The sequence below is a fragment of the Haliotis rubra genome, unplaced genomic scaffold, assembly GCF_003918875.1.
Source record: "Haliotis rubra isolate DU_JTF1 unplaced genomic scaffold, ASM391887v1 Scf294, whole genome shotgun sequence".
NCBI classification, from domain to species: Eukaryota; Metazoa; Mollusca; class Gastropoda; order Lepetellida; family Haliotidae; genus Haliotis; species Haliotis rubra.
The window spans coordinates 1,000,317-1,072,405 of record NW_025766962.1 but is presented as its reverse complement, the minus strand read 5'-3'; positions in this window follow the sequence as shown (position 1 = coordinate 1,072,405).

Here is a 72,089-nt window from a genome sequence, read left to right as displayed (position 1 = left end):
TTGGGAGAAGATTTGGGTGCGAGAGTGTCTACAAGCCTCGATGCCGCTTGCTTATGGTTATCCGGACTGAAGCATGAGACTTGCTGTGATTGGTTAATTCGGAAGGCACATTGTCAATATGGCAGCTTGAGCGGAAATGATGGCTAAACGGCCTGTTCATATTTGTGTATTGATACCGGAAGTGTTGTTTGTAAGTGAGACTAGGGGGGACCTGGCGTTCCTCGGTGACACTTCACTTGACCCTGTTCAGGCGCGCTTCAAGGTCAAATGTATTTGCAGGGCCAACGTCGGCACGTTTTATGGCCCACCTAGAAATGCCAGCTGAATAGCAAATATTAAATCAATCAATATTTGAAGACAATCCTAAATATAGATGCTAACCCTTAGGTTTACAGGCAGTGGCCTAAAAGATGATTTCGATGAGGCTTTCAAAAAGAAAACCTCTTTCACGCAAAACATTATGATATTCAATGTATTCTAAACTGCCTGGGGGAAAAAAGTATGTCTGATAATGGTGAAAACTGAAACACACAAGAGATCACAATTCGAACGTGACGTATTTTTTATACTCTAATTTCATCGGCTTCTTTCCAGTAATTTCAATTTGTAAGTTCTTTTTGTCAAATCCAATTCTCAAGTGTATACTTTATTCTACTGATAAATAATATAAGACTTCAGGTAGATTGGTAGGACATTGATGATCGTAAGGTCTACATAAGCTTTATGCCAGTGAGTCTGTTGTTTTCGTAGAATAATTTCAGTGCCGTTGAAAATGCTTTCACGGAATGTTAAACATTTTCTCTTATTTGATTGACGCTTTTACTTCAAAGTACCCTCGGGTTAGAATGTTTTCAAACAACATATGCTCGGGACCAAGGGGGTCGAGTGGTCTGCCCGGCATATCTCCAATCACTGGATTGCCTAGTCCAGACTCGATTCACAGACCGCCATTATAGAACTGGAATATTGTGGCGTTACAACAAACACATTTGAAAGTAATCCCATAGCCCAACCATGATACATATGTGATCACAATAGGAACCACCTGAGGCCCTTTCTAGTATTTTCTGGATCTCTTATGTTTTAATAATGACCCTAAAGATCCTTATAGTGTGGTTGAACTATACACTCGACGCCTCTGATTCTTCTTTTCCAAACCTTTACCTTACGAGTCATAAACATTGTGATGCAAAACACCAAAGACGTATTTGATCGATATTCGTAGCTGTGGCCTGAAAGCTATACATAGTTAAAACCGTCTTTTATGAGACAGGCTCAAGGGCAGGTCTTTAGGATTCACCCCAGTCTACCTTTGTTGTTGTGCTGACGATATCCGTGTGGTTGTGTTGGCGATGTTGTGACCGTATTAGGCTGTGTTGTGCTGATTGTCGTTGTTGTGACTGTTGTGTTCTGATGGTGTTAGTGTGGTTGCTGTGACGCTGTTGTGCTGATGTTAATGACGTTGTTCCAACTCTGTTGTGCTGACGATGTCAGTGTGGTTGTGTTGGCAGTGTTTGGCTGATGCTTTTCGTGTTACTGGGTTTGTGTTACTGCTGTTAGTGTTTGTACTTGATAAATGACAATTCCTGACAACACCGGAAATCAGGTGTCCAGTTCTACGAGGTCTATATGAATTTGAGTCAATGTCCTTTCATTCAGGGTCAATGTTTCTTGACACACACGTTTTTGTATCTCCATGACAGCACTATTGAATCACAAGTTTGTGGATATGAACTTACACAGTGTCGGCATATCGTCTTTGATGCCATATGAAACATACAAAAAACATTTCCATCAATCATGCACACAAATTTGTTGTGTGAAAGTAGTTAAAATAAGCTGCTGTTTACAAGTCAATGTCGAGCTTCTACACAGAGGCCAGTGTTTAGATACACAGGAATCAACGTGGTGCTACATCCATAATTTATCTCAATCTTACTGGTGCTTTTGACATCAAGTGTACTGCGATGTGAAACACTTGAGATAAAGTCCATTATAAACCCGCTTAGCTAATCATACACTTTCACCTTTTGATCGTGTCAGAACATAGCGATATTCTTGACGCCGTCGATTGCCTCCCTTTGTCGAACGTTACATTTGAAACCGTATTGCTAGGAAACTACGCTCTTGTTATAATATAGTTGTTTTCCCTTTTATTGTAACGAGTTTTCGTGCTCTGAAATGGGTCTCTTCATCTATGAAATCGTAAGCTTATACAGATTTGTAGACGTAGATACTGACGTTTAAAGAAACTAATCACTTAATGTAAAGAGTATGTTTTGATGCAAGCACACTCAGTTGGGCATGGAAATTATGTCTGCATACATCGTCTGTGTAATGACGTCATCACAAATAACAAAATAACATCAATGAAGTGACACATCCAGCTGAATATTCACAAATGTCTGGGATGTCTATCATGTCGGGAGTTGTGTCGGGTCGCCTTGCCGTTAACGCATCAGGAAGTGATTGTGTGGGTACAGTATTGTAACCAAGTGTCACGTGTGTTAATGTGGGTACAGTATTGTAACCAAGTGTCACGTGTGTAAGTGTGGGTACAGTATTGTAACCAAGTGTCACGTGTGTTAATGTGGGTACAGTATTGTAACCAAGTGTCACGTGTTAGTGTAGTCTGGGTACAGTATTAACTAGTGTGGGTACAGTATTCCAAGTGTCTGCACGTCACGTGTGTAGCTAGTGTGGGTACAGTATTGTAACCAAGTGTCACGTGTGTTAGTGTGGGTACAGTATTGTAACCAAGTGTCTGCACGTCACGTGTGTTAGCTAGTGTGGGTACAGTATTGTAACCAAGTGTCTGCACGTCACGTGTGTTAGCTAGTGTGGGTACAGTATTGTAACCAAGTGTCTGCACGTCACGTGTGTTAGCTAGTGTGGTACAGTATTGTAACCAAGTGTCACGTGTGTTAGTGCGGGTTGAGTATTGTAACCAAGTGTCACGTGTGTTATCTAGTGTGGGTACAGTATTGTAACCAAGTGTCTGCACGTCACGTGTGTAATAGTGTGGTACAGTATTGTAACCAAGTGTCTGCACGTCACGTGTGTTATCTAGTGTGGGTACAGTATTGTAACCAAGTGTCTGCACGTCACGTGTGTTAGCTAGAGTGGGTACAGTGTTGGGTACAGTATTGTTGTAACCAAGTGTCTGCACGTCACGTGTGTTAGCTAGTGTGTGTACAGTATTGTAACCAAGTGTCACGTGTGTTAGTGTGGGTACCGTATTGTAACCAAGTGTCACGTGTGTTATCTAGTGTGTGTACAGTATTGTAACCAAGTGTCACGTGTGTTAGTGTGGGTACAGTATTGTAACCAAGTGTCACGTGTGTTATCTAGTGTGGGTACAGTATTGTAACCAAGTGTGTGCACGTCACGTGTGTTAGCTAGTGTGTGTACAGTATTGTAACCAAGTGTCACGTGTGTTAATGTGGGTACAGTATTGTAACCAAGTGTCTGCAGGTCACGTTTGTTATCTAGTGTGTGTACAGTATTGTAACCAAGTGTGTGCACGTCACGTGTGTTAGCTAGTGTGTGTACAGTATTGTAACCAAGGTGTCACGTGTGTTAGTGTGGGTACAGTATTGTAAACACAAGTGTGTCAGTATTGTGTGTCACGTGTTATCTGGGTACAGTGTAACCAAGTGTCACGTGTGTTAGTGTGGGTACAGTATTGTAACCAAGTGTCACGTGTTTAGCTAGTGTGTGTACAGTATTGTAACCAAGTGTCACGTGTGTAAGTGTGGGTACAGTATTGTAACCAAGTGTCTGCACGTCACGTGTGTTAGCTAGTGTGTGTACAGTATTGTAACCAAGTGTCACGTGTTTAGTGTGGGTACAGTATTGTAACCAAGTGTCACGTGTGTTATCTAGTGTGTGTACAGTATTGTAACCAAGTGTCACGTGTGTTAGTGTGTGTACAGTATTGTAACCAAGTGTCACGTGTGTTATCTAGTGTGTGTACAGTATTGTACCAAGTGTCACGTGTGTTAGTGTGGGTACAGTATTGTAACCAAGTGTCACGTGTGTTATCTAGTGTGGGTACAGTATTGTAACCAAGTGTGTGCACGTCACGTGTGTTAGCTAGTGTGTGTACAGTATTGTAACCAAGTGTCACGTGTGTTAGTGTGGGTACAGTATTGTAACCAAGTGTCACGTGTGTTATCTAGTGTGGGTACAGTATTGTAACCAAGTGTGTGCACGTCACGTGTGTTATCTAGTGTGTGTACAGTATTGTAACCAAGTGTCACGTGTGTTAGTGTGGGTACAGTATTGTAACCAAGTGTCACGTGTGTTATCTAGTGTGGATACAGTATTGTAACCAAGTGTGTGCACGTCACATGTGTTACTGTGGGTACGGTTCTGTACTAGCCAAGTGTGTTCACGTCACGTGTGTTTGTTTGTGTTCAGTATTGTAGCCACGTGTCTGCAGGTCGATTCCATATATTGGGGCGCAAAGTGAAGCCACTCCATGCATAGTGGACAAAGTAGCATTGAGGAAACCTCACACATTTCAGTGCTGGTTTTGCTTTTTGGTTTCTTTTGGAGGTCAGCATACGTTACTGCAATGAATGGTATATATAATTAATTATTATCATTAAGCCTCAGTAACACGTTTTTGGACCCCCTTATATTCTTTCTACTAAAAACGTGATTAGTGCATATTTATATTTATTATATTAACGAATCAGTCATTCATTCAATACATTTCATCGTCTCCAGTTCATAGTCGACAAAAAGGACTGAGCTGTTTCAGCCCGTCCGCGTCTCTTACCCGGGTTGCCCTGCAGGGTTGAGATTATACCTAGGGTCAGGCATTTGCCTTGTTTTATCTGTTAACATCACTCTGGGCACAAACACATATGTTCCTAAACCACCCACATACCAGGGTACTGGCGACTGGAACCTTGCCCCGGAATCCCTGGCGATCCCTGTCATTTATTATGTATCCTGTGTGTAGGAGTCAGTTCATATGAAACCTGGTCAGCGTGTTTGGGTCGCTACAAACCCCCATAAACTGACAAACAATCGCTTGTTATTGATTGGATTTAGTGGTTCTTCGACAAGACGTACGGAAGCTGGTTCATATATATGCATTTAGTACATTAAAGTTGTTGACATGTAACAAATTAATTCAGTACTTTAATTAAGGTCTGTTCATATTTGACAAAATGAATTTTGTAAGTTGTGGTTATTGATATTTAATGTATTGAATTTAGTACCTTAAGTTTGCTGACAATTTATAACACCAATTTATTACTTTAAAGTGTTTGATAATAAATAAAATAGTACAAGTGGTCTGTGGTTGTTGATATTAAATATAGTAATAATTAAATTAAGGTTGTTTTGATATTTCACAGTCTGAATGCAGTAAGTAGGTATAAATGAAATAGGTATATCAAGAATGTTGTAAAGTTTAAACAACTTATCCATTATCAGGCTTTCACTCAGGTTTAAGTAAAGGCATTGATTCATACATTATATAACAATATATTAGGGGTAAGCATACCTGAACATATGATGGGACAAGGAGAGTTCAACAGCACAACACCCATATACTACTCAAAATTCCATGAGTGTAAAGGGAATGGATGGGTTGGATGCCCCAACTCCACTCTTGACAAGTAGAACATAAGCAAATCCTCAACGATGTCAAAATCAATAACGAATACAATTCATGTACATTTGTTGGACTGAATCCCATCCGGGATTCGAACCCCCGCCCTTAGAGACAGGCACCTAATCGCCAGGACACAAAGTCAACCGCCTGACCAACTCAGCCACCGTGGCCTCCGCTATCCTGACTCTGTGTGACAGGGAGGAGGAACCAGTTAGTGATGGATGCTATGAACCACGGTCCACTCTGGTACGATGACACGCCAGACCAGACAGGCACCACGAGGCACAATACATGTATTGCCCAACACGTGTATCTAGGGCTTATATAGATATGTGTAATTGGAATGAGTAAACACAACATTCTATGCCGCATTCAGGAATATTCCAGCAACATGCACATAGCTTGAACGACGTGGTCGACATACCTGTACGTGATGTTATACAAGGTACATCCCGTATGCGAGTGACATCATCATCACTTACATCATTAAGAAGACCGCCCTGGTTTTCAACGTTTGTCCTTAAAGGGGGACTGTGATGCAGAGCCCGTGCCCAGTCCACATTTTCACCTTTGTAGACGAAATGTGTGTAACTGAGACGTGTGTGTTGGTAATAGCAGTGGTCCCCATAGACTGCTGGACTATCATAGACTGCTGGACTATCATAGAATGCTGGACTATCATAGACTGCTGGACTATCATAGACTGCTGGACTATCATAGACTGCTGGACTATCATAGACTGCTGGACTATCATAGAATGCTGGACTATCATAGAATGCTGGACTATCATAGACTGCTGGACTATCATAGACTGCTGGACTATCATAGACTGCTGGACTATCATAGAATGCTGGACTTAGAAACATCCCTAACTGACTTGATTCAAATTTGGTGGGACAGCCTTTTTGCCGAGTCTAGTCCGGCTTTAACCCGTGCTAACGTGTAAGAGATAGCATCTGAGAGAAACGGTCACGAACGTTATCATAGTAAAATCTTTTAGGCATACCTTACATACAAGAAATGTTTAAACGTTCTATGTAGAAACAGTGACATTATTCTATGAACTACATAAACAGGATGCATAATAACTTATAGTCTTAAATGTATGTTTAAGGTTAGGCAAAATACAATAATGGTATGACGGAACCTTCCAGAATCTTATTTTAAGGGAATCGGCTGCAAAAAAAGGATGAGATGGAATTGTTGTGATTGCTTATAACAAATTAATATGCTCTGAAGTCTGTGTGTGAGAGAGAATGGGTCATCCGCTAACCCATCGTAAGCCACGACTGGTCCCAGAGTCCGCCACCTGGCGAGGAAATATCAATGGATTCTCCGACTGTTCACGCCAAGCAAGGTGAAGGTCGGTTGACCGCAAACAAGAAACGTCTTGCTGGGATCAAGCTGGTAGCCATATGCTATTTTGCTACAACTACTTGGGTCATGTAACACGGTGGCATTCGGCTTACATGGATTAGGAACATTGGATATCTGGCTTCGTGTTTGTGGTTTTGCTGTTCGGCTCGTGTGGCCTCAGGACGTTTCATGTAACTTGTCAAGTTTGCATTCACTGAACGAAAAACGTGTTAGAAGTACCTGTATTGCCGTTATCACCACTGCTGTGACCAGGAACACATCAGATGTTACACTGGCTCAAAGTGAATTACACACTTATGATAGGGCCAAAATATGCCAAACTTAGCTTCACTATAGTCAGTTTGCAGTGAAAACGTACCGGTGAATTGCACTTTAAACAAAAATGTAAATCGAATAAAGTGAAATTAAGAATGCGAATCCTCATAATTCTACCTTGCCAATTGAACATTTAAATCTTAGATTTTTATTCAACTTATGAAAAAAGTTGTTTAACAAACGATCATAGTTTCAAATCGCTTATATTGGTTTGTATTACAAGGGGGTAAGCTCAGTATTTGGAACAGTGAAACAAATGCAGATTTCCTCAGATCAATACCTTTCCGCCTTTAACACTTGTAATTACTTGACCAGGGCCTAGATTTTCGAAGCTCTCTACCGACTGATATTGTGGACTTCTTTGGCTTGCTGGTAACCAACTCTCCGTGACTCCCATTCGTGGTTTCCCATGGCCATGACCTGTTGCTGGGTTTTATACAGTATATCAGGTTCATATTTTGTAGATGACTGAAACAAAAATGATAATTTGGAGTGATCCTAAGTGACACAAAATGTGATGAGATGCAACACCAAACAGCACCTGTGGTCCCGGCTTCTTGCTCGGTTGTATAGTATATATATTGTGAGTACATCAGAGAAACCATCCGATCGGGAATATATTGTAAAGCTTCCTTATATATAGTCTTGCTTCGTATTTGTACTTTAACACATACCCTATTTTTTAAATAAGTTGGATTTTGCCATTTTACCATTTTGAAGATTAGATGTGTTCAATATCAATTTTGTTTTAAGTTGATTTAAAATATTTGCTAGATTACCATCCAGTGTCCATTATTGTAAACTAAACAGTCTTCACTTGATTACAACCAGACACACCATGCCCCATCTCACAGAGAAGCAATGTGAAAGACATTCTACAATGGTTAGAGGCACAATGCTGGACTACCCTGAGACAGTATTTGATCTATTACAACGTATATGTTTTCTGAATATAGAACGAATATGTCATATCGGAAATAACTCCCTAAATTTTATTCCTGGCTGTACATATCACGACTGAAGAACACAGACTCCATGGTACCTTGAGAGTTTCTTGCCATGATCACAACCGGTCAAGACATGACAAAAACGCTTTGTTCCTCTCCTTATGGAAAATCTGACAGCATTCACAAACCAAACACAAACAAGCTTAGCGCGCAAAGAAAACATCGCAGTGTCCCTGTCATATGTGTGGTGTCAGAGGAAGTCAAAGTGCCATTTGTGGCATTGTGGCCAATTACGTTTGTTTCCTTCCACTGTTTTCGTTTCAACTTTCGACTCTTTTTTCCAATTTTCTTACATTTGTCTTACGAAATTCAACCTGCTATATTGTTTCTGTTCCTTGCTTTCTGATTCGAACCACATTGGACACCACTGAACAATCTTGACACCTCACGAAGACGTGATGACGTGTTTGACATCAGTGTTTGACAGGCGTCAATGTATTCCTCAGTTTGACTCGGTCACAGTAGGGTATCACGTGATGTTATGACACATTGATGATCTAGGCTGTCATGTCATCAGTGATTAGCCTTGTTACGAAGCATGACATGTGTGTACAAGAACATGTTGATTACAGACTTCGGAATAACTGGATTCCACCGTAAAGATATTATCTTGCGATGACATGGTTGTGATATTGTAACATGTCGGCCCACAATATGAGTGTGTGCGCGCGTATGTGCGTGCGTGCGTGCGTGCGTGCGTGCGTGTGTATGTCCGAATGTGTCATGATTGGTTTTCCACGGTTTACACGTGTGATTTCCTCCACGGCTGCCTGCCTGTGTGATCCGATGGTCGGTGCTGGTAGTTCTCTGGCATTGACGTTTTGTCTTGTATTCAGACTCTAATGATTTGGTTCATTCAACGTTAACTGAAAGATGAAAGTTTATGAAAGGTTGTATACTCTTCCTGTGAGTATGATGAGTGAGTGTTCTGAATAAATGGACCAGAGTTTCCAACATTGCGTCCATTAGGGGACTCAAATTATAATTATTATGTTTGATAAAATCGCGAAGAATCAACATGCGCATCGAATTAACAAATGCACAGTATTATTTCGTTCACATGCGCTCACCGGCAACTGGGACAAAGCATTTCTATTGACAACCTCAAAACACTGTGACAACACAATTAAGTTGAATTGCATGGAATAATGAATAGATGAACACTAATTACAGTCGTCATTATTGTATGATTGCAAACAAGAGGCTAGCTATCGAGCTGACAAAATATCTGAATCCACACCAACCAGTTTATATAATTATATGTTTAAAACTGTTATTATATTGATATCGTTACCTTTATTTTTATATGCGAGTGATGACGCGGTGATAGACGTCCTCATCTTAACACTGTTTTATGGGATGGTGTGTTTTACCTCACAGTTAGCAAACGCCTTACATAGATATATTAGGCTAATGACGCCTCTCTGATACCACAATCCATTATCACCCCGTCTCCAGCTGGCTAAATCAAATCAATCAAATCAAATATGTATTGTGCAAACATTCCATACAGAATCAGTGACAATATTAAACTATAAACTTCATAAACAAGATATATAATGAATCACATATATATGATGAGCAACAAAACATATAATAATACAAATGTGTATAATAGTAATAATGGCCTAGGACAATCAGATCTTCTATATTTGTTTAAAGTTGTACACGTGGTAGCAAATAATTTCTATTCTATTTGGATCATTATTTCTAAAAAGGAGGTTAAATTTTTCAGTGGTAGTAAGTCTGAAAAAGTTATTAATTTTAGAGGAATGGGACTTTCTTGCATCTGAATATTTAGTGCAACACATCCTCAAGGACAGAGCATTTATCACACAGACGGTCCTCCAAAGGTGTAGGTGGTCTTGTTCTCCTACCCAGTTATCGTCATCTATTGTTCAGCTTCAGCAACTCCAGCACTTCCCTGTTCTGTCTGAAATTATCAGACATGAGGGCCACTTAAAACTCTGATTTCCTTTATTAAATATTTCTGTTAAGCCTTATATATGACTTTATTTCGGGGACTATGTCAATGTACGACTAAGTTGTTGGATGATAGGAATAAATGAACAAAGGGAAAAAGAAAGAATAGACACGTACAAACACCAGTAACGATGTACCTAGATTCGAACCCATACTTATCTTAGCTCCGATAAGCATTGTTTTCGGTAGTGACAATGCAAGTTATGAATGGCGTGTTTGCGAGTGTTGTTCATTGAGGCCGATTGTCTGAGAGGCGTCCGCCCCTCCACACAGGTACGTATCCCCCACTCCGAGTTATATATAGCCCGAGAACAATCCATTTGTCAGACAGCTTGTACACAGCGGCTACACACCGGGGGGCACTACATCATACACCATGCCAGTCTCCCATTGAAGGCAAGTAGTGAATGTAGGTCTGCCTGGAGATTCATTAAGCAGTTGACCATCCGGGTAACACGGGGTCAGAGGTTGAAGGAACTGCTATTAAAGAGTTGCTGACTACATTGGGGAACTCACGATGATGTCCTCAACAAATGAATGGTGGATGTCTTGAACCTTTGACGTTGGACTACACGATTTTACTTCCTAACTCGAGTTTCACGAAAACAATGGTATCTCGGTAGAAAGGCTTATCGTCGGGCTTAACAAATTCACCTTGCCATTTTGACACATTTAGTTGTCCACCTACTTGTGTTCGCATTAGGCATGTTATGGCAACTGGAATGAGCTTAGAATTATGACATTCGAAGACGATTCGTACTGAAAGTACTGACTTGCTGTTTTATTGCCGCGCATTCTGTCCGTTCAAGTAGTAAACTGATTCTTGATCACTGATCAAGGTGATCATTTCCTGATGGTAAAACCAGCATGTAAATCCACTGTTTTCTTGAAACAAATACTATTTAGTTTCGAAATATTCTATCCATCATCATGGAAATAATGATAATAAGCATTGGCATGACTACAACTGTGATGATGACTGAATGTGATGTTACAGCTGTTTGGCATAAAATGCATCATCTGACGACAAATGATGAGCTGAGATATTTATATCGTAAGATTGTGTAAGGCACATTGGCAATATTCTCAAATCTACACAGGTATGCAATGTAAGTATTGAAATAGCAAAGATACATTACAGATGTAACTGTCCTTCTAGGACAAATGTAATAAATGTCATCATCCCATGGAAACACTGTGGGAACTGATCAGACTTGTGGTAATGCCGAACCTACAATTAAATTTTTAAACGTTGTAGAAACGCTAACATATCTTGAAGATCTTAGGGCAAAACAAATGTTTCAATCTGCGCAAAATAGTGTCCTATTTACGAAACGTACCAGTTTTGTTTATAAACATTATGATTATTTGGAGAAGTGATTCTTACTTCACTATAATTGATGAAACACATTGCATAGCGTTGTTAATCTAGATGATTTGTTTAATCATTCTTTATTAACTGAAATCCGAGTGTTAATGGGAGGATGGGATGATATGGCCCCTAAAACGGCGGTTCATTACCTCTGAACTAAACACATTTACCCACATCCAAGCTGTTACCGTGTGTAAGATTGACAGTGGCTATTAGTCAGTGTAAGGTCAGCACTAACAATTCTCATTTTACAACGCATTCTCTGACAAACGGAACCAAACCTAGAGGTGAAAAAATGGGCGTATGTCAAAACAGTGGTTGTAAAGTCACCGGATGCTTGTGCAGTCGTGTTCAGCTGTCACGGGATGTCTAAGGGGAGATAATCCTTATTTGTCTCGTGTGACACGCCATTTCCCGACCACCATATAACACACCGGCGGAAACGAATGCTTGGAAAGACACTTTTATTGTTGAAACATTCGTCACTGTAGGATTTTCACCTTGTCTTTGGTGCAATAATTCGGCCTAACAATTACAAAATTAATGATAAGGTGGCGAACAAAATGGCTGTCATTCTTTTTAAAGAATTATCTTACACCTTTAAACATGTTTCACAAATCAATATGTTAACCACCTCATACCCTAATTTAAATGTGGTGAATAAAAAATACATATATTTCATATTCGTTTCATTAATGATAAAGGCAAGTGTTGGTTTAGTTCATGTACCACATTGCGTCATTATTAATGAACACTTGTCTGGTGTCCTCGTAAACAATCGTTACAGGTTTGCGCTCTAGAAGGTCGATGTTCGATCCCGTGACAGGATCACACCAAAGGTGATACATGTTATCCCACCTGGCGCTTGTTTTTGAGGGTATAATTGAAGGACTGTCCTGTTCACTCAGTCTACGGTGTCTGAATGGGGTGTCCATGGTGTCTCAGGGATGGATACTCCACATGAATACAACGTGAGAAGCCTATTCGCGGAATCCGTTAGTAATATAGTAAACTCCCTAATTCATTAATTGCAAAGTACGAAATACCAATAGCAGAGTATGAAACTCTGACCACAGGACTGGTTAGATGGAAAACTTGCCAGCCCTGACCAAAACTTACCTGCCCGCAAATACTTTAGTTTATCATCCAATTGAAATTCATCGTTTATTTTTGCGAGTGAATTAATAATGATTAATTATCCTGAAACATGGTGAATATCTTCATATACATGTCTAACTTTTAACTCGACCGTCGGGCAGGTGAATTTGAGAACCTGTCAGTCCGTGTTGAATATAACCCGTCCCGGGCGGTTGGGCAGGCAGGTATTTCGAACGCTGCCAATAGTCACTCACTCTTGAGAGAAAGTCAGATAACGGTAAACGAACGTTATGTCCATATATACCTGGCATAATAGTTTAATCATAATTTACAATCATAACTTCCCTATCATAATTTCAAGGACGTGGTGATTCAGAATCTCCCAACTTTCTTGTTATCATTCTGATGGTATCTTAAAATAATCGCCACACATAAGAGTTTCTCCCTGAAATGAATCAATGACGGAATGGCAACACCGACAAATATATTTTGATAACGTTATTACCTAACCGACAGGTGCTCGCCTAGACGAAAACACCATATGTAAACTCTCCGAAGCCTGAACTTATTACCTAGATCTGACAAAGTGATTTACATGCTGCCAAGCATTGGAGGTGAGTTGCCGCCTACACCATCCCAGCCGCTGTACAGACACTCGCCTCAGCCCTCTGGTACACGGGATAACACCGCTCTCACAAGCCCCGAACCACACACAAGTTGGCCACGAAGTTTGGGCACATTTCCAAAAGGTCTGTTATGAAGTGGCCAACACAACCTAGCTAGTTCCTGTAGTGGAACTGGATGTCTGCAGCGCCATCTCTTGCCAAAACCAGAGTCGATGACGTCATACCCCAGCATTATACTCTTTGTACACCGGAAATGATTGTCGTATATATTGAAACCCAACTTCCGGTGTCGGCAATCGGCCTTGGGGAATTTGGCTGATTACCTGCTTGTTCCCCTGATAGGAAGTAGTGAGCCGCCAGCTAATGTCCTCTTATATTTGAGGAACAGTAAAGCTTCAGAGAGAGGTAAAACCTAAAACCTCAAGGGTTCGTACCTAAACGTATGACGTGTTTGTCAGATTTAAATGCCCAGCCACAGCCATAATTCCATTAAGTTCTGTGGGGAGTTGGAAATATCATACTAACTCACACCAATATATACCCACTCACACTCACTCAAACACACGCAGTTGCACACGGACGTACGACCACACATACGCACGTACGAATACACACGCACACACACGAATGTGCACGCAGACACAAACATACATACTCCCGTCCAAGGTGTGTCTTTGTTGCGTCATAATCAATTTCAATAATAGTACTGTTCATATGTCATAACTACAGTAAATGTACTCCAACTGTCAGAGCTGAAGTCTCAATGATTCAGAGGATGCTCCCCACAGGGACCGCTGTGTCGATTGTCTGGATCCATGTTTTGATGAGTTCCAGACAATGATGGCAACGTTGGAAACTGATGCGTAGTCTCTGTGTTGCTTGTGTCATCCTTCACTGCTGAAATGATAATTAAATAAATAATACAATTTAAAGCTGACAGACAAGCAAATGAAACAGTTTTAAGATCTTGTAAATTTTGTTAAGACACTCAAATAGCTCAACCCTCGTTTCCCTTTCATTATAAATGTATTCACTTAGAAAAATCACGGTCCTTGCATTTGAGATTGAAGATGAACACATTCATTTGTAAGCACCCCAGCTGTCTGTATGTCTTAAAGAACACAGAGAAACATGGATGGCACATGGCGCTAAAGGGGTAGAACCGTTCGCACCGGGGAACAGCCTTCACCAATGTCAAATCTAATCCAAGCCCTGTTTGCTTGTATAAATATAGATCAAAGCGAACCCCAACACCTGTGCGAAGAGTCTGTCAAAACCCCATCCTATCTCCGTGAGATGAGCTAAGGATAAGGCATCCCCGATCGCTGATACCGACACAATCTTGTGTCAAAAATATGGATTGATCAATCGCGTGTTATCACGGACATGGAACGAGAGTATGCGATACTTTGGGAATCTGTTTTAAGTGTTCAGGGGCGGAGACAGGGGGATGATAAGATGGGTAGGAACGACGAAATAAGAAAGGTAAAACACGATAAGGGGCGACCAGCTGTCTGTGTACATAACAGTATTGGGTATATGGTGTTTGAGCGGAGTATGGGACCATGTCGTCGTCCTGGGGAGGACTGAATCTATGAGGGTCACGACGTCGGGTTTAGAAGGTTCAGTGCAAGGACTGTGACGGTGACGTTGGACTCGGCTATCATATTTCTTATTCACCTTAATCTTATCACTTGACAGAGGTTGACGCCATGAACCAATAATTATATTGACCCTACCACCAGTACTGGTTACTGACAAATGTAAGGGTTGACGTAAGGGCGATGATACACGCCACATACACTTCCAATGGTACGCTCCCCTCTCCACTTTCAATGGTACACTCCCCTCTCCACTTCCAATGGTACTCTCCCCTCTCCACTTCCAATGGTACACTCCCGACGCCACTTTCTACTTAAACTGGTAAATATTCAATCCCTTAATTACTGACAAAGATGCGCTCTCCACTCCACTTCAAGTGATACCCTCCCCCTCCACTTTCAACGATACGCTCCCCACTCCACTTTCAGTGGCACACTGCACATTCCACTTTCAACGATACGCTCCCCATACGCCCCGCTCCACTTTCAACGATACGCTCCCCACTCTACTTTCAACGATACGTTCCCTACGCAACTGGCAATGATACGCTCCCCACTCCACTTCCAATGATACGCTCCCCACTCCACTTTCAGTGGCACACTGCACATTCCACTTTCAACGATACGCTCCCCGCTCTACTTTCAATTATACCCTCCCCACTCGACTTTCAACGATACGCTCCCCATTCCACTTTCAACGATACGCTCCCTTCTCTTATACTTTCGACTTTCAACGATACGTTCCCTACGCAACTTTCAACGATACGCTCCCCATGATACGCTCCCCTCTCCACTTCCAATGATACCCTCCTCAATCCACTTCCAATGATACGCTCCCTACGCAACTTTCAATGATACGCTCCCCAGTTCATGTTCAATGATACGCTCCCCAGTCCACTTCCAATTATACGCTCCCCAGTTCACGTTCAATGATACGCACCCGTGAAGGTCCGGGTTAGAATGAACCTTCAGTAACCCATGCTTGTCGTAAGAGGCGACTAACGGGATCGGGTGGTCAGGCTCGCTGGCTTGGTTGACACATGTCATCGGTTCCAAACTGCGCAGATCGATGCTCATGCTGTTGACCACTGGATTGTCTGGTCCAGACTCGATTATTTACAGACCGCCGCCATATAGCTGGAATATTGCTGGGTGCGGCGTAAAACTAAACTCACTCACTCACTCATTTCAATGATACTCTCCCTACACAACTGACAATGATACTCTCTCCAATTCACTCTCAGTACCACCCATTGGCTAGGATACCCTCCCTACCCTACCGAGTCACTGACCAGCACCACCCACTGACAATAATCGCCCCCAACACACACACACATGCACGCACACACACACACACACACACACACACACACACACACACACACACACACACACACACACACACACACACACACACACACACACACACACACACACACACACACACACACCTATTCTATGTTGAGACTATTTTAAGTTGAATCTTTAATGTTGAGCCTCAAGAACGTACTACAATCACTATCGTCTCTCATTATGATCCATGTATATTCATATGTATGATTATAGCAGCAATTCTAATCACTTGGTTATCCCTTACACGATGCAGACACGTTACACAAACAACCATCCAGAAATATAGTTACAAAATAATCAAAATGTTGTAGCATACATACGAACCTAATATGAAATCTGTGGGGTGACTTGTTTTCTAAGTCTCTTTCAGTTTCGATACTTTCGGCTCCCTATTGCATTTTGAATACAGATTAATATCTGTTAAAATGTCGGGTATTGGTAAAAACATACCACAGGACGATGAACCACCAATACTAAAGAAACGTCTTGATGAATGGGTCAAATCGCTCGAGGAGCCCATACAAGAGGACGATTCGCAGAGGTTCTGGAACAGAATCAAGAAAACCAAAAAGTTGGATTGGATTCAAGAACGGAACAGGCTTTGATGTGAACATTTCGGTCTGTGGTTGTGTGGTTCCCACAGCTGAAGTCTGTGCTGACTCATCGACCAAATCTTTGAAAACTCTGCAACACGGCGCTTTTCTTTTGTCGGTGTGAGATAGCGGCGAGTCCTCTCCACAATGGCGTTCTGCAAAGCGACCGTTCATTAAAGAGAAAGTGTGATAACTTGTACCTTATAAACTTAAAGAAGCTGTAAACAGCAAAGAGGTTGACATCCAACAGGTCCTCAATCAGACGTTTGTATTGGATATCATGAATGTAAAAACGCAGGAACCTGGTTACAAGTGCTGGTTTCTGATGCAGCCACTATCGTTTGATTGGCTGGCTGTGATTTGGGCTTTTACCATTTATTTCACATCAATCAATTTCACAATATCTTACGTCAGAGAGTAGCGACTGTATTGTTTTGTTTGTATTTAATGGAAGGTAATGTATTGTGTGTGACGTCAGTCCCCAGTACCACAGACGGCAAACAGCGTCACGTTTCCTGTATGTAGCGCTCGAGGAAGCCAGGTTTTTACTTAAAAAAGAGAAAAATGAATCTTAGTTCGAATGTATGGCTTTTGTTTGATATTAACACTGCACGCAATCACTGGCTACAGAAACTTTTTCGCAGTGTATACATGACGTTTGTGAAGCGATGTAGAAGGTTATATATCAGTCCATGGAAGTATTCTGAATGTAAATAAGTTGGATCATAATTTCAAAGGTCTGCCACTGTAGTTCGAGTAGAAGCGCCAAGTCCTATAAAAAGAACCAAGAATTCTTTCACATTACTCGGACCTTCAGACTGATTTGACCTACATCGCCTCACATTGTCGTTGCTGTAAGACGACCAGGCATGGTCGTCATTGCCTTTTGACTGTAATTTTCTATAAAATATGGCTGTATATTCTAGTAGTAATGCATTATTTGTTTCTTTGACACTATACATGGGTGTTAAAATGAGTAGTTGTACATTGCTGTATTTACTAGAAGTTGAAATGTGATTTTATTGTCGATGTGAATTGCTGTAAGAAGCAAATGCAATGTAGGCCCGAGAACACCATTTTACATAAAAACCAGTGACATTGATAAAAAACTTAAAATGAAACTGAAAGTAGTAGCAGTAGTAGTAGTCGTAGTCGTAGTCGTAGTCGTAGTCGTAGTAGTAGTCGTAGTAGTAGTCGTAGTAGTAGTAGTAGTAGTAGTAGTAGTAGTAGCTTTTGGTGTATATAGCATGTCCCTGAGTGTGGCATAACACGACACCTACTCCAACAGCTTATGTAAGATTCAGCTATATACAAAACAAGTTTTCGAGGAAGAAAACCTAGTAACGTTTCTGCTTGACCTGAACTTGACATCGACAAGAGTGGATCTCGATGTTCACACTGGAAGACGTTCTTTATCTCGTTCTGGTTTGTCTGCTCCAGATTCGATCACATCAGGTTGGCCGTGATAGAGCTATCATATAACCGACAGAGGCGTAAAACAATAATCAGGCCAATAAACTAAGGACATCCTAGAGCTCCTGCCCAAACTGCGCATGAAGTTAGCCACCTGCGAAGCACCACTCCCTCCCCAAAGCTTCCCACTGTAAACCTGAATGAAAACATCCTGTTTACCTGCTGAGTATAAATTGGTGCAAAAGGTTCGTGTATATGTCAAAGGTGGCAGTTCAATGTCTTCACTCTTGTTGGGAGTATGAATAGAAGGTCGTCTCTCGATAATATTTGTCTCTGGCGAGATCGGAATAATGTATTGCAGAAATATCGTAATATTCGAGAAATTTTAACAGAAGACAACGAAGTGATTAGGTCTGAAGAAATCCAGTTTGCTTTTCATATCAAGTACACATGTTTCCGGGGCAATTTGATGTTGTTTCTTGTCATTTTCTAGCCTGTTCATTTTACTGTAGTATCATAACGGTGATACGTGTCCCGTTTTGACCAGTGTTAGACAAAAGATATGGGTGTCCTATTTGGTCCACTGCTAGACGAAATACATAGGTGTCCGAATTTGGACCACTGCTAGACAAAACACATGGATGTCCTATTTGGGCCACTGCTAGACCAAAGACATGGGTGTCATATTAGGGCCACTGCTAGACAAAAAACATTGGTGTCCTATTTGGGACATTGCCAGACAAAAGACATGAGTGTCCTATTTGGGCCATTGCCAGACAAAAGACATGGGTGTCCTATTTGGGCCACTGCCAGACAAAAGACATGGGTGTCCTATTTTGGCCACTGCCAGACAAAAGACATGAGTGTCCTGTTTGGACCTCTGCTAAGCAAAAGATGTGAGTGTACTGTTATTGAAGATGTCAAAGATGAAAGGAACTTTGAAATACAGTCACAGTTATCGCACATGTTCTTACGAGTGACACATGGCTTCTATTCCCACGAGTCACTTGCAAGTTGTTGTTTTTTATTTCCAGCAGGATTATAACTCCATTCCAGCTGCACTGGGGCCCCGTTAATCCAGACAGTACGGTAGTATCGTGATTGTTCAGCCCTGGTTCCAGGGTTACGTGTCTTCTGATATGTGATAGTGTTACCAACACGATCGTGCAGAACGCGGGATGTTTTGGACTTGTCGAACGAGTAAGAAGTTCAAAGGACTATTTTACTTTCAAGAGAAAAACCATGCCATCATATCTGCATCATATTTGCTCAAAGGCCTTTACACTTTCCAATATTGCAAACACGCTTTCTTTCAGAACCTTTTGATCAGGGTATTTGTCACATTTTAGACTTCCGCAAAACTGACACTAAAGAGAAGAACAAAAATCTAATTCTCTTCATAGGAACCAGCTTACAATATTCTAAGCGATTTCAGAAAATCGAACATACCTAGTGTGTCGTGTTGTAAGTATCATTTAGGTAATTACATGCTATAATCAAGGATATCCATAACGACAATAGCTCAATATTGACCCTTGGCAAAGTGTCTTCCCTTGGATGTGCCAGAAACCTGTGCCAGAAACTTATTCTATTTGATAAATGTCTCTTTGATCTGGATGCTGACTTATTATGCAGTTGCACAATACAATAAATTTAATGCATACTGCAGAAGTGGTAATACAATTTTCCTGGAGAAACTGTTAGAGCTGATATCTGATTTACCAGACATCTATTTGTTATGTGGGGGCGCCTCCGATGTTCGAACAGGTATTTAACCTGATTTTGTTGACGATGACATCATTCTTCACACTGAAAGTAAAGATCATTCGATGTAGGATTCTATACGAGATTACTTTCAGCTTGAACGATTCTCCTGTGATAAGATTGTGAACCATTTTGGTAGATACTTGTTAGATATATGTAGCATTCTAAATATCAACATTGTAAATCATTGATGTGGCTCAGATTGTAATATTGGCCAATATACTTTCATTGGTACAAATGGTACTAGTGTTATAGACTACGATTTAGCATCGACTAGAAGTTTTGATATACCTTCACGAGCTGAATCCTCTCATTTACCACTGACTTTAGAAATACGTGCGCATCACTTTAGGGAGCATAAAAGTAATGACTGTAAGACAAACAACAAAGCATTTAAATTTGTCTTGGAAATTGATAAGATACAGGATTTATTTGAAAAATCTATGGATGTTATTTTTACAGATATCAACAAGAGAGTAGATTTCATTGTAGATGCTTTGAGTTTAGCAGCTTCAAATATGAAACGACAAGTCAAGCTCTTGCCAAGCAAAGGGAATTAACAGAAATAAATGGTTTGGTAGTGAATGTGACTGTTTCAAAAAGGAACGATGTAAATTACTAAATGCTTTTCGAAAACAGACTCCCCAGAGAACTATCATAGAACTAGCAATAAGTACACTGAGACCTGAAAACGGAAATATTTCAGTCAGAAAAGGGTATATTTAGAAATACATATAAATGATTATATTATAGAATTTAAAAAACATTAGCTCAAAAAACAAACAAAAAATACCATAGGAATTGAATTTGGATTTTGTCTACGACATTTGTATATACACCCATAGATAGACGGGAAATAATAGAAAGTATACAGAATCAGAGGTGCAAAAAGTAACAAGGGATAGACAATAATTATTCTCCCGAATTTTGATATATTCGTCTGATTAATTACTTCGTTATCTTGACCTTTTATTTAATGTTATACAAGAAACTGGTAATTTTTCTACATCATGGTCAACTGGTATTATTGTACCCATACATAAACAAGGTTATGTAAACAACCCAAATACCTACCGTGGAATTACTCTCCTTAGTATCTTCGGGAAACGTTTTACATACAACACGAAACAAAGATTAAGTGGGCACCATCGATAAATTATATGAGGGCCAAGCTGGTTTCAGACAGGGCTATACCACAACCGACGAAATATTCATACTTCAATCAATTGTGCAAAATATTTGAATTCAAGAGGTGGAAAATTCTATGCCCTATATATTTGTTGATTTTGCTAAGGCATTTGACACTGTCAAGATAAATAATTTATGCGGCCTTTTGCAAACTCATGGGCTTAGTAAAAAAATGAATAAACATTTATGTAGCATATATGAAAATGTCAAAGTATATATAAGAAACAATAATGAAGTCTCAGAAAATTTTATTTGCCATTTAGGTGTCAGACAAGGCTGTATTTTAAGTCCCTCTCTGTTTACATGTTTTATCAATGAATTAGCTGTGTAAATTTGTGATAACTGTATAAACGGGATCCAGTTACATCCTGATTTAACTCAGTTATTCTTGTTACTCTTTGCGGATTATGTTGTCTTATTTTCTAGCACAATAAGTGGTCTACAGAAACGAATTGATCTACTTGAAATGTATTCTATTGAATGAAATTTGGCAGTTAATAGGAGTAATACAAATGTTATTGTTTTTAAACTTTAAAAAGGGGAGAAATGCATTTGCAAAGGTGAAACATTGGAAACTACGAACGTATATAAATATATTGGAGTCTATTTTTCTAATCATCCTTCTTGGATTAACCACACAAAACAGGTATCTGTACAATCCCTTAAGGTTTTGATAGATATAATTAGAAATTTCCATACTTTGGGAGAAATATCATATATATCTTTCTTTAAATATTTGATGTTAAAGTAAGCCCATTGCTATTATATGGATCAGAATTTTGGGTTTGAATATTTACGAATCTATAGAAAAAGTCCATTTACATGCACGCAAAACATATTCCTGTCTGAAATCTAGCACATGTAGCACTATGATATATAGCGAGTGTCGTAGATTCCCATTATACATTTAGTCTACTGTTAACGTAATGAAGTACTGGTTTCGATTGATGCCATTTCATAGATTTCCTAAGAAATGTTATAATATGATGATAGTATATAATAAAAATGGGAAAAGGAATTGGGTAACTAATCTAAGGGAATTCCCGGTAGCTCTATGCCGTTTTTGCCGCTCATCGCAGGATTTGTTTGTTGAAACTTTATGTTAATGTTCCTCATAATCATATAATTTGTAACCTCTGTAACGTTAATGCTGTAGAAAACGAATACCATTTTCCTTTTATCTGCTCCGCCTATGAAAACCTTAGCAAGAAATATTTAACATCTTGTTATTATACTCATCCGAATGAAATATAAATGATCATACTATTAACAAATGAAAATAGTATTGAATTACAAAACCTATCAATGTATATCTGCTTTGCATTTAGACAGAAAATCTGTTTTAAATTTGTAATCTGTAAATATTTGCCATATGCTTTTCTGCTGCTCAGTTGTAAATGTATATACATGTAAATGTATACTCTCCCAAAAAAGAAACGCATATAGGAATGTCAACTGTATTTTTATGTTTATTTTGAAACATCTTGCAGGCTTTATGATTCAATGAAATATAGCGAAATTGCACACTGGGAATGCAGACTTATCTGTCTTTGGCACCAACTCGAGGAAAGTCAGTTTGAGTGTCACATGGAGACGTGTGGTGGCGCTGAAGTCAATACATCGTGTGACCACCGTGGGCATCCAGAACTGCACGGCGTCGCCTCGGCATCGAACGAATAAGTCTCAGAATCTCGTGTTGCCCAATCGCAGCCCACTCTGCCTGTAGTGCCTGTGCGAGTTGCTGAAGTGTCTGGGGCTGAGGGTTACGGCGTCGAACCCGTCTGTCCAGGGCATCCCACAGATGCTCGATCGGGTTTAAGTCCGGTGATCTTGAGGGCCAGGGGAGCACATTGATGTTGTGGTTCTGGAAGAAGTCTGTAGTGTGACGCGCTGTGTGGGGCCTGGCATTGTCCTGTTGAAACAACTCCCTCTGGCGATCAATGATTGGAAGGAGGTGTGGGCGTAGGATTTCGTCACAGAACCGTTGAGCTGTCAGGTTGCCCTGGATCATTACCAAATCACTTCTCCTACGGCAGGTGATCGCTCCCTACATCATAACACTGACCCGGCCGAATCTGTCCACCTGGGGAACGCAAGCGTCGGCGAAACGTTCACGTTGCCGTCTGTACACCCGCATTCTTCCATCGCGTCGTTCCAATAGAAATCGTGATTCATCACTGAACCAGATTCTACGCCAATTTGGTAGGTTCCAGGCCTGAACGTTGGTGTACCATTGAACTGGATGTCGACGATGTTGTTGTCGAAGCACAGGGTCAAAATAAGGTCTTCTGGCACGTAAACAAGCCTCTCTCAGCCTGTTCCTGACGGTCTGTGCTGAAAGCCTCCTCAATCCGGGTATTTGTCGAGCGGTACTGGTCGCCGTAGCTCTTCGATGACGCAGGTGATGTACCCGGATGTAGCGATCCTGCGCCGCAGTGGTCGCTCGAGGTCGCCCACTACGAGGGACATCTGCTACCGAATTCTGCCGGCGATATCTCTCCCAGAGCCGTGAAATGGTGCTTTGGTGAACATTCATGCGTCGGGCAACTGCACGTTGAGACTGGCCAGCTTCAAGCAAACCAATGGCGATATGACGGTTGGCTTCACTCAGACGTGGCATTTTGCGTTCGTCAACAATATTCCAAATACAGTGAATAATCGACAGACAGCGATCAACCTTTTATACCCATCATTGAGACCATGTGATCCCCAAGTTTCACGTGCATTGCATGTGAATTGTGTATTCTGTGACACTACACGCCGAAATTGAAAATCATGCTGTTAAATACGGGTATTTTACGGATGGTGCGTTTTGTTGTGATGTTTCAAAACATAAACACCATAGGACTCATGAAATGAATCACGTTTTAATTCATTGCTACATGAAATTGTTATTTTCATGATGCGTTTCTTCTTTGGTAGAGTATACAATAGGCCTGTGGCCTTTTAAGACCGAATAAAGATTGATTGACCCTTGGCAAAGTGTCGCCCCTCAGGTGTGCCAGAAACTATGGCCGTGTTCTCGAAGTGTGCCAGATTCGTCCTGTGTGTCTAAGTTTGTCAGCACCATATCGGTGTCCGTGGCTCTCACCGAAGTTGTAACTGCCAAAGACCTTCATTACATCGGGCTTTCTTCTCACATCAAGTTGACGCTGAACTATAAACACTATATATATTCTTACATCGGTTAAGCTTCAGACATTTCTCTCCCGCGCCCCAATAGTCATACATGAATAGTCAGAAAATATATTGTTGGTCTTTGATTACTATGCACGTATTTTGATATTCGGGATTCACGATGTTATATACATCATCGCTAACATATACAGGGGAATCAGGCTATGTGGACCCCAGCTTCCATCCGGCATCTAACATCAAAGGATGAGTATCGTAGTGTTAGTTCAATTCACTGTATAACTGGACTACCGTTTGAAATGTTTTTATTCATTTAATTTAAAATTTGATAGATCATTGCATCCAAATTCCACTTATGAATGGTCACATTGTAACTGAATCACCGGTAGACTGGGAGTACAGCTCATTTCCTTTCCGTCATGGTCTACGAGAATATATGCCCTGAATCTTAATAATGATTATATAGGACGGTTCAGTCCGGATTGAAGAGGGTTCAGTGGACATTTTAGGATGTACTTGGATGAGTATTTGGAACAACAACTCAACTGTGTAGAAAGATGGAACCACCTGAAGTAATTCCGCCCATAAGGACATGAGACCAAGTTTGAACAAACAGCAGCATTTCTAAAACAACTTGGTAGCGTAAGCACGAAAATGGGCAAGGTTAACAGTGGTAAAACACTTTTGAATTCAATTCAGCATAACCGGATGTGTTGTAGTTAAACAAATGTTGACGAAAGATAAGATATAAGTAAACAAATAAATATATTGTGTACGACCGCATATCCCCACAACCCCTATACACACGCTACAAGAAATGAGATTGGTCTTCTAACCCGTCTGTACCTAACACTTGCACATTGTATCACGATTTGGGAGTTTCATGTTGATTGTATCGATCATTAAGTATTCTGTGTAGGTCCCGTGCGTCTTTCTTACTGCAATATAACATTTTACTGTGATATCTTGGAATGATCAATACCTTGCACGTACAAGACCAGGCTGTGATTTGTTCATCAAGTATCAGATCACGGCATACGCCCGAGATATACATCAGTCACGTGACTGTAACGTTAAGCATTGTCTGCGAGTGTGCGTTTGAGTTACCTCGACTGTTGAGATGGAACGAATACATCATGCACTGTCTATCATTGAGCGTGGGCGATCGTGTCTTTGGGCAATATGACGAAAATAAAGACTCAAGATTTAATAAAAACGTCTGAACCCCTCGGCACTGACGCAGGAGCGTTATTAAGGCGTTATTGAGAACTACAGTACAATCTGTTAGACTTATCAAAGATGTCCTTACATACACGATCGTATCGTTCTTACGTGCATCGTGTCGTCCTTCTGTGTCACTCAGACCGATCTGTCCGACCTACTTTTGTACCATGAAGGCTGCTGGCAACGGAAGCCTGACAAGGTAAATTTCCAAGCTAAATATGCAGACGTTTCAGATGAGTTAAATGATTGAAACAAAATTCAAATTAGTACAGTGACACTCGCGCGCATTTTTTCATGTTTGACAAGAGATTGATGTCATCACTGAACTTATGATCATCTCACATGACATCACTTAACGTGAAAGTGATCATCTCACATGACATAGTCACAGTGATTATCTCAAATGATATCACGTACAGTCTCAGTGATCATCTCAAATGGAACCACCTGATGTCGTCATAGTTCTGTGATCTTCCCAAATCACATAATTTAACCTACGTGAGATTGTCTTTGATGGTGTTACAATACTTTTTCTCTAGTAATCGTCTTGAATGACATCATTAAACTTATAAGAAATCATCATTAATGATGTTACTATACATGATTTTCTGTGATATCATAACTCAAGTTCACAGTGACAAGCTCTTGCCAGAAACCTATGATCTTTTGATCACTGATGTCACTGGAAGTGATCATTGGATCATAGATGACACCGATTGTGAGGGTCATGTGTGTCATCGTGACTTTCACGAAGGACGAACGTACCAAAGAGTTGCATTCCGACAGCTCACTCAATCATCTCTGGTAACAGAACTATACGCCCTTCAATATAAATGACAGACGGTTTCTTCCCTTGTGTCAATCATCAAAAATGCAAAATCACAATTTTGTCCATGCCAGTTAACTTTCCCTCTTTTTACACATACGCCTGTGTTGATAGTGACACGTGTACAGAAACTTTGCACCTGTCGATTTCATTCAAACGGGATCAGCTGTATATTGACAGGGTATTTATTATCAAGGTCAATATTTGAACTATTTCCAATGTAGTTCTATATGCAGGTCGTACCTGTGAGAAACAGCATGGTAAAGACATGGTTTATCACAGCGATGATTGGAACCCAGCTTAAACAGGAAATACATGAAATACGTTTTGAACACGAGACACCTTAACCCTTCCAGGGCTTGCTGAATCTTCGTGAAGATGTGGTCTTCGGAGCCAGATGGCAGTTCAGCGTAGGAAGGGTTCGGGCGGAAGAAGGTGATGTACAGGAAATATAAAATAAATGTAGGATATCAGGGTTAGAAAGGTTAATGAATTCACATTTGGCACCAGTTAGCTCCCTTTGAATGAAACTGACCACATTGTATGAAGATTGTGTTGTGTGATATGTTCAGGTTAGCCCAGTCGTAAATGCCAGTGACTCTGTAAGCTTCGGTATGGGTGCAAGCTATGGACAAGAAAAAGACGTCGCTCTACGCGTAATACATGCAAAGAATCTTTAGTAAGTTCTTTGTTTTTAACCGCAGATAAAATAAACTCGATGGATACAATAGAATAATTCATTTATACCAAATTTTCTTGTTCAGTATTTGGTTTCCCCTCCACGCACAGTATCCAAAGTCTTTAGTTAGTCCCCTCACCTATACATAAGCTGTTGTGTTGATAAAAATGTTTTACATACGGTAGCTTCCTTTCAACCAATCAAAAACATATATCGTGACAATCAGAATGTACTTTTTAATCCTGCAGCCGGGTTTTCCTGACCAACATTTACAGGATGTACCAATTCCGTCCAAAGTCGCGATTTGTCTCAATTTAGTCGGGAAACATTTCAACGGAAGCTATCGCTTCCGAAGTACAGCCATACCAGCTAGGCCATCAATTACAAATCATGAATGTTCTCTTGTCCAGTTTTCAGATTTGGTAAATATTCTTCAAATGGTGGTTTGGAATGGAAGCGACCAGGTAGTAACTATTGCCAATAGCTCGTAAAATCTGTAATCGGATTGGCTAGTCAAGTTACTGTCCACCTGTACGAATTCCAGTGATTATATACTATAAGCAATCAATCAATAAATCCGTTTTTTCAGTACTAAAGAGGCCACAGGCCAGTAGTACGTGTACAATATGCATATGGTAGAATATAAGCAATCGTTAACATGAATATTACATAACACAGTTAAGACATATGACAGTCTTTCTATAGTTTAAAGCATTGAATATAAGTGCTGATACATTTCGCAGGATAAGAGAAGTATGCGAACTCAGTAGATCAATACACTTGTCAGTGTTTGGGTGTCTACTAAAATAATTAGACAGATATATTTCTCTTATTACTGAATAAAATGGACATATAAGAAGTAAATCACATTCGTCTTCCGTGCTATTTATATTACAAAGTTTACAATGTCTAGAGATATTTGTGTACCTTCCTGTTTCTACAAAAAGATCATTGGATGAACATCTTAGCCTTGCAATTGCTATCCTAAATTTCTTCACATTTATAACCTTGAGATAAGTTTCAGTTTCAATAGTGGATTTTAGCTGTTTGTAATAGAAACATTTACTCGACAAACTCAGGGTGCAATGCCAGTCATGCAGAAATGTCTTTTAACCTCTGTGTAGTAGTCATTATGAAAGTTGCAGTACAGTTTACATGTTGATTATACCAAATGTAGTTAAAACCTGTGTTAAAAACATTCTCCTTCACGTGCGTGGCCCAATTTCGTTTACCATTTTTATGATATACTAACATCATTTCATAGCATTTTCGTGGGTATCTGTAAGGGGCATATGGATAAGTTTTAACCAATATATAATGACTTTTATATAAGCATATATATACATGGGATAACGCCCGTTTCCCCATACACCATAACACTGGGAGTATTTATTTTAATTCCTAAGTATTTTTACACGCAAATAAGTGTACTTTTTCCATTGCATCAAAAGTCCCCATACCTCTGACCCATAAAGTAGTATGGGGCTTACATTTACAGGCCTTTACATTATCGTACATGTTTTTAAAGAGGGTGTTCATTTTGGAGCTAATTCCGTGAGATTGCAGAAGTGTCCATAGTTTGTTTCTATCTACCGTGTCAAAAGCTTTAGAGAAATCAATGAAAAGGGCATACAATTTACAGCCTTTCCTGTTTAAGTATCTTTGTATATGGGATTTAGATATTGTCAGTTGTTGTGTAACCCTCACGAAATCCAGCTTAAGCTTCGATGATCTTACTCATTCTGGCGGCCAAGAACTTTAGTCTCTTATTTATAATGTAGGTGAATATCTTACTGAATATGCTTAGTAACGTCATGCCTCTGTAATTGTTCGTATTATTGCTATCACCGTGTGACCGCCTCCGTGGTGTAGTGGTTAGAGCGTCCGCCCGGAGAGCGGAAGGTCGCGGGTTCGATCCCCGACCGCGTCATACCAAAAGACATTAAAATATGGTACTTGTTGGTCCCTGCCTGGCGGTCTTGTTAAAAAGTAAAACAAGGTATGGTGTAATTATATCAGAACAATATATTTAAAAAATCAGGAGGTATTTGTCATATCCTGGAGATTTGCCAGCTTTGAGGTTGTCTGTACTTTCGGTTACTTCTTCATGGCTTATAGAATAATCTAATATATCATCTGTAAATTCAAATGTAAATTCCAATATTAATAGCTCGAAAATCTGGATTCGGATTGGCTAGTCAAGTTACTGTCCACTAATACAAATTCCAGTGATTATATACTATGAGCAATAACTGACGCCGCTGACGTCCATTGACAAGCGAGCGATCAACTGAAGTGTCACTGAGATGTGAGATGTGATCTTCCTGTTCACACTCATCACATTAAAGTTGGTTGACAGGTGATGCAGGTCTTACTCCTACCGACACTGGGGCCATTTGTCAAATCTTCTCTTTCAAATATATTACATACTCGTAAACAGAATGTTGTAATATTGACCGAGATTAGCGCCGACATGTTTTCCAGCCAGCTCTGTGAGATATATCAGATGGTCTTCAACTAAAAATAGGTAAACAAACACCAAAGTTGTTCCGGGATTTTATCACTAATAATGTGATCTTTGCTGGACGTTAGGAGGGGATAAGCACACGTCCGACTCGCATCAACAGAGAAAGTCGGCCACTGACCCATCTACAACAGGACCATACTTCCGGTCCAGAATATCCGCTGTTTGGAGAAAACACTATTGAGATATCCCTCGTATCATTGTGTTTCCAAAACAGATCTTCTGCCAAATGTATGGTACCCTTCATTCAGTTTTGAGGTCCGTTTGCCGAGACTACAACTCAGTCTTCCTGGGATGTTGAGCCTCTAATGGCGTAATGACAGGTTCATTGAGTAATGACCGTCTTGGCTGTGTGAGAACTCTAGTTCTATTCCTCTAGTTCTCCTCCAGAGACCAGTGTCTCCTATTGCGCTGGTCAGGGAGATCCAAGCGAAGAGATCCAGGAGGCAAGACATTAATCTGTATCAGTAAATGAGTGAGTTAAATGTTTACGTTACATGGGCAATATTTCATCCATATCGTGACGACAAATAGTCATATACTAAGAATAATTATATTTGTATATCCTAAAATGCTGCCAGCGAAGGAAAGTATAAAACCTAGATTATCACAAATGAATTAAAACTAGCTTGAGTTGTGTAAAATGCCAAACAACACAATATAAAACGGGCATAGATCGCCAGTAACTGAAGGAAACTCACCATGCTATTAATATGTATAAACATATATTCACGATGTTTGTGGCCACGTTGGTCAAATCACGTATACTGCAACTGGTCAGTTATTGTACACATTTACTGGTCAGCTATTGTACATATTTACTGGTCAGCTATTGTACACATTTACTGGTCAGCTATTGTACAGATTTACTGATCAGCTACTCAGCTATTGTATCATTTACTGACCTTTTCTACTATATTTGGCATACACATTTACTTTGATCAGCTATTGTACAGGTCTATTGTACATGTTATTGTACTGGTCAGCTATTGTACACATTTACTGGTCAGTTATTGTACACATTTACTGATCAGCTATTGTAAACATTTATTGGTCAGTAATTGTACACATTTACTGGTCAGTTATTGTAAACATTTACTGATCAGCTATTGTAAACATTTATTGGTCAGCTATAGTACACATTTACAGGTCAGCCATTGTACATATTTACAGGTCAGCTATTGTATACAATTACTGATCAGTTATTGTAAACATTTACTGATCAGCTATTGTACATATTTACTGATCAGCTATTGTACACATTTACTGGTCAGCTATTGTACACATTTACTGATCAGCTATTGTACACATTTACTGGTCAGCTATTGTAAACATATTTACTGGCTATTGTACATATTTACTATCAGCTATTGTACACATTTACTGATCAGCTATTGTACACATTTACTGATCAGCTATTGTAAAATTTACAGCTTTGTACTGGTCAGCTATTGTACACATTTACTGGTCAGCTATTGTACACATTTACTGATCAGCTATTGTACACATTTACTGATCAGCTATTGTACACAACTATTATTGTACACATTTACTGATCAGCTATTGTACACATTTACTGGTCAGCTATTGTACACATTTACTGATCAGCTATTGTACACATTTACTGGTCAGCTATTGTACATATTTACTGGTCAGCTATTGTACACATTTACTGATCAGCTATTGTACACATTTACTGGTCAGCTATTGTACACATTTACTGGTCAGCTATTGTACACATTTACTGGTCAGCTATTGTACACATTTACTGGTCAGCTATTGTACACATTTACTAATCAGCTATTGTACACATTTTCTGGTGAACTATTGTACACATTTACTGATCAGCTATTGTACACATTTACTGGTCAGCTATTGTACACATTTACTGGTCAGCTATTGTACACATTTACAGGTCAGCTATTGTACACATTTACTGGTCAGCTATTGTACACATTTACAGGTCAGCTATTGTACACATTTACTGGGCAGCTGTTGTACCCATTTACTGGGCAGCTATTGTACATATTTACTGGTCAACTATTGTAAACATTTACTGATCAGCTGTGGTTACATTTACTAGTCAGTTATTGTACCATTTAATGGTCAGCTACTAATAAACTGATCATTTATTTACTCGGGTAAGAACCTTCACTGTATTCTACTTAATGGCTATTTTACAATAAGCTATTATATCTTAACTTTAACCTATTGTTCTTAACTATGTGTACTACCTTTCATGTTTATTTGGAACATGCTATACTTGGGTGTATTCCTCAGATACCCCCATGTACCACGGTTCATAATAGATTACTTCAATTTGACGGTATTACACTCGTTCTCTTTCAATATGTATTATTACGATTATGGAAATTATGTATATTATGTGTATGTCCATTCTGGTGATGTGTTATTCAGGGTTCGTCAGACATATAATATTCAACCATATGTAAACTGCTGTGTGAGGCTGTGTACCTCTGTAATATGTATCGTCATACATGTAGTATGCATTTCGGGTAACGATTCTATATCATGTTCATCATGTGTATTTTTATAATTGTTTGCCAACATTTGTATTGTTGGGTGATCATGTATAGATGATTCTGTAGCTGCCTGATGAGCATATTGTCTAGTGTTGTATTGTTGGGTGATCATGTATAGATGATTCTGTAGCTGCCTGATGAGCATATTGTCTAGTGTTGTATCGCGGGTTGGTACGTGGTGCAGCTTAATACTTTAGTCTGTCTCACAGTCCCGGAACCATATTATTTTCTCTACAGCGTAGCCCTCCCTGCAGTGCTAAAGCCCTAAATGAAGCAAGTCTAGATTTCCCCAGGTTCTGAATCTCTGGTCTCCTTTGTGTTTCTTCAAATAAAATGGGTACATTTGTTACAATCAAAATCATATATATTCGGAGACTAAGCGATAGTTTAATTAGTATCTCTGCCAAGTGAGCTGATTCCCCAATCCTGTTTTTAATACAGGCTATGTTATTTTGTCATTGCACGAAAACACGCAATTTTTTTTTAAAAATTGAAACTAGTCTTCAAAGTTTTATATTTTCCAGGTAGATAACTAAATGTGTGTTTTTTCGAGAAGAAATGTTGACATCCGATGAAGCAGCCATATATTGACGTCATGAAGCAACAATGCTGACAATGCATCAATGTTGGTGTTTTCGTGCTAACACTCCACATGAACCCGATCAGACAGGATAAATAGTGCTAGGGACAGTGGAGTAGTGTTGTTGATAAAACGTTTTCTGGGTTCGATCCCAGAATGCAGCATGCAGTATACATCTGATGTCCCCCGAGGTGTTATTACCTGCAAGAAAAGGTCGCCCACTGGTTCCACAGTTCTTGTAACTTTGCTAAGGTCAAATCCTGTACTATTGACGTTGAGCAAGCAGCGCCACTTTGTACCTTAGCAGTGTTATTTTCACAATGGACAAAGGTGTTTTGAAATGGTATGAAATGGCATTTAATATGTCAAGTTGACTTGGAAAACACATGATTCTGGGGCAGAAGGGTAATTGTGGCCGTGCTGCGGCGGAAATCTCCCGACGTATTTGCTATAGTAAGAAGCATTAGTGTCAGAGCGACATTATAGACGAGCTCCCGTGTCCAGCACCTGGTCCTCATATAGGTAGAATAGTCTTAATTCTATTGTACGCTCCCCGCTCCGAGCACTGCTGTATAGAGGAAAACATACACAGGGAAATGTGGACCTGGTTATCTGTGTTATTCAGAATATCCGAACCAGTCGTAGGTTTGTTGGAGAGTGGAAGTGGTTTTGGAAAGTCATCGGTTTTATTTACTTATGTTATTGCTTCAAGGTTGTGTCCCTTTTAAAGTTCTGTGAATGGCATTCTGACAAGCGCGCGCCATTGAGAGCGGCGATGTGCATCTTTACATGTTTATGTTTGCTTGAACTACAGGTCGTGTCATACATCCACAAGTAAATCACGTGTACATTGGTCACCTTATAACGTTCCATTTAAGAAATCTCTCTCACTCTCTCTCTCTCATTCTCTGTCACACACGCTCTCTCACTCTCTCTCATTCTCTCACTCTCTCTCACTCTCACTTTCTCTCTCTTCCCCTCACTCACTCTCACTGTCACTCTCTCGCTCTCACTCTCATTTTCTCTCTCTTCCTCTCTCTCACTCTCACTCTCACTGTCACTCTCTCTCTGTCTAATCACGTGTACATTGGTCACCTTATAACGTTCCATTTAAGAAATCTCTCTCACTCTCTCTCTCTCATTCTCTGTCACACACGCTCTCTCGCTCTCTCTCATTCTCTCACTCTCTCTCACTCTCACTTTCTCTCTCTTCCCCTCACTCACTCTCACTGTCACTCTCTCGCTCTCACTCTCTCTCTCACTCTCATTCTCTCTCTTCCTCTCACTCTCACTCACACTCTCTCTCTCTCTCTCTCTCTCTCTCTCACTCCTCACTCTCTCTCCTCTCTCATCCTCATCTGTCTCTCTCTCCTTTCTCTCTCTCTCTCTCACTCTCTCTCACTCTCTCTTTCTCTCTCTCACTCTCACTCTCTCTCTCTCTCTCTCTCTCTCTCTCTCTCTCTCTCTCTCTCTCTCTCTCTCTCTCTCTCTCTCTCTCGCTCTCACTCTCACTTTCTCTTTCTCTCTCTTCCTCTCGCTCACTCTGCCCACGGCAGTATACATTCCTGATGAGCCGGCCACACTGCCGTGAAGGCGTAGCTTAGAGGTTGAAACTGACCAGACCAACTAGCCCCTCCCTGCTACTTTGGACTCTCGGTAGGTGGTCAGTTGATAGCATTGAGTATTGAAAGTGGCCATCGTGGTAGACAATAGAAGTATGTAAATCTTAGAACCTACCGCAGAGCAAACGTCTGCCTGGTGGGCCATTAAAACAAAATGAAAACTGTATATACATACCTCAAAAGGATACTGTAGTAGTGGTTCCGTTTACAAGACCTACTACCAGGCTGAATGGAGCAAAACGAGATCAAAACTGTTTATATATATACCTCAGAGGAACATTGCCGTAGTGCTCCCTTTACAAGACCTTCTACCACAGTTTGAATGGATGTTATTGTCACGTGACGACACAAACACAGCATTTGCGTGTCCTTGTAACAATGCGAACTTAATTTCTTTCTGTTTCATTTCAGATTATTTATAGTGGGAATTATTGCATTATCTAAATGACAAAACATGTCATTTACACATATGCAATCAATCATTTAACTTCAGACTTCAGCAGCAGGGGTGGAGGGGTAGCCTAGTGGATAAAACTTTCGTTCGTAACGTCGAAGACCATGTTCGATTCTCCACATGGGTACAGTGTGTGAAACCCATTTCTGGTGTACCCCGGTGTGATATTGCTGGAATATTGCTCAAAGCGGCGTAAAACCACACTAACTCACTGAGTATTTCAACACTCTAACACTGTATACAGAGTTCAACACTCTAACACTGTATACAGAGTTCAATACTCTAACACTGTATACAGAGTTCAACATACTAACACTGTATACAGAGTTCAACACTCTAACACTGTATACAGAGTTCAACACTTCAACACTGTATACAGAGTTCAACACACTAACACTGTATACAGAGTTCAACACTATAAGTGAATACAGTGTTCAACGCTCTAACACTGTATACAGAGTTCAACACACTAACACAGTATACAGAGTTCAACGCTCTAAAACTGTATACAGAGTTCAACTCTCTAACACTGTATACAGAGTTCAACACACTAACACGTTATACAGAGTTCAACGCTCTAACACTGTATACAGAGTTCAACTCTCTAACACTGTATACAGAGTTCAACACACTAACACTGTATACAGAGTTCAACACTCTAACTCTGTATACAGAGTTCAACACTCTAACACTGTATACAGAGTTCAACACTCTAACACTGTATACAGAGTTCAACGCTATAACACTGTATACATAGTTCAACACACTAACACTGTATACAGAGTTCAACACTCTAACACTGTAACCAGAGTTCAACACACTAACACTGTATTCAGAGTTCAACGCTCTAACACTGTATGCAGAGTTCAACACACTAACACTGTATTCAGAGTTCAACACTCTAACTCTATATACAGAGTTCAACACTCTAACACTGTATACCGAGTTCAACACTCTAACACTGTATGCAGAGTTCAACGCTATAACACTGTATACATAGTTCAACACACTAACACTGTATACAGAGTTCAACACTCTCAAACTGTATACAGAGTTCAACACTCTAACACTGTATACAGAGTTCAACACTCTTACACTGTATACAGAGTTCAACACACTAACACTGTATACAGAGTTCAACACTCTAAGACTGTATACAGAGTTCAACACTCTTACACTGTATACAGAGTTCAACACTCTAACACTGTATACAGAGTTCAACACACTAACACTGTATACAGAGTTCAACACACTAACACTGTATTCAGAGTTCAACACTCTGACACTGTATACAGAGCTCAACACTCTAACACTGTATACAGAGTTCAACACTCTAACACTGTATACAGAGTTCAACGCTATAACACTGTATACAGAGTTCAACACACTAACACTGTATACAGAGTTCAACACTCTAACACTGTATACAGAGTTCAACACTCTCAAACTGTATACAGAGTTCAACACTCTAACACTGTATACAGAGTTCAACACACTAACACTGAATTCAGAGTTCAACGCTCTAACACCGTATACAGAGTTCAACACACTAACACTGTATTCAGAGTTCAACACTCTAACACTGTATAGAGAGTTCAACACACTAACACTGTATTCAGAGTTCAACACTAACTCTGTATAGAGAGTTCAACACTCTAACACTGTATACAGAGTTCAATACTCTAACACTGTACACAGAGTTCAACACACTAGCACTGTATACAGAGTTCAACACTCTAACACTGTATACAGAGTTCAACACTTGAACACTGTATACAGAGTTCAACACTTGAACACTGTATACAGTATTTAACACTATAACACTGTATACAGAGTTTAACACTCTAACACTGTATACAGAATTCAACACACTAACACTGAATACACAGTTCAACACTCTAACACTGTATATAGTGTTCAACACACTAACAATGTATACAGAGTTCAACACTCTAACACTGTATACAGAGTTCAACGCTCTAACACTGTATACAGAGATCAACACACTAACACTGTATTCAGAGTTCAGCACTCTAACACTGTATACAGAGTTCAACGCTATAACACTGTATACCGAGTTCAACACTCTAACACTGTATACAGAGTCCAATACACTAACACTGTATACAGAGTTCAACACACTAACACTGTATTCAGAGATCAACGCTCTAACACTGTATACAGAGATCAACACACTAACTCTGCATACAGATTTCAACACTCTAACACTATATACAGAGTTCAACACTGTAACACTGTGTACAGAGTTCAACACTCTAACACACTATACAGAGTTCAACACACTAACACTGTATTCAGAGTTCAACGCTCTAACACTGTATACAGAGTTCAACACACTAACACTGTATTCAGAGTTCAACACTCTAACTCTGTATACAGAGTTCAACACTCTAACACTGTATACAGAGTTCAACACTCTAACACTGTATACAGAGTTCAACACTCTAACACTGTATACAGAGTTCAACACTCTAACACTGTATACAGAGTTCAACGCTCTAACACTGTATTCGGAGTTCAACGCTCTAACACTGTATACAGAGTTCAACACACTAACACAGTATACCGAGTTCAACGCTCTAACACTGTATACAGAGTTCAACTCTATAACACTGTATACAGAGTTCAACACACTAACACTGTATACAGAGTTCAACACACTAACACTGTATTCAGAGTTCAACACTAACTCTGTATAGAGAGTTCAACACTCTAACACTGTATACAGAGTTCAATACTCTAACACTGTACACAGAGTTCAACACACTATTAACACTGTATACAGAGTTCAACACTCTAACACTGTATACAGAGTTCAACACTTGTATACAGAGTTCAACACTGTATACAGAGTTCAACACTTGAACACTGTATACAGTATTTAACACTCTAACACTGTATACAGAGTTCAACACTCTAACACTACAGAGTTCAACACACAGAATTCAACACAGAGTTCAACACTGTATACAGAGTTCAACACTCTAACACTGTATACAGAGTTCAACACACTAACACTTTATACAGAGTTCAACACTCCAACACTGTATACAGTAACACTGTATACAGAGTTCAATACACCGCTAACACTGCATACAGAGTTCAACACTAACGCACTGTATACAGAGTTCAACTTCTCTAACACTGTATACAGAGTTCAACTTGCAGCTACTAACACTGTGCACAGAGTTCAACACTCCAACACTGTATACAGAGTTCAACGCTCGTACCAACACTGTATACAGAGTTCAACGCTTAACGCTCAACACTGTATACAGGTTCAGCGGCTGCTCAACACTTTCAACCTGCAATATGCAGAGTTCAACGCTCCAACACTGTATACAGAGTTCAACACTATAACACTGTATACAGAGTTCAACACTCTAACACTGTATACAGAGTTCAACACTCTAACACTGTATACAGAGTTCAACACTCTAACACTGTATACAGAGTTCAACACTCTAACACTGTATACAGAGTTCAACACTCCAACACTGTATACAGAGTTCAACACTCCAACACTGTATAAAGAGTTCAACACTCCAACACTGTATACAGAGTTCAACACTCTAACACTGTATACAGAGTTCAACACTCTGTATGGCAACACTGTATATGAGAGTTCAACACTCCAACACTGTATACAGAGTTCAACACTCCAACACTGTATACAGAGTTCAACACTCCAACACTGAGTTCAACCCTAACACTGTATAGAGTTCAACACTCCAACACTGTATACAGAGTTCAACACTCTAACACTGTATAACAGAGTTCAACACTCTAACACTGTATACAGAGTTCAACAGAGTCTAACACTGTATACAGAGTTCAACACTCCAACACTGTATACAGAGTTCAACACTCTACACACTGTATAGAGTTCAACACTCCAACACTGTATACAGAGTTCAACACTCCAACACTGTATACAGAGTTCAACACTCCAACACTGTATACAGAGTTCAACACTCCAACACACTGTATACAGAGTTCAACACTCCAACACTGTATACAGAGTTCAACGCTCTAACGCTGTATGCTTCAACACTAACACTGTATACAGAGTTCAACACTATAACACTGTATACAGAGTTCAACACTCTAACACTGTATACAGAGTTCAACACTCTAACACTGTATACAGAGTTCAACACTATAACACTGTATACAGAGTTCAACACTCCAACACTGTATACAGAGTTCAACACTCCAACACTGTATACAGAGTTCAACGCTCTAACACTGTATACAGAGTTCAACACTCCAACACTGTATACAGAGTTCAACACTCTAACACTGTATACAGAGTTCAACACTCTAACACTGTATACAGAGTTCAACACTCCAACACTGTATACAGAGTTCAACACTCCAACACTGTATACAGAGTTCAACGCTCCAACACTGTATACAGAGTTCAACACTCCAACACTGTACATGTATATAGAGTTCAACACTCCAACACTGTATACAGAGTTCAACACTCCAACACTGTATACAGAGTTCAACGCTCCAACACTGTATACAGAGTTCAACACTCCAACACTGTATATAGAGTTCAACACTCCAACACTGTATACAGAGTTCAACGCTCCAACACTGTATACAGAGTTCAACGCTCCAACACTGTATACAGAGTTCAACACTCCAACACTGTATACAGAGTTCAACACTCCAACACTGTATACAGAGTTCAACACTCCAACACTGTATACAGAGTTCAACACTCCAACATCAACAACACTGTATACAGAGTTCAACGCTCCAACACTGTATATAGAGTTCAACACTCCAACACTGTATACAGAGTTCAACACTCCAACACTGTATACAGAGTTCAACGCTCCAACACTGTATATAGAGTTCAACACTCTCCAACACTGTATACAGAGTTCAACACTCCAACACTGTATACAGAGTTCAACACTCCAACACTGTATACAACACTGAGTTCAACACTCCAACACTATAACACTGTATACAGAGTTCAACACTCCAACACTGTATATGAGTTCAACACTCCAACACTGTATATAGAGTTCAACACTCCAACACTGTATACAGAGTCCAACACTCCAACACTGTATACTCCAACACTGTATACAGAGTTCAACACTCCAACACTGTATATAGAGTTCAACACTCCAACACTGTATATAGAGTTCAACACTCCAACACTGTATATAGAGTTCAACACTCCAACACTGTACATGTATATAGAGTTCAACACTCCAACACTGTATACTCCAACACTAACACTATATAGAGTTCAACACTCCAACACTGTATATAGAGTTCAACACTCCAACACTGTATACAGAGTTCAACACTCCAACACTGTACATGTATATAGAGTTCAACACTCCAACACTGTATACAGAGTTCAACACTCCAACACTGTATATACAGGTCAGGCAGTTTGTTCTCACAGTTGGGATGCCAGTCAATCAACCCAATCACACTTCCCACAATCAGTCCTCTCGTACAGTTCGATGTCACACTACTGCTTACAGTATTTAGTTTTAGTTCTGTTTCACTCAGTGGATGATAAGAAGGGTAAGATAAACAAAACACCAGATATATGTACTCTGAGAACGACATATCATGTAATTTTATATTTAAATATTCATACATTTCAAAGTGAGCGGACATTTGTTCAGTTTAAGTCATATTTACATCGAAATAAGCCACGTCAAGAAATAGGACATGGTCAGCTTTAATATATTCATGCCTTTTTATAAATTGACCTCATGTTATATAAATAGTACAGCAGAAAATAAACACTTCACACTGTGATATAAGATTCAGATTTTATGATTGTGTAAACATGACTTGAGCCTATCCTGACAGTGATGACTCAAGAGGGGAACATACAATATCACATGTACTTCCGTTAAACATAGGGAACGTCGGCCACAGTTGTATCACAATAACATCACAAGTCCCTCCAACGTCCTTCACACTATAGGTGAACATCATTTTGTCAAACTGGAACAGTCCTGATAAAGATTCGACACATCCGAGTGCTAGACACATCTAAAAATAGATTATAAAAGTCAATCACAGATGCGAAAATAATGTCGTACATCGATAAGACAATTATTGGACCATATCTTCGAGTATCTTATCTTTGACGCAATGCCTGTATGTAGCCCCTCTGTACAGGTAGGTTCAAATGTTCAGAGTGGTTAGCACACGGTCGGTTTACGTAAACGTTAACGTGCTAGCTGTCACTAAGTGTTTTAAAGAGGTTTTAAAATCAACCAAACCCACCACAATAATAATAATTGAAACCATCTCTTAAATCAGAGTACTCCGTGTATATATATCTATTTTTTTGGCAGCAAGTTCTGTTCACAGTTGTGAGCCGACTTCAACCCTTCATGGCTTCAGAGTTTGTGTCCAGTGTCAAGAAGGCGGTGAAGTCAAATAACGATGAAGACAGAAGAAAATACGTCGAGACGGGACACTATATCTGACACACATGAGCAATCAACACATCAGAGATCGACACATCCGTGTTCGACACAACAACGATGATGACTGTACTTTTGTTTGTAATACATCACCTGTGATAGAATATATCACAACGGTGAGTGGTGTAAAATGAAGAACTAATACTCAACACAGGTTAAAGAACACCGGGTTCTTTCATATGAGTGTAGTTAATCTGTCAGGGCATGAAGGCTTAGGGTGGTATATGTCGACAGCAGCACACCATCAACATGGTAACGGATGTTAATTGTGTGTACGTATCGCTACGTGTAATTCAGTGCCACATGTCAAGGTCTGTACAAGCGATAGGTTGTGTCACTTGTCCATTGCGTCACCTGGCACACGTGTGTTGATGAACAGCTGTACTTGAAACCCTAGAGTCATTATACAAATGACAAACCTTGAATTGTCCTATGAGTTACCTTTCCCCACATAACGGGACATTGTGTTAAACACGCACGTGGAGCGTGTGTCAGGTGACACATTACCCTATTTTGCGTCATTTATAGTTTTACACTTTCTAGTCAGGAGACAAGGTCCTGAATTGCTGAAACTGGTGGCCTATTAAAAACATATTTACATATGTGTGAGTGTTTAGCGGAATTGCCTGTAGCATGCATGCTAGATTTTGTTGATAACGGTGTTGTTCAAATGTGACAATTTTCAAACTCCCTGTCGCTATTCGGCAAATTTAAACTTTAAACTCCCACTTATACTCACAGACCCGCAATGACGAAGGTCTTTCCATGCACACTTGTACACACAGACCCTCTATGACTAAGATCTTCACATGCCCTTTTGTACTCAGAGACCCGCCATAGCAAGTGTTTTCACAAGCCTGCTTGTACTCATAGACCCGTCAAGGCAAGTATTTAAATGCCTACTTAATTGTAATCACAGACCCGTCATGGCGAGTATTTTAAATGCCCATTTGTACTCACAGTCCCGCTATGACCAATATGTTTACATGCCTACTTGTAGTCACATACCCGCTATGGCCAATATGTTTACATGCCTACTTGTACTCACACCCACGCTATGGCCAATATGTTTACATGCCTACTTGTACTCATACACCCGCTATGGCCAATATGTGTACATGCCTACTTGTACTCACACCCCCGCTATGGCCAATATGTTTACATGCCTACTTGTACTCACACACCCGCTATGGCCAATATGTTTACATGCCTACTTGTACTCACACCCCGCTATGGCCAATATGTTTACATGCCTACTTGTACTCACACATACCCGCTATGGCCAATATGTTTATATGCCTACTTGTACTCACACCCCCGCTATGGCCAATATGTTTACATGCCTACTTGTACTCACACCCCGCTATGGCCAATATGTTTACATGCCTACTTGTACTCACACCCCCGCTATGGCCAATATGTTTACATGCCTACTTGTACTCACACATACCCGCTATGGCCAATATGTTTACATGCCCACTTGTGCTCACAGACCCGTTATTGCAAATATGTTTACATGCCTACTTGTACTCACACACCTAATATAGCCAATGTGTTTACATACCTACTTGTACTCACACCCCGCTCTGGCCAATATGTTTACATGCACACTTGTACTCACATACCCGCTATAACCAATATGTTTACATGCCTACTTGTACTCACACACCCGCTATGGCAAATATGTTTACATGCCTACTTGTACTCACACACACGCTATTGCAAATATGTTTACATGCCCACTTGTGCTCACAGACCCGCTATTGCAAATATGTTTACATGCCTACTTGTACTCACACACCCGATATAGCCAATATGTGTACATGCCTACTTGTACTCACACACTCACTATGGCCAATATGTTTACATGCCTACTTGTACTCACACACCCGCTATGGCCAATATGTTTACATGCCTACTTGTACTCACACACCCGCAATGGCCAATATGTTTACATGCCTACTTGTACTCACATACCCGCTATGGCCAATATGTTTACATGCCTACTTGTACTCACAGACCCGCTATGGCCAATATGTTTACATGCCTACTTGTACTCACAAACCCGCTATGGCCAATATGTTTACATGCCTACTTGTACTCACACACCCGCTATGGCCAATATGTTTACATGCCTACTTGTACTCACACACCCGCTATGGCAAATATTTTAAATGCCTACTTGTACTCACAACCCCGCTATGGCAAATATGTCTAAATGCCTACTTGTACTCACACACCCGCTATGGCCAATATGTTTACATGCCTACTTGTACTCACACACCCGATATGGCAAGCATTTTAAATGCCTACTTGTACACACAGACCCGATATGGCAAGCATTGTAAATGCATACTTGTCACTCACAGACCCGATATGGCAAGCATTATAAATGCCTACTTGTTCTTCGGTGACCACTGTCTTTACACGTCGGGTGCATGTTGAGTTGAGTTGAGTTTTACGTAGCCTTGGCATTTTCTTGGCATATAGCGACCATGTCTGCATACATAAACCTCGGGAGCAGCATGGATTTGTCCTGCAGAGGTCGGCTGCACATGGTCGCATGAAATTCCAACGTGATCAAGGACTTGTTTCACGATCAGCGGATCCTGCTTCTATTACGACTACATACCTCACGGTCGCTGATGATGTAGGCATACATGTAGGCAAACGCGAATTACTCAAACAACATAACGAACAGAAACTGCACTAAAAATCCACTACGTTTTGTGATCACTCAAAACCAACGCGAACCGTTCACAATTTCCATTAGTCCCACTGGTTCTAATCTCGGTTACCTAAAATGTGTCAATAGAACCATTAATGTGTGGTTTTCGACTAGGGCTTCACACCAATAGTGTCAAATTATCCTCACAGATACGCCCAGGCGTGCAGTGTTTGGTATTTGGAGATCCCAGCGTCACACTTCTATTGCTGAGAAGGATGTCTAAGTTACAAGTAATGGGTGAGTGAGGTCGGAGGTCACGCTTATCCATGTGTTATGTCGCCATAATCGGCCCCCCGTTATTGCCCAGTAAATCCCGTGGCATTGTCATAATGAGGCCCGGATTTCCCTGCCGTGTTGGAAGCGATGTAGAACATCTATCTTTTTCCTGGGGTAGACTCATAAAGATAGGATTTCGTAGTCCCCCAAACCGAACACCCCAATAGCACAGGTCGGTGATTTAGGATACCCATTGTTCGGTGTGAGATAACTCTTTGTTCTGTTTTCTTCATGTGGTCTGAAGGGATGGGGGTGTCGGAAATGTTGGAGGAGAGCCGGACAAACCAGTGGCTGACATTATGAGCAACGATGTATTACGCGGTGTGCAGATGGAAGGTGAACGGTCTGGAATACTTACTTATAGAAGACTGGGGATACTATTGAATCAGCCCCATAAGAGAACCCGTGCAACGTCTGTGTACACGTTTGAACTGGTGCAACATACATGAAATACAATTAAAGAGGATAACACATGACAGAGCATACAATATCCGTACTGACAGTTGCTCAGTACAATATATGTAATGCCTCATCATATGCAACTCGTGAAGATCCGGGTTAGAATTGATCTTCAGCAACCCATGCTTGTCGTAAGAGGCGACTAACGGGATCGGGTGGTCAGGCTCGCTGGCTTGACTGACACATGTCATCCGTTCCCAAATGCGCAGATCGATGCTCATGCTGTTGACCACTGGATTGTCTGGTCCAGACTCGATTATTTACAGACCGCCGCCATATAGCTGGAATGTTGCTGAGTGCGGCGTAAAACTAAACTCACTCACTCAGAATTATACCTTGAAATGGGATGAGTAGAGGGATGAAGTCGATAAGAATGGAATTTGAATGTTTTCAATTTATATGTATATTGCATTGTATATTGAATGAGGAACATAGTACTTAGCACATATGCACTGGCGTTCGTTAGAGACAAGGATTCTAATTGGTCCTTCTCATTACGTTCTTGATCGACACAGTGTATGGTCAGGCACAAGCAACCCAGTCTGGGAAGCAGGCTCACATGATGGTTGCCTCACAACAGCAGGATCCAGTTTACACGTCTAGAGCTTGTTAACGCTCAGTGGGATGCGTCAAAGGGCAGGTTTTATAGGGGCTAAATAGCCATAGATACTCATCTTTTCCAACTAGGGCACAAGTTTATGAGAACCCGGTGAGAAGGGTAATGTTTCGAGATGCAGTTGACAAGAACCCCTGCATGCAGTTGTACAAAGGTGACCCGAGCTGATGCTGGTCCTAATTTCAAATCCATTTGTCACGAGAGTCCTCACACAACTGTTTTCTCGGGATTAGGGAGGAGTCTGCGAGCGCATCGTTTCGGGACTTTCTCCCACATCAAGCACACCATGATGTTACCGAAATACTGAAACAGGCGGCGTTAATTCGAACTCACTCTCCGAACGTGGTCATAATAATAAAAGGGTGACGTTAAGATATATACATACTGAACATTGTTAAAAAATGAACATTCTTTGTAGACGCTGCAAATGTGATACACACATATCTTTGTAATCACATTGCTAAAAATATAAAATACTACAAAGACCGACGTGTGTTGGACAAGGATACGCCTGTAGACGATCGTTTGCTGCACAAACAGGCTTTTGTAGATGATCGGGTGTTGCACAAAACAGATGTCTGTAGAAGATCGGGTGTTGCACAAACAGACGTCTGTAGATGATCGGATGTTGCACAAACAGACGTCTGTAGACGATCGGGTGTTGCACAAACAGACGTCTGTAGACGATCGGATGTTACACAAACAGACATTTGAAGATGATCGGGTGTTGCACAAACAGACGTCTGTAGACGATCGGGTGTTGCACAAACAGATGTCTGTAGAAGGTCGGGTGTTGCACAAACAGACGTCTGTAGACGATCGGGAGTTACAGAAACAGATGTCTGTAGAAGATCGGGTGTTGCACAAACAGACGTCTGTAGACGATCGGGAGTTACAGAAACAGATGTCTGTAGAAGATCGGGTGTTGCACAAACAGACGTCTGTAGATGATCGGGAGTTGAACAAACAGACATTTGTAGACAACCGGGTGTTGCACAAACAGACGTCTGTAGATGATCGGGAGTTACAGAAACAGATGTCTGTAGAAGATCGGGTGTTGCACAAACAGACGTCTGTAGATCGATCAGGGAGATACAGAAACAGATGTCTGTAGATGATCGGGTGTTGCACAAACAGACATCGACAATCTTGTGTAGATGATCAGGAGTTACACAAACAGACATCTGTAGATGATCGACAAGATCGGGTGTTGCACAAACAGACGTCTGTAGACGATCGGGAGATACAGAAACAGATGTCTGTAGAAGATGGGGTGTTGCACAAACAGATGTCTGTAGATGATCGGGTGTTGCACAAACAGACATTTGCAGACAACCGGGTGTTGCACAAACAGACGTCTGTAGAGGATCGGGAGTTACAGAAACAGATGTCTGTAGAAGATCGGGTGTTGCACAAACAGACGTCTGTAGACGATCGGGAGTATACAGAAACAGATGTCTGTAGAAGATGGGGTGTTGCACAAACAGACGTCTGTAGACGATCGGGAGATACAGAAACAGATGTCTGTAGAAGATCGGGTGTTGCACAAACAGTCGTCTGTAGATGATCGGGAGTACACAAACAGACATTTGTAGACAACCGGGTGTTGCACAAACAGACGTCTGTAGACGATCGGGAGATACAGAAACAGATGTCTGTAGAAGATGGGGTGTTGCACAAACAGACGTCTGTAGATGATCGGGATCTGTAGATCGGGAGATACAGAAACAGATGTCTGTAGAAGATCGGGTGTTGCACAAACAGACGTCTGTAGACGATCGGGAGTTACAGAAACAGATGTCTGTAGACAATCGGGTGTTGCACAAACAGACGTCTGTAGACGATCGGGAGTTACAGAAACAGATGTCTGTAGAAGATCGGGTGTTGCACAAACAGACGTCTGTAGACGATCGGGAGATACAGAAACAGATGTCTGTAGATGATCGGGTGTTGCACAAACAGACGTCTGTAGACGATCGGGATTTACAGAAACAGATGTCTGTAGAAGATCGGGTGTTGCACAAACAGACGTCTGTAGACGATCGGGAGATACAGAAACAGACGTCTGTAGATGATCGGGTGTTGCACAAACAGACATTTGTAGACAACCGGGTGTTGCACAAACAGACGTCTGTAGACGATCGGGAGTTACAGAAACAGATGTCTGTAGAAGATCGGGTGTTGCACAAACAGATGTCTGTAGATGATCGGGTGTTGCACAAACAGACATTTGTAGACAACCGGGTGTTGCACAAACAGACGTCTGTAGACGATCGGGAGTTACAGAAACAGATGTCTGTAGATGATCGGGTGTTGCACAAACAGACGTCTGTAGACGATCGGGAGATACAGAAACAGATGTCTGTAGATGATCGGGTGTTGCACAAACAGACGTCTGTAGATGATCGGGAGTTGCACAAACAGACATTTGTAGACAACCGGGTGTTGCACAAACAGACGTCTGTAGACGATCGGGAGTTACAGAAACAGATGTCTGTAGATGATCGGGTGTTGCACAAACAGACGTCTGTAGACGATCGGGATATACAGAAACAGATGTCTGTAGAAGATGGGGTGTTGCACAAACAGACGTCTGTAGACGATCGGGAGATACAGAAACAGATGTCTGTAGAAGATCGGGTGTTGCACAAACAGACGTCTGTAGACGATCGGGGGTTGCACAAACAGACATTTGTAGACAACCGGGTGTTGCACAAACAGACGTCTGTAGACGATCGGGAGTTACAGAAACAGATGTCTGTAGAAGATGGGGTGTTGCACAAACAGACATTTGTAGACAACCGGGTGTTGCACAAACAGACGTCTGTAGACGATCGGGAGTTACAGAAACAGATGTCTGTAGAAGATCGGGTTGCACAAACAGACGTCTGTAGAAACGGGAGATACAGAAACAGATCTGTAGAATGATCAGAGTTGCACAAACAGACATTTGTAGACAACCGGTGTTGCACAAACAGACGTCTGTAGACGATCGGGAGATACAGAAACAGATGTCTGTAGAAGATGGGTGTTGCACAAACAGACGTCTGTAGACGATCGGGATTTACAGAAACAGATGTCTGTAGACAAACAGACATTTGTCAGTTGCACAAACAGAGGATGAAACAGATGTCTGTAGATGATCGGGTGTTGCACAAACAGACGTCTGTAGACGATCGGGAGATACAGAAACAGATGTCTGTAGATGATCGGGTGTTGCACAAACAGACATCTGTAGACGATCGGGAGATACAGAAACAGACGTCTGTAGATGATCGGGAGTTGCACAAACAGACGTCTGTAGACGATCGGGTGATACACAAACAGATGTCTGTAGACGATCGGGAGATACAGAAACAGATGTCTGTAGAAGATCGGGTGTTGCAAACAGTCGTCTGTAGATGATCGGGGTGTTGCACAAACAGACATTTGTAGACAACCGGGTGTTGCACAAACAGACGTCTGTAGACGATCGGGAGTTACAGAAACAGATGTCTGTAGAATCAGGTGTTGCACAAACAGACATCTGTAGACAATCGGGTGTTACACAAACAGACATCTGTAGATGATCGGGAGTTGCACAAACAGACATTTGTAGACAACCGGGTGTTGCACAAACAGACGTCTGTAGACGATCGGGAGAAAACGATGTCTGTCGTTACAGAAACACAGACAACAGATGTCTGTAGACGATCGGGAGAGACAGAAACAGATGTTGAAGATCGGGTGTTGCAAACAGACGTCTGTAGACGATCGGGAGATACAGAAACAGATGTCTGTAGAAGATCGGGTGTTGCACAAACAGACGTCTGTAGATGATCGGGACAAACAGACATGTTGTAGACATCGGGAGTTACCGGGTGTTGCACAAACAGACGTCTGTAGACGATCGGGAGATACAGAAACAGATGTCTGTAGAAGATGGGGTGTTGCACAAACAGACGTCTGTAGACGCACAAACAGACATTTGTAGACAACCGGGTGTTGCACAAACAGACGTCTGTAGACGATCGGGAGTTACAGAAACAGATGTCTGTAGAAGATCGGGTGTTGCACAAACAGTCGTCTGTAGATGATCGGGAGTTGCACAAACAGACATTTGCAGACAACCGGGTGTTGCACAAACAGACGTCTGTAGACGATCGGGAGTTACAGAAACAGATGTCTGTAGATGATCGGGTGTTGCACAAACAGACGTCTGTAGACGATCGGGATTTACAGAAACAGATGTCTGTAGAAGATGGGGTGTTGCACAAACAGACATCTGTAGACGATCGGGTGTTACACAAACAGACATTTGTAGACAACCGGGTGTTGCACAAACAGACGTCTGTAGATGATCGGGTGTTGCACAAACAGACGTCTGTAGATGATCGGGAGTTGCACAAACAGACATTTGCAGACAACCGGGTGTTGCACAAACAGACGTCTGTAGACGATCGGGAGTTACAGAAACAGATGTCTGTAGATGATCGGGTGTTGCACAAACAGACGTCTGTAGACGATCGGGATTTACAGAAACAGATGTCTGTAGAAGATGGGGTGTTGCACAAACAGACGTCTGTAGATGATCGGGAGTTGCACAAACAGACATTTGTAGACAACCGGGTGTTGCACAAACAGACGTCTGTAGACGATCGGGAGTTACAGAAACAGATGTCTGTAGATGATCGGGTGTTGCACAAACAGACGTCTGTAGACGATCGGGATTTACAGAAACAGATGTCTGTAGAAGATGGGGTGTTGCACAAACAGACGTCTGTAGACGATCGGATGTTACACAAACAGACATTTGTAGACAACCGTGTGTTACACAAACAGACATTTATAGACGATCGGGTGTTGCACAAACAGACGTCTGTAGACGATCGGATGTTACACAAACAAACATTTGAAGACAACCTTGTGTTGCACAAACAGACATTTGTAGACGATCGGGTTTTGCACAAAAAAACATCAGTAGACGATCGGATGTTGCACAAACAGACGTCTGTAGACGATCGGGAGTTACAGAAACAGATGTCTGTAGAAGATGGGATGGTGCACAAACAGGCGTCTGTAGATGATCGGGTGTTTGACAAAAGACGCCTGTTGAGAGTTGAAGATGCTGCAGTTGCAACAGATTTATTGAACGAAACACTGACGATGTTTTTAACATTTAAGATATATAACAAATATTGCACAGTGCATATTTTTAGAGAGTATTTCACCTTTGGTATATAACATAACTGCGAAAATGTGAAGCATTAATGTTAGTGTTCTGGAAACAGTGACCTGTCTACAACATGATTCAGAACATGATAGTGAAACATCGATGATCAATTATGATACAGATGTTGACTTATCAGCCTACAGAACCAGCTAATGTTCCATTAATAAATAAGATAAATCTTATTCATTTCAGAAGTACAGTGACATGTAATGTTAAATTTCATTCTTTAAAACAAACTAAATATATCCCTAATGTGACATAGTCATTGACATAAAAGCCACGAGGATGTGTCGTTCTGCCACAGAGGTCTGCAACTGACGTCCGTTATGCCCTGGAGCAGATACAATACATGCTCCCATTGAACCACAGACAGGAATGCCGTTCAGAACGCTGCATGAATTATACCCTTCCATAATTTCTGCACTACTTGCCAACTTCCGGTGACGCATGCGCATGTTTACAACCAAAAGTGCCTTGTGAATTGCCAGTGCTGAAGCCACATTTTTGTGGTTTTTCTCCGGAAAGAAAGTAAATCAGATCAGCCTGTAACCTTGAGGGGAAGTAGGACTGTAACCAAATGAAATACAACCCGCTCGCTCTGCGCTTGTAACTCGGATTATACCCCGCATTGTTCAAGAGCATAGACGGGGTATAAGGGCCCTGACCTGGTGATTCATCGCTTTACAGTTCACTTATAAAGTCAAGGTTTTATACACGTTCATTCTTCTCGTCATTTTTCCATCATTCCTATTCGGTGTGTAGCTCTCCTGGAAGGTTGTAAACAAGAAACCCCCGAAGAGTGTTGACTAACAGGTGTTCCCCTAGCTCAGATACAAGGAGTCGAGTTTCCTGGAAACTGGCAACACTTTCAGGAGGCCAGTTTGTTATCTAAGCTGAGCATCTCTTATTTCACTACAGGAGGCTTTGTACATGAGTATACTTTTGTGTTAGGTTGTTATTTCAGTTTTGAGGACATCAGTGGATTTGACATTAGCTGTTCTCGCCATGAAACCCGGGATCGAACCTGGTCATAGCTACATGGAATCGTCTTGGTGTCATCCACAATGATATCACTTAATCTTTTTCTAGAGATTTAAGGTTGTCAATGGCAGTTCACATAAACAAAACACCTAACAACTTTGCGTTTTTGATTTATCATACTGGATGCGTCAAACCTTAGTTATCTTCCTTCAGTAGAGAGTTTATAAGCATTACCTTTGAAATGTAAACGAAGGTTAATCGCCATGTATAACGAAGATGTAGAACACGGGTTGTCCAAACAGCCTTGAGTGAGTGTTGTTTAATGCCGCAGACAGCAATCATCCAGTCATATCACGGTGTCCTGTAAATAATGACCACATTTACAGCGATACCTAGACCACACTTAGAACCAATGACGTGAATTCTACCCGAAAGTTTAGGGGCGCTGTCGACAGACGTTTTTCAATGCATCATGTCCTGAGACACAACATGCACCAATGTATCCGGTGGAAAATATTTGGAATCAGTTCCAGAATGTACCACATTAGGCGTCATGAGCATGTGCAATAACCTATATAATTTAGTAGAGCCATGTGATGTACATGTCACTTTCCCTCCTCCTGGGTCTGCCCGGAGAGATAGACTGTGGGTGTAGTGATCGTCACACCCGCGTACAAATACACACACAAACACATACTCTCTCTCTCTCTCTCTCTCTCTCTCTCTCTCTCTCTCTCTCTCTCTCTCTCTCTCTCTCTCTCTCTCTCTCTCTCTCTCTCTCTCTCTCTCTCTCTCTCTCTCTCTCTCTCTCTCTCTCTCCCTCCCTCTCTCTCTCCCTCTTCTCTCTCTCTCACACACACACTCGCACGCACATACGCACGCACACACACGTGAATCTACGTTGCTATGCAGCAGGTTCCTATAAGGTGGATCATATGATTTTTCATTGAAGTACAATGTACACCATGGGTAAGGGATATATATCTTGAATTGTATGTGTAACTTCCCAATAGAAGAAACACCGGGTGTATGGATAAACGGGGTCGCCATAAACAGAGTTCCGGGTTACCAAGGTCTGGATTGGCGGGATGTACTGTACAGAATCTGTCATCTAATCAACACCTTCCCAGGTGCAGTAGCCTGAGGATGGTTTCGCCGACTGGCCAGTGTTTAGTGTCCACATGATGATATCTACAATTTCCCATATATCCCACACCGCTTCCGTGATCGCCATGTGTTGTATGGCTTGTGTTATGTATCATATGTCAAACATCCTGTGTGGAACGTCCCTCACATCCCACTCACATCACTGTGTCACAGGTGGTATTATCCATCTCATAATAGCAGTGAAACCTCGTTTGTCCGGACACTGTTAATCTGCAACCCTCGCATTCTGGGACTTCATCAGCAAATGCATATCGTTAGAGCTTGCTAACGGTATTAGGTGGTCTTTCTGGCTGCCTTGGTTGATGTATCGATCGATGTTCATGATGTCAATCACTTTCTCGTCTGGTCCAGACTCGATTATTTACACACCGCCGTCATACAGGTGGAATACTTCTGATTGCGCCGATCAACAAGAACGAACCAAAAATATTTATGAATTTCGATATTCTACAGAAGGTAATTATCATTCATCAACTTCTGAAATGCCAATCAAACAGATCTTCAGAAGGTGCTAACAAATATTGCGATTTAAAGTGTACCAATATGGCTATGACACGGTGTTTACTGCCTGAAGGTGTTTGTTCCGCCCTTAAAGCGACCTATTCGTCTCTTGTCCTGCAGTCATAGTGTCCCACGTTGTAGTCACATGGGTTCGGGCAGCTGCTGCACATCAAATGGGAAATTAATTAAGCTGGTTGGTTTCAGTGAGAAGACGCAGATGGGGAAGACGGTCCGAGCTGAACACGTGTCTAGCTAGCTGGCTTTCATCCTTGTTTATGAATAACGATGCATATGCGCTCGGAAGCAAGGCTGGGAGGGTGAATGGTATTTCAGAAAAGTTAGGATATGGGGAGGGCTGGGAAATCTGCCAACACGTGGTGAAGAGGTGTTAGAGGAAACGGCTTGAATGAACGGTACTGCACATGTCGACGAGCGGACAACTTAGGTTGTGCTCTTATCAGTAAATGGGGTTTGCAATGTATGTGGCTGGCAAATTTCAGTTTGCAGATTTAACCATATGATAGGAAATATGTACTCTATCTTAATCCTCATATGTGATACAGCTTCATTTAATTTTCAGTTTTGATTTGAAACCAAAATCCAAACAAAATTAACAAATCCCAATGCTTTATTGGAAGGTTGGTCTCCCGATTGGAGCCTCCGCGGCAAATACCTGTGGGTTATTGCGTGAATGCTAACAATCTATCCCCAGTCAAATTGCTGGATTATTGCTAAAAGCGGCGTAAAATCCTTCTCACTCACTGACTGCATTGTCTTAGGTTACGCAGAGTGATTACGCAAAAGGAATCTCATTTTGTAACGGTATGTTACCACACTTATATGTTTTTATACGGAACAAGAACCAAAGCCTCTTTCTTCATCACATCAACATTCCTTTATCATACAAAGCTGATGATGAAGAAACTAAACCCACGAATTATCCTACGAAATCCATTCACTGAAGATCAGTGTTTATTTACGTTATGCTCTATTTCTACCGGCCTATCCATTAAGCTTTGTATCACACAACATATGCTTGTGTCCATGTTGTTATCATTAGTATGCGGTTGCTACGTGTGTCAACAACATCAACACACTGTCACCCCCTGCTACACAGTCGACCCGACCACGATCGTTTCATTGACATAATATTGCTAGTTTCCATATTGCAGGAACGGAGTGGAGCCACATTCGACCTTGACCTTCCACCGTCTTCTTATTTGATTCATCCGGCATCACTTGTGCTACATATCCTTCAAGACACCGCATACCATTCTCATATCAGGAATAGACAACAGCTGTCATTCGTGAGAAGCCATGGTGTGCAGAGTATACGAGTAATTAGGTTAATTAATCTCGGAAGCAGGGACAAGTGTTTTGTAAACATTACTCCTACGTACATAGCTGAAACTAGGACAGCCCCACATGTGGCTTGGTTCTGTGACGTCACAACAGCCTATTTGACCTCAAGCGACAAGAAGCTATCAGCCGAATCATTTTTGCCATACAGGCATGTATTAGGGCCAGGACTGTCTGTAACTGCTGACACCCATGCCGTATTGTGACATGCTATCGCTGAAGTGAGGGATGGTTGATTCCACACCATACAACCCCGGTAATAGGACATTATTTCCTATATACAGATACCCTGTGAGGAGACATTCATAGTTAGATCCCGAAACACATCCATTCTGGTAATTACTACTTTAACGTCTGCATGTGATAAAGGGGGGATATATATTGCCTCGGATGTATAGGATAAAAAGATAAAAAGATAAAATATTTATTGTGCAAACATTCCATACAGAAACAGTGACAATATTCTATAAACTACATTAACAAGATATATAATGAATCACATATATTTGATGAGCAATAAAACATATAATAATACAAATGTGTATAATAATAATAATGGCCTAGGACAATCAGATATTCTATATTTGTTTAAAGTTCTACATGTGGTAGCAAATAATTTCTATACTATTTGGATCATTATTTCTTAAAAGGAGGTTAATTTTTTCAGTGGTAGTAAGTCTGAGAAAGTTATTAATTTTAGAGGAAAGGGAGTTAAATAAGGACTTTCTTGCATCTGAATATCATAGTGCAACACGTGAAATGGTGTTCCTCATCCTCAAGGACAGAGCATTGATCACAGAGACGGTCCTCCAAAGGTGTAGGTGGTCTTGTTCTCCTACCCAGTTAAATTTTTAGTCTGTGATCACTCAGTCTTAGTTTTGTGAAGTGGATACGGTGGTGTGTGTTTTTTATATGATGAAAATAAAGGCATTTTTCAAATTATTTTCCAACGAATTGCAGTACTATTTGAATCATAAGAACAGAATCTCGTCGTTTTAATTGGACTGTTCTCAGTATAATTTGTTTCCATGTTTAGAGAATAACTGACGAGCTATAGGTAAGAAGAATTACAGATTATCAGTCGAGTATAAGAGGTACCGAGTATCATGGTGAGGGATCTTTAAGACAGACGAGGAGGAGACAATCCGTTAAGTATTTTTCTGAGAAACTGTAGAATAACGGGTATTTTCCATATCTCAATGGCAGTGTGTCTATACAGGTGCTGGAACAACGTCATATGACTACTGTCACAACCTCGTATTAAGGGTAGAGGAAGTTTTTAACCCGATGTAATTCTAACACAGTAGATATTCAGGAACACTGTTTCTATTACTGACTTTCTATAATACTAAACTAATCAATATGCTATATAAGAAATTAATTAGCTGAATTAGATGACAATATTTCACATCCAAAAAACATTATGAACCCTGAAAGGAATTTATGAGCAAGCCTGTTAACAATCCTATTTCGTGTGACTGTTTCGTGTGTTTGTGTTTACATAGGTACAGCACTATATGTGTTTATATAATGTGCCAAGTTTAGAATGGTTGACCTTGTGCCGTGGAGGCGTTTTGTACAATTCTCTCCTACCCTACCCAACTCTACAGTGTCCTGCACTATCCCATATATAGTCAATTCTAGACATGATCTCTCTATATTCGGAAAGAGCTTTCATATGAACAGAGGTAGTAAAGTAGACCTACACGTGATCAGTTACATAGATATAAGTTAATATAAGTCTTCCCAGGTGTGTAGATCAAGTATCTACACCTCCACCACACATCCTTGTGTTGTATGGTACCTGTAATTAGCCAGTTCAATCAGTGCTTGCAACACCTGCTGGTTAATGACCACGTGCCTATCTGGTAGTTCTCCCTCTACCACCTGGGTTCCCGCTGCCCACTAAGTAGCCACAGGAAGTGACCGGTCAGCTCCACCGGATGCAGACTGCAGTGGATGAAGGAAAAGATTAAAACCGCCATTAATTAGCTTCAAAGGTATCCTGAACTATAACCCTGTGGACTATTCTTTCACCATCTCCATCGCGCGGCGCCCACAGTAGGAAGTGCGCCTTGGGTGGGAGTTCCACAATCAATATATTCCGGGCAACAATAGTTGTTAATGACGTTTATATCGCCATGCTTGCCTTTGTCCCTTCTGAACACTGGACATTTTATGTTACATTGAAGTCACAGACATTATGTCCTGAAGGTTTAAGCTCTGTATACACACTGTATGTCCCAGCTTGTGGGGCAGTGCCCGTCAAAAACACGCATCACATTAGGTTTGCTTTCATCGTTGTAATGTAACTGAAATACTTCAATTATTTTCCATTTTGTTGCATTTTTGGTTTTCACGTTTCTAGTAGCTATGCGGTATCGGCATGGCTATGACTTGTTTGGGATTGTACAATAAGCAATCTCTTTAACAAAACGACAGGAAGACCAAAGTTGATCTCGTCAGTAATATGGTTGAATACTGGTAATATCGATGTGTTTCCCCCTTGAAAAGCTGAGTTTGGTTTTGTTATTTCAAACTGTAATGTGATTATTAACTTGTTTCTGTGTGGATCTCTAGGCAACATGTGTAGTATTGAAAGGTCTGATAAATGAAAGGTTCTACAATGTGGCCTTAAGCCAAACTCACAAACTCATACGTGTTAAAACCCATTTAATAAATTTACATTTACATGGTGACTTTGTGCAGTCAGTACCATTTGCCAAGTAAGATTGTATCTGGTGATTTCATATGGCTTGTTGTTGAACTGGTTATCTTGGTTAATCTACTAATGTATATTAGCCCCAAACACATGGTAACAATATCTCAGCTCTCGACTTCGAGCTATTGTATTTTATATTTATCTACTAATAAAATAACTTCTCATACTTAGAACCGATATCTCAGTTTTCGGCGTCGTGATGCATTGAATAAACTCTTTTACAGCTTAACGCATGGCGAAATGGAACTTTGCGTTTTACACAAAACTGTACTCATGTAGGGAATCAAACTGGACTTGAGTGACACCTTCACTGCTACACTACCCACTGGCCAAACTTTAGTATAACATTAGGGATATATCGCGTATATCAATATTTATATACATACGTACATTTAATACTGCTTCTCTGTACCCATATACATGTACATAGAAAATATACACTTAGAAAATATACGGCTATAACCTTTAAAACAGCTCTTTCAAATAGCTTACTCTATCGTCCATTACAGCACACCTGTGTTGAAAGAAATCGTCGGGTCTTTTTAATACCGTCGCTATCGTAACTTCATCACACGTCGTAAGTTACGCACATAAATCATAGTTTTCCTCGCCGCAGAAGTAAGTAATGGAATAAGAAGACCGTCATAACTCCCCTGGAGCTGATGGTGTGTTTAACTGGTTACGGTCTTATCCAGTTTCTATATATAGTTCATGTGTGCGCGTACCTGCATAGACTCAACTTAACTCGTTTTTTCATCTCTTCACAATTTCAAATATTCCTGGCACGAAAATTTCTCACGTTTGTCACATGCCCGGTGCAGAATTTCAAGATGAAATGACGACCAGATTGAACCCCCAGACAGGAAGTTGCCTTCAAGGGGTCTGCAGTTAATGACCATCGACTTTTGATTGGCTATTAAAATAGCTCGTTGTTCAAAGAACCTTCGAAAGCCTTTCAGGTTGTCTTGTTCCAAGTTAAGCAAACGACTGACATGGCCGAGGACCCATGAAGTATATGAAGCAGCGTGTTTTAAAGGAACACCAAATTTGAGGATGTAGACTAAAATAGAGCCACTTAACATTCCAAAAATATCAGAATATCCGGTGCAGTTTTGATGAGATGAAACAGTCGTCCCGTCCCCGTCATTACCAAGACTCTCTGATAATTAGCAAGGGGCCGAGGCGGAACACCTACAAAGAAGCCAATTGATTTACGGCATTGTCAATAACCTACTGCCCATATGTACCTGGAGCACGCTAGCGGCGGAAAGTAAATAGTTTTCCATGACTATGGTCATAATTTAAAACTAGTGCTTGTGAAAAGACTATGTAACAACTGAGTAAATTAAGATAATTTACGTGTAGATTTGTGCTTAGAACACCAATGCCATGAGGCACATTCGGCCTGTAATGAGATAGTAGCGTCTGTACCAGATGCTCAAAACCAACTGGCAAAAGAGATGGGTTTGTGTTTTTTGTGATTTACGTAGTTTGCATTGTTTTGTGTTCGCAACATGCATGAATGGAATAAAACAAAGCGAAATCAGTACGAAAAAGTGACCGATTACTTTCCGAAGATAATTGTCGTGGAACGCAAATATTTTGTGCAGCTGGAGAAAATCCCGAACTTGTTTTGCGTGTTATTCGTGAAATAACAACTTCCATGTACAACTTCCATGTACACCATGCAGTATGTGTTATATATAAGCCAGTACTGTCACATACGCATATAATATACACAAGGTGTATATATGCCAGGGCCTAGATTTTCGAAGCTCTCTTAGCGCTAAGATAGTCGTAAGTGCCATACATTAACATTAACTTACGACTATCTTAGCGCTAAGAGAGCTTCGAAAATCTAGGCCCTGTATTGTAAAATACACATGCAATATACACAAAGTATATATAAGCTAGTATTGTAACACACACACGCAAATATACACAAGGTATATAAGCCAGTATTGTAACATACACATACAAATATACACACGTTATATATAAGCCAGTATTGTAACATACACATGCAATATACACAAGGGGTATATATAAGCCAGTATTGTAGCATACACATGCAACATACACAAGGTATATTTAAGCCAGTATTGTAAGATACACATACAATATACATACACAGGTATTTAAGCCAGTATTGTAAGATACACATGCAATATACACATAGGTATACACACGTTAGTATTGTAAATATACATGCAAATATACACTCGTTATATAAGCCAGTATTGTAACATATACACTCGTTATACATAAGCCAGTACTGTAACATACACATGCAATATACAAACGTTATATATAAGCCAGTACTGTAACATACACATGCAAATATACACACGTTATATATAAGCCAGTATTGTAACATACACATGCAATATACACAAGGTGTATATAAGCCAGTACTGTCACATACACATGCAATATACACAAGGTATATACAAGCTAGTATTGTAACATACACATACAATATACACAAGGTGTATATAAGCCAGTACTGTCACATACACATGCAATATACACACGTTATATATAAGCCAGTATTGTAACATACACATGCAATATACACAAGGGGTATATTTAAGCCAGTATTGCAACATACACATGCAATATACACAAGGTATATTTAAGCCAGTATTGTAACATACACATACAATATACACAAGGTATAAGCCAGTATTGTAACATACACATACAATATACACAAGGTATAAGCCAGTATTGTAACATACACATACAAATATACACACGGACATGAAATCAGACAAGTGGACAGCCACATAGCAAGCAAGAATATTGTCATGGAGACGGGGCCGACATACGTGTATGGACACAGCAGAGTAAGGGACATACAGACACACTGGTGGACACATTCACAGCGATACAGAGGGGTAGACGCACACAGCCAGCGGAGTGGTCAGAGATGCACACGGAGATAGGAGTAGTCATGTAGACATATATACAGACGAGTAGATTATGTGGACATGAATACAAACAGTCACATGTATACGGACTGACAAGCAAACGGACAGAGCCACAGACAAACAGCTGCAAGAAGAACCAGCACAAATTACATTTATCAGGATAACGTTTTTCAAATAATAAGTATGATAACAACATATTTTAAGTATGATCCATCCAGCATCTAGGACGTCTCATTCACCTGTGCGTTTAATGTTTAGTCAAATGAGACTGATACATGCTGATTTATAGCAGTCTAATTATAATGTTATATGTGTTTTCAGAGTTCGTGAGTTTTTATTTCAAAATGTTGATCCACGTGGTCCAGACTACAATTTGTATCATTTTAAGTTTACTGGTGTGTGGAATAATACATGGTTTTATATTGTTAATAACAGTCATTGCATCTACCTCAACCCCATGCTCGTGATCATCTGTTGTGACGTCACAATTTAGCATGGTAATTTATATATTCAGTTATAATACCTATCGGAGTAGTGTTTGAAGCGGATAACGCACTCGCGGTAAGGATAGGCCAGTGGGACACACTTATGAATGTGAATAATGCTGCTTCATGCTCCGCGATAAACTTCCCCCTGTAAATACATGTGCATATTGCTACGCTCCATGTACGATAAGACTACTGTTCTCTCTCTCGTCCACTGTACAACAACAGGCGAGGTCACAGAGCAAACATATCATTTCATTTGAACGCATAGTCTGTTGTGTGACCTAAATGAGGCCGCTGACTCTAATCTACCAGCACATGACATCAGGCTGAAATGGCGACGAACTGTCGCATGAATGAAAAGCGACCACAACATTCGCCTTGTCGCCTTCCACATTATGAATGAACTGAGCCCAGCCAATCAGCGCGCGCGGACAACTGGTTCACAGCCAATCAGACTGTAACTAGACTCAGTGTACACAGATGTGTGATGTTCGTATCTCTCTCATTCACGATTAGTCATCACCTGTTTTTCAACCTTGGAGTTTCGCGGGTCTCAGAGTTGAAACAAAACAGTAGCTCGGGAAGCTCAATGATGCAGTCGAGGGCACCTGACAGCGAAGTTGTGTGTCAGCCATATTAAACTCTGCCATAATTTCTTTATAGTATAAGGTCACAATATAATTGTTGCGTTATATCCACAAGCGGGTAAATGGAATAATATTTAATTATAACCAGTTAGGTTTCTTAAGATACACTGTATATCTGAACCATTGTTAAACTATCACAACAGAGCTTTTACTTAATGTCTTCTTAGTGTGAATAGCTCGACATAGAACACATTAACTTCAACATGACGTAATTTGTCATTATAGATAATAAAACGTGCGCGGCGAATCTCTGGAATGCCTACAGTATTATATTTAAGTTTAGCTTACAGGTTGAAATATCATAAAAACTATTGCATCTACACTGAACATGTGAATTTCTTCAACCTAACCATCGTGTCTTTCCAGTATCCTGTTTCTATTCGTGTACATCTAAAGTGCCTAAAATATGCGGTTATTCATTAACACACATTTGCGGGAAAAAACAGTACAATATCTGCAGATCAAGCAGTAACTCCGGTTGTTCTGCGTCATTCACAAAATATCGCTTCCTGTACAACCTTCAACTGTAAAGGTTGTGAACTCACTTCCTGCCACCCCTCAAGTGTCAAACGAATAGAATCGCCCGGAAAAGTACTCCAGCGCTTGAACAAACGCACCCGCTCGGCTGAGGCGGAATCAATCGGCATGTGGGAAACTGCTGCGTTAATTCTATAGCGACAGAAAGCTCAATCAGCGAGCTTCACTGCTATATCACGAGGCTCGCCAAGACCAGTGCTTGTCTATACACAAGCCATGGGTGTATTGACCTTCCAAATTCCACCGACCTTTCCCGTGCGGGAAGTGTCTAACGTGAATCTCGACACGCTGTGGAATTCTGACCGCAAAACCACAAACTGACCACAACCACAGCTGGTCAGTAATTCAATACATGCAGGGGCCCTGCTAGGGTCGGGTATTCTGGCGGTAAGATAAAGATAGGATAAAGATACAATATTTATTGTGCAAACGTTCCATACAGAAACAGTGACAATATTCTATAAACTACATAAAGATATATAATGAATCATATGATGATCATATATACATTAGTAACAAAATATATATATAATAATACAAATGTGTATAATAATAATAATGGCCTAGGACAATCAGATCTTCTATATTTGTTTAAAGTGGTACATGTGCTAGCAAATAATTTCTATACTATTTGGATCATTATTTCTAAAAAGGAGGTTAAATTATTCAGTGGTAGTAAGGCTGAGAAAGTTATTAATTTTAGAGGAAAGGGAGTTAAATAATGCCTTTCTTGCATCTGAATATTTAGTACAACACATGAAATGGTGTTCCTCATCCTCAAGGACAGAGCATTGATCACAGAGACGGTCCTCCAAAGGTGTAGGTGGTCTTGTTCTCCTACCCAGTTCAGTTTTTAGCCTGTGATCACTCAGTCTTAGTTTTGTGAAGTGGATACGGTGTGTTTTTTACATTGCAGTGTTGCAGGTATGGTTCAAAGTTACTTTCAGATTTAAATTTTCTATATGTTCTAAGTTTGTTCCTTGAATTTAATGTCTTTGGTTTATCTTGAACAGATGAGTGGAACATGTCTGTAAATTTCAATTGGAGGTCCTTCAGTACAGAGGAAGAAGTAAGATTACTTTCCTTGATTTTAAACTTATCTAAGAGGCATTTGAGTTTATATCATCAATCATCAAATATTTATTGTGCAAACGTTCCATACAGAAACAGTGACAATATTCTATAAACTACATAAACAAGATATAAAATGAATCACATATATATGATGAGCAATAAAACATATAATAATACAAATGTGTATAATAATAATAATGGCCTAGCACAATCAGATCTTCTATATTTGTTTAAAGTTGTACATGTGGTAGGAAATAATTTCTATAGTATTTGGATCATTATTTCTAAAAAAGGAGGGTAAATTTTTCAGTGGTAGTAAGGCTGAGAAAGTTATTAATTTTAGAGGAAAGGGAGTTAAATAATGCCTTTCTTGCATCTGAATATTTAGTACAACACATGAAATGGTGTTGTTCATCCTCAAGGACAGAGTTTATAGTACCATCCAATTTTGTGTTTGGCAATTTTTATTGATTCATTAAAAGCATGTTAGAATTGAACAATAGATTTAATTACTCTGAATAATAGGGGAAACAAAACAAACCAAGCTCTGCTCTGCATGCCCAGTTATGCTTTTGCGGAGAAACTCCCAGAGTACGTTTACAAACTTTCGTTTTTAATTTTTCAGGTGGGAAAGAATCTATATGTATCAGCAGAACAAAGTCAATTCCCCATACTTCACTGTTAAATAGAACAACAGGTTCAACAATTGCCTTGAAATTTTTGCAGCAGACTGTTGGATCAAATCATCTCCAAACAAGTTAGAAGAGAGACCATAGTATGCTCTTTGACCCTTTTTGACAAGTGATCCCACACAGTGTTTGAATTTTGAATTTTGATGAAACGTAACACCTAAGTAATTGTATTTGTCTAAGACATTAATATTCTGCCCTGCCACTGACCATCTGAATATTGGATAGTGGGGTTTTTGTGCCAAATATAACTACATTAGTTTTTTTTCAGTGTTGATAGTTAATTTATTGTCATTGCAGTAATTTGAGAGATTATTGAGAAGCTCTTGGAGTTTGGCTGGTGAATCAGACAGAAGGACCAGATCATCGGCAAACAGTAAATGGCATATATTGAGACCAGCTAGTGTTAGGCCATTTTTCTCTTTGTCAAAATAGGATTCAAGATTATTAATAAATAGATTGAACAATGTTGGGGATAGTATACATCCTTGCCTTACCCCTATATTTGATTTAAATGGGCTTGACATTCCCTCGCTTGTTTTAACTTTATAAAGGACATTGTTATATAAGGATGTTATAACACGAGGTATGTTACCAGATATACCCAATGCATGAAGTTTTGAAGTAACTATACTTCTATCAACAGTGGCGAAGGCCTTTTTAAAGTCGACAAAGCAATCATAAAGCTTCTTTTTCTTCGATTTAGAGCTGTCAATAATAGTTTTTAGTGTGAAAATGTTGTCAAATGTTCTGAATCCCTTTCTAAATCCTGCTTGACAATTATCAATTTTTTTATTGTTTTCAGAGTATTTAGTTATTCGTTCATTAAGTATTCTACAGAAAAGTTTACCTAAGCAGCTGCTTATGGCAATACCTCTATAGTTGTTGGGGTCGGTTTTATTGCCCTTCTTATGTAATGGGTGGATAACAGATGTTGCCCATTCTTGTGGGAAGTGACCACAGTTAAGCAGATCACTGAATAGCTTTACTAGGTGGTCAATGGTAGGATAAACTATAGCCTTAATACATTCATTAGTAATGTTGTCTTCACCTGTACTCTTATTGTTTTTCAATAGTTTGCTACAGGTAATAATTTCGTCAGCTGAGATAAAATTATTAAGGAGGGGACTGACGTGTGTTTCATCACTGTTAACAGGGTGTATTCTGGTTTGACGGGTAATAATTAAGTGTTTGAGTTGAGTTGTGTTGGGTTTTACATCGGCATTTTTCCAGCCATCAAGTGACGAGATTAAGCCTGAATTAATACGCATTTTAAGTTCAAAGTCCAAATTAGTTTTATTTTAAAAGCATATATATTCATTCAATTGTTATTCAAAAACAGAAAATGTCATAGCGCTAAATTCAAAAGCACGTAAATCGTTATTCACATTACATAGTTACAATTTATGATACAGATGAACTTCCCTCAGGTAGTTCACAATGAGATGCCCGCTCACGCGGGAATTATGTATATACAGTATTAACGTGAACTAGACGGTATGGATGAAGGTGAAACTTGTGACGCTCTGATCACAATAAACCATTCAATAATATTTGCTTTTTAACTCTGTCGTCGAGTTATGGGAACAGTGAAATTATCTGAATGGCGAATGAGCACACTCAGCGGTTTGGTAAGATAAGAAGAAAAGATATTTCTTGCATAGCATTCCATGAAGGAACAGTGGTAATATTCTATAAATTACAAACATAAGCACTGTAGGTACAAAGATATAGAAATATACAGATACATTTCACATACTAATGATGTGCATGATAGCAATTTCACAAAACATATGTAGTATAATAACATGGAAACAACATGAGGTGACTATGGTAATACACGGAATTCATTTAAAATTGAAAATATGATGACGTATTTTGGGAATTGTTTCAGGACGTCAGTTTGTGAAAATTCTTAAGAATTTTTGTTTCGGTAATTACCTCGTGTTCTGCAAGAAATACGCGCTGGAAATTTGTCCATAAAGTACATTAATGCATGTGATCGGGTGGGGATGATTACAGGTAGGGTTTGTCGCGGTTAGTAACTCAATGACAAATATATTATACATATTTAATGTGCACTAAACCTCATATGCTGTATTTGAGTCGGCTAGTTTGAATTTGGCCATGGCGGACATAGACGTACGTACTTAAATCAGGCCATTCTGACAACACTGTACTCTTCCTTTCACTCAAGCATCCTCATAGACATATTTATAGAATGAAACATTGTTCTACTCTGTGCTAGACATGGAGTTAATAGCTGATATATAGTAGACGCTTGTGCAGCAAATGCACGACATATTCAGGCGCCCTTGTCAACAATCTCGTGAAATATCAACTCAACCTAAATAAAACTGTTGAGTTATGGTTTACTATGGTTTATTATGTATGTAAACCCCTCGTACTCGATGCAAAGACGTTGTAAAACAGCAGCCAGAGGGACTCCAGATCACCAACACGCCGGCATGCACCACACACAGGTGACACACAGTACATATCGCACCCTTCAAACGTAACAACTCAGCACAAGTCGAGAAATATACGCAGAACTTTCGAAATGATACAGATTTTATATATACTGGACCATATTTTTATCACCGTGCGGTACAAAATATCGTGTAGATTTTCCAAGTGCAAGTTGAGCAATCGTAGACATCGAGCAAGGAACAGGTGACTGATTTGATCTTACGCCACTTTTAGCAATATTCCAGCAATATCACGGCGGGGGACACCAGAAATGGGCTTCACACATTGTACCCTTGTGGGAAATCGAATCCAGTTCTCCAGCGTGACAAGCGGGCTACCCATCCGCCCCGAGCACGGGACAAGAACAAGACATGAACAACATGCTTAGATCACTGCTCCAGAGGAACTCAACTTCTTATCATGCAGTAAACACAAACAGGAAATATGTTTGCTGTATAAGTCTGTCTATGTATTCAAAGTCTATTAACAGTACGATTCTGTCTCATATTTTCACACACTTAATACATTGCGTTTACAAAGCATCAACATATTACTATGTCTATGAGTATGAACGAACTGTGGAAAAAGGGAAGGGATGGCAATATCTGTGACAAGGGGAAGGGATTGCAATCTGTGACAAGGAGAAGGGATGGCAACATCTGTGACAAGGAGAAGGGATGGCAATATCTGTGACAAGGGGAAGGGATGGCAATATATGTGACAAGGGGGGAAGGGATGGCAATACATGTGACAAGGGGAAGGGATGGCAATATCTGTGACAAGGAGAAGGGATGGCAATATCTGTGACAAGGGGAAGGGATGGCAATATATGTGACAAGGGAGAAGGGATGGCAATATCTATGACAAGGGAGAAGGGATGGCAATATCTGTGACAAGGGGAAGGGATGGCAACATCTGTGACAAGGAGAAGGGATGGCAATATCTGTGACAAGGGGAAGGGATGGCAATATCTGTGACAAGGAGAAGGGTTGGCAACATCTGTGACAAGGAGAAGGGATGGCAATATCTGTGACAAGTGGAAGGGATGGCAATATCTGTGACAAGGAGAAGGGATGGCAATATCTGTGACAAGTGGAAGGGATGGCAATATCTGTGACAAGGAGAAGGGTTGGCAACATCTGTGACAAGGGGAAGGGATGCCATATCTGTGACAAGGGGACGGGATGGCTATATCTGTGAAAAGTGGAAGGGATGGCAATATCTGTGACAAGGAGAAGGGATGGCAATCTCTGTGACAAGGAGAAGGGATGGCAATATATGTGACAAGGGGGGAAGGGATGGCAATACATGTGACAAGGGGAAGGGATGGCAATATCTGTGACAAGGAGAAGGGATGGCAATATCTGTGACAAGGGGAAGGGATGGCAATATATGTGACAAGGGAGAAGGGATGGCAATATCTATGACAAGGGAGAAGAGATGGCAATATCTGTGACAAGGGGACGGAATGGCAATATATGTGACAAGGAGAAGGGATGGCAATATCTGTGACAAGGGAGAAGGGATGGCAATATCTGTGACAAGGAGAAGGGATGGCAATATTTGTGACAAGGGGGAAAGGGATGGCAATATATGTGACAAGGGGAAGGGATGGCAATCTCTGTGACAAGGAGAAGGGATGGCAATATCTGTGACAAGTGGAAGGGATGGCAATATCTGTGACAAGGGGAAGGGATGGCAATATCTGTGACAAGGGAGAAGGGATGGCAATATCTGTGACAAGGGAGAAGGGATGGCAATATCTGTGACAAGGGGAAGGGATGGCAATGTCTGTGACAAGGGGAAAGCATGGCAATAATATTTGAGGATTTCATCGACAAGCATTTGGTTATAACAGCATATCATGGACATCATCAGGTCTACTGAGATATGATTTGATTAAGCAATAATGTTGTTCACTCACTCACTTAGGAGTTTGCTGACTACCACAACGTTACAATAACGTGGCGCCTAGCATGTTGAACCAGACATACATAATATCTTGATGGAATAAGCAATGAGTAATGAGGAGATTCGGAATAACAACTCAGTGATAAATAGATAAGATTACTATGGAAATCCCAGTAATTATGTTGTCAAATGGTGACAACACCTGAAGATTAATGACGTGTTTGCAGCGAACACTTGCTGCTCGGGTCGTGCTAACTGTGATGCCCTTGTGAAATGACGTGGAACCGTTGTCGAGCGCTATCGTCTCACACACACTCGGACACAAATCTATCCGAAAACCATCAATCAGATGTACACTTTGGTCAGTCTACATTTCTTCAGTTACAGAAAACTGGAGACGTTATCTCGGATCCTCTCTCGTATATATACATTCAGACAATTTAACAACAATAAGAACACAATAGAATATTTTCACTGTAGAGATAAAATGTAATTAGAAATGGCGACAATATACAGTAGCTTTTGAGGGCCAGTCGAACATACTCTTTCAAAGAAGATTTCAAAGAGCGAAATGACACTCCTGCTCAAATGTTTTGTTGGGTAGTTTTTACGAGGGTTGAAACATTCAAGGCCCCAGTAAAGCTTTAGAAATGTTTTATCGTAGACATGTAAGATCAGTTCCATCTTTGATGCATCACAAACCAACATGCAAAATGATGCCAAAGGCATGTCCCCATTTTGAATTGTACCGTATCTTTCCGTGTTGTACCAGCTGAACAGTTGACTTGCCCGTGCGTGTGTTTGTAACGAGTGTGTGTGACACTCACTTGTTGTGGTGTGATCATCATAGTGATTCATAGACATATGTTGATGATACGGCCTTTTAGTTTTCCTTCTTTATAAATGAACTAGCAGTACGCATTGAAAATAATTGTTCACATGGTATCGAGTTGCATCCTGATATGTTTCATCTTTTCCTTTTATTATTTGCAGATGATATTGTTCTCATCTAAAGTACTATTAATGGCCTACAGAAGCAAATTAACGAACTAGAAAACTACTGTAAAAAATCATGCCTAACTGTAAATATGGTTAAAAAGAAAGTAGTTGTTTTTTAAAAAAGGGGGGAAAGTATCAAAAAAGGAAAAATGGTTTTATAAAGGCAGTACTATAGAGACTGCGGCTTCATATAAATACCTTGGTGTACATTTCACTAATCATCTTTCATGGTTGGTACATGCTAAATATGCATCTGTTCAAGCACGAAAGGTATTGATAGGTATAATTGGGAAATGTAACAATACTCGGGGATTTAAGTCTAACATCCTTTTTTAGAATATTTGATCTTAAAATCAAACCGATTCTATTGTATGGTGCGGAAATATGGGGATTTAAATACTTTGATTTCATAGAAAATGTACATTTATTTGCTTGCAAGAAATTTCTCGGGGTAAAGATGAGCACTTCAAATGTAACGGTATATGGGGAATGTGGCAGATACCCGCTCATCATATCTTCACAAATCAGAGCGATAAAATATTGGATAAGGTTATTAAGTATGCCATCCCACCGTTTACCGAAAAAATGTTATAATATGATGTTACTATATGACAAAGAAGGTAAAAAGAATTGGACAACACATGTTAAACGCCTACTTTTTTCAACTGGATTTAATCATTTATGGTATGAACAAAACGTTGAATGTTCGTCATTGTTTCTAAATACATTCACACAAAGACTAAAAGATATTTACCAGCATAAATGGCTGGAAACAATTTCTGTAGCTACAAAATGTAATTATTACTCAATCATTAAAACACACATTTATACTGAACGTTACTTATCATGTGTTAATGTTAAGAAATATAGAATAGCTTTAGCTCGTTTCCGTTGTATATCCCATGATTTATTAATTGAAGAAGGTAGGTTTATGAACATCAAAAGAGAGGATAGAATCTGTAGATGTTGTAATAATACTGTTATAGAAGACGAATATCATTTTTTTTCTACTATGCCCAGCATATAATACTATACGTAAAAATATATTAAAGAACTCTATTTTGTCCATCCATTAATTGATAAGTTTTCGTCTTTTTTAATTTCTTCAAATGAATTTGTAATTAAAAATGTTGCGGTTTCAATCTATCAAACCATGTTGATAAGAAAATTGTATATATGAAATGTACTATAGACCTGTGGCCTCCTCAGGACTGAAATAAAGATTGATTGATACGGTCGGTCTCGTATAATACTAGTTGTAAAATAAAGAAACAGATGTAACACTGGAACACAAGGAGTTCATAAATTTGACTCACGGTTCACATATTTGTGTTTGTCTTTCCACCGAAATAAGAGCTACTTTTCATGTGATTAAAATACAACATACCTGGGGCTTCAACTACGTGACTACCACGGCAGGCTGCGTATGTTCAAAGCTGGACAAGAGAAACCAATACCTGATATTGTAAGGTTCCATTTTTGAGGTTACAGTGGCGGGCACCCAAACAAGTCACCGAGCCGTGTCGAGCCATTTAGCCGCCTTTTATGACAAGCAAATATTACAAAAGAGCCTTTCTAATCCGGACTCCCCATGGGTAACATTACCCTTGTGAATCCGAACAATGCTCAGCTTTGACGATTACATATAATGGAAACACAACGTTACGCACGAAAAACACCGATTCACATGAAAAAAATAACACAATGATGTGTTTATTCTTAGTATGTGATGAATTTGACGCACCGTTACACAATTAAGTTTAGAATTCATGAAAAATGATTATTCAGCTAAAAAACATACACACGAAAACAGTGTTACACATGAGCAGATACTATGGCTCTCGGAGCTGATTGCTTCACAGGGAAACAGTGTTACACATGAGCAGATGCTATAGCTCTTGCTGCTCATTGCTTCACACGGAAACAGTGTCACACATGGGCAGATGCTATAGCTCTTGCAGCTCGATTGCTTCACACGGAAACAGTGTCACACATGGGCAGATGCTATAGCTCTTGCAGCTGATTGCTGATTGTTACACATGAGCAGATGCTATAGCTCTTGGAGCTGATTGCTTCACACGGAAACAGTGTCACACATGGGCAGATGCTATATCTCTTGCAGCTGATTGCTTCACACGGAAACAGTGTTACACATGGGCAGATGCTATATCTCTTGCAGCTGATTGCTTCACACGGAAACAGTGTCACACATGGGCAGATGCTATATCTCTTGCAGCTTATTGCTTCACACGGAAACAGTGTCACACATGGGCAGATGCTATAGCTCTTGCAGCTTATTGCTTCACACGGAAACAGTGTCACACATGGGCAGATGCTATAGCTCTTGCAGCTGATTGCTTCACACGGAAACAGTGTTACACATGGGCAGATGCTATAGCTCTTGCAGCTTATTGCTTCACACGGAAACAGTGTTACACATGGGCAGATGCTATAGCTCTTGCAGCTGATTGCTTCACACGGAAACAGTGTTACACATGGGCAGATGCTATAGCTCTTGCAGCTTATTGCTTCACACGGAAACAGTGTCACACATGGGCAGATGCTATATCTCTTGCAGCTGATTGCTTCACACGGAAACAGTGTCACACATGGGCTATATGCTATAGCTCTTGCTTCAGCTGTCACATTGCTTCACACGGAAACAGTGTCACACATGGGCAGATGCTATAGCTCTTGCAGCTTATTGCTTCACACGGAAACAGTGTCACACATGGGCAGATGCTATATCTCTTGCAGCTGATTGCTTCACACGGAAACAGTGTCACACATGGGCAGATGCTATAGCTCTTGCAGCTCATTGCTTCACACGGAAACAGTGTCTGGGCAGATGCTATAGCTCTTGCAGCTCATTGCTTCACACGGAAACAGTGTCACACATGGGCAGATGC